This window comes from Pelophylax lessonae (genome assembly GCF_965119305.1).
Source record: "Pelophylax lessonae genome assembly, chromosome: 11".
Lineage (NCBI taxonomy): Eukaryota > Metazoa > Chordata > Amphibia > Anura > Ranidae > Pelophylax > Pelophylax lessonae.
The window spans coordinates 191,876,215-191,948,303 of NC_138778.1; the positions used below are offsets into that span (position 1 = coordinate 191,876,215).

The window sequence follows — 72,089 nt, forward strand, 5'->3', positions numbered from 1 at the left end:
ACTCTTTATGGAGGGATCGGGGGTCTAAAAGACCCTAGACCCCTCCACTGCACTTCCATGTATTCAAAACGCCGAAAACTGCATTTTTGAATACACTCACTTTTTAAATTTGGCACCTTTAGCAGCCAAGTAACCTGGACGTGACGTCATGGACAACGCCTCCGGTTACGTCATCGGAGACCCGATCGAAGCCGCATCTGGCTTTGATTGGGACTCAATCCAGCCGGCGGATGCGCCCCAGTGGGACTGGATACCCGGGCAGAGCCGCATCGGTCACTGGGGTAACGATTGAGCGGCTCCCGAGCCGCATCGGTCATTACTGCCTGAAAGCCGACCGCCGGCTCTAAAAAACAGTACCGGGATGATGCCTCTAGCTAGAGACATCACTCCGAGACAACCACTTAAAGCCAGCTGAAGCAGGTCTACGTCGGTTTGCGTTAAGTGGTTAATCACCACTCTTTTTTTTATTTTTTTACACTTAAAACAAAAAAAGACCGACAATTTAAAAAAAAAAAAAAAACAATATTTTTACGTTCTGCTATCTCACAAAAGTGAGTACACCCCTCACATTTTTGTAAATATTTTTTATAGCTTTTCATGTGACAACACTGAAGGAATTACACTTTGCTACAATGTAGAGAGTGTACAACTTATTTAACAGTGTAAATTTGCCGTCCCCTCAAAATAACTCAACACACAGCCATTAATGTCTAAACTGCTGGCAACAAAAGTGAAAATGTCCAAATTGGGCCCAATTAACAATTTTCCCTCCCCAGTGTCATGTGACTCATTAGTGTTACAAGGTCTCAGGTATGAATGGGGAGCAGGTGTGTTAAATTTGGTGTTATCGCTCTCACTCTCTCATACTGGTCACTGGAAGTTCCCTGAAACTGAGCTGCAGCACGGTGGACAAGACCATACAGTGGTTTAACAGGACAGGTTCCATTCAGAACAGGCCTAGCCATGGTCGATCAAAGAAGTTGAGTGCAGGTGCTCAGCGTCATATCCAGAGGTTGTCTTTGGGAAATAGACATATGACTGCTGCCAGCATTGCTGCAGAGGTTGAAGGGGTGGGGGGTCAGCCTGTCAGTGCCATACGACCATACGCCACACACTGCATCAAATTGGTCTGCATGGCTGTCGCCCCCGAAGGAAACCTCTTCTAAAGATGATGCACAGGAAAGCCCGCTAACAGTTTGCTGAAGACAAGCAGACTAAGGACATGGATTACTGGAACCATGTCCTGTGGTCTGATGAGACCAAGATAAACTTATTTTGTTCAGATGGTGTCAAGCGTGTATGGTGGCAACCAGGTGAGGAGTACAAAGACAAGTGTGTCTTGCCTACAGTCAAGCATGGTGGGGGGGGGGGGGGGCAGAAGCAAGGCATGGTCTGCATGAGTGCTGCCAGCACTGGGGAGCTACAGTTCATTGAGGGAACCACGAATGCCAACATGTACTGTGACATACTGAAACAGAACATGGTCCCCAGAACATGAAGCCAGTTTCTTGCTGCCTAGTGAAGGAGTAGGACCTAGGTTTCCTGCTGGGGCTTTGGTCTCAGTTTTTTTGTTCTTTTAAGAATATTTCTGTTTATTTCTCTTTACTCACTAATGCTAGCTAGTTTCAGGGCGATCCTCCTGGTGAACTACAAGGGACAGCCAGCTGAGGTTTCGCACTGAATAATATAGATCCTTACGGTCTCCCAGCCTTGCTGACGAGCGTGAGCAGGTTATAGTCCCGCACTAGGCCTCGCCACGACAGAGCCCCTGTGGACGGGGACGAGCCTGCGAGTGGATGTCTCGCCGGGACGCATCGCCCTGGAACGCCCTGAGTCGTAGCGTACCCCTTAGCTGGAAGCAACCCCACTGAGGGTGGGAGGTGGTCTGTCCAGAGTGGAGCCCACCTGGTCCATGGCATGGTGAGTAAACTGAGCCCCCCATTTCCCTAGTGGCCTCTGGGGGGATGTGGGCCCACTCCTGGGGATAATAGGACCCCGTTTTCCTAAAAGATTCCCCTGGCCTATTAGGATTCCGGCCCTGCCCTTCCTGCTCCCGCATGGGGGCGCTATATTCGGCACCTGGCGCCGAGGGGGGATGGGATATACAGCGGTACCTTATCCTGTGGGGTCTTTTTAGGTTGATCCCTGGGGTGGCCTTGCGTGGCCTTGTATTTGGGTCCGCATCGCACGTGGAAGATGTATATTTCATGGTGTGAATCCGAAAAATTGCACCCTTGCCTTTTTTCGGTGGCTAGGGTCTTGGCTTTCTTGCAAAAAGGAGTTGAGCAATGGTTGGCCTTGCTCATGATCAAGGGCCAAGTGTCGGCTCTGGCGAAGTACTTCCAACGCCCGTTGGCTGCTAATACCTTAATTCACACCTTTATTCAAGGGGTGTGTCATATGGCTCCTCCGAGACGATCCCCCTCGCTTCCGTGGGATTTGACTTTGGTTTTGTTTATTCTTCAAAAGCCTCTTTTTGAGAATCTAGGGACATATCTCTGTCTTTGTCATATCAGAAGGTTGCCTTTTTGGTGGCCATTACTTCTGCTGGCAGAGTATCTGAGTTGGCGGCGCTTTCCTGTCGTTCGCCTTATTTGGTCGTCCACAGAGATAAAGTGGTTCTCAGACCTAATCCGTTTTTCTTCCTACGGTGGTGTCTGGTTTCCATTTAAAGGAAGACATTGTTTTGCCTTCACTCTGTCCTAAGCCTCCCAAGGAAATTGCCTTGCACTCTCTGGATGTGGTTCGGGCAATCAGGGTTTACCGGTTGGCCATGGAGTCCTTTAATAAATCAGACTCTTTTTTGTCCTTACTGAGGGATCTCGTAAGGGTTTGGCTGCATCTGCTGCGACTATATCCAGATAGATTAGGCAGACGGTTGTACAGGCTTATTCATTGAAGGGTCAGGTTCCTCCTTTTCCTGTTGCAGCGCGTCCTACCAGAGCACTGAGTGTCTTTTGGGCTTTTCATCATCAGGCCTCTGTTACTCACGTGTGTAAGGCGGCGACTTGGTCGTCCGTGCATATTTTTTACAAAATTCTACAAGGTAGATTTGTTGCCATCTTCGGATGCATCCTTTGCCCGCAAAGTTTTTGCAGGCTGCTGTTTAAAGAGACTTGTTTTTCTCTTTCAGGGGTTTATATTTGCTTTCTATGGGAAAGCTCCTGTTGTTCCTGGTTGAGCTTTGGCTACGTTTAGCCTTTGGAAAACGTTACCTGTTTTTTTTTTTTTGGTTGCGTTCTTCCCACTCCTCATGCCCACACTGCTTTGGGACGTCCCTATGGTATAAGAAGCATAAGAGCTGCGTCTGTCAATTGAAGATAGAGAAAACTGGATTTTTGTAAGAGCTTACCGTAAAATCCTTTTCTCTGAAGTCCATTAACAGACGCAGCACCCGCCCCTCTGTTATGGGGATGGTTTGTGTCTTCTTTTTCACTGCTTGCTAGGAAACTGGTTTGTGGCAGAGTGCGTGTGTTGTTATGCCGCGAAGGACAGCCCCTGTAGGCGTGTCAGTGAATTTTTTCACTGTACTACTCCTGTAGGGTGCAGCATAATCCTATGGTATAAGAGGCATAAGAGCTGCGTCTGTCAATGGAATTCAGAGAAAAGGATTTTACAGTAAATTCTCACAAAAATCCAGTTTTCTTCATAATTTTAGGCCAATAGGTTTTCTGCTGCATATTTTTATGTATAAAAAGAAATCCCAATAAGCGTCTATTGATTGGTTTGCACAAAAGTTATCGCATCTACAAACTATGGGATATTTTTATGGCATTTTTATGTTTTTTACTAGTAATGGCAGCGATCAGCCATTTTTAGCAGGACTGCGACATTGCAGCGGACAAATCGGAGATCTAACTGTCACTTTTGACACTTTTTTGAGGACCATTGACAATAATACAGTGATCAGTGCTAAAAATATGCACTCTTACTGTGCTAATGATACTGGCAGGGAAGGGGTTAACATCAGGGGCGATCAAAGGGTTAAATGCGTCCCTAGGGGGGTTCTTGCTAACTGTGGGGGAGTTGCTCTGACTGGGGGAAGACAGAGATCTGTGTTCTTGCTTGGCAGGAACACACGATCTTTATCTTCTCCCCTGTCAGAATGTCGATTTGCCTTGTTTACATAGGCAGACTGCCGTTCTGCCTCTCTCGGGAATGATCGCGGGTGGCCAGCTAACATCGGGTCCGCCAGATCTGCTGATTGGCTCCCCCTCTATCCAACGCGTGGCTGTTGCACGAAATGATGTACAAGTGCGTGATTTCGGGCAATAGAGCCACTTTGCCGCAGTAAATGTACGTTAGGCAGTCAGCAAGTAGTTAGGTTTATCCTAGAATTCCACTTTAAAACAAAAGGATTGCAGAGTTGTAGAGTTTGATTTCTTTAGAAAGCAGCCACAGCCTGAGTATAAAAGGCTGCCCCCTCTGGGTGAAAACAGTGGTCTCTCCACAAAGTTCCAAAATAACCCCTGACAAGCAGAGTTGGCAGAGGTGTGTCAAATGAGTTTGATGCTCCTGGAATGCATTCAGCTTTAAAAGGCTTTAAAAATTATTATAACAATTATAATTTCTTTAACCACTTACCCACTGGGCACTTAAACCCCCTTCCTAACCAGACCAATTTTCAGCTTTCAGTGCTCTCACATTTTGAATGACAATTACTCAGTCATGCAACACTGTACCCATATGAAATTTTCGTCCTTTTTTTCCACACAAACAGAGCTTTCTTTTGGTAGTATTTAATCATCATTGGGGTTTTTTTTGTGCTATAAATGAAAAAAGACCGAAAATTTTTAAAAGTTTGCAAATTTAGCCATTTTTCTTTATAAATTTTAGCCAAAATTTATACTGCTACATATCTTTAGTAAAAATAACCCAAATAAGTATATATTATTTGGTCTTTGTGAAGGTTATAGGGTCTTCAAGCTATGGTGCCAATCATTGAAAATTGATCACAACTGATGTACTGACGGTCTATCTCATTTCTTGGGACCCTAACAAGCCAGTAAAGTACAAATACCCCCCAAATGACCCCTTTTTGGAAAGCAGACATTCCAAGGTATTTAGTAAGAGGCATAGTGAGTTTTTTTGAAGTTGTAATTTTTTTCCACAGTTCTTTACAAAATTAAGATTTGTTTTTTTTCACAAAATGGTCATATTGCCAAGTTATTTCTCACACACTGTATAGGCATACTTGCAACTACACCCCAAAATACATTTTACTACTCCTCCTGAGTATGGCAATACCACATGTGTGGGACTTTTTCACAGCTTGACCACATCCAGAGGTCCAACATCCAAGTAGCACCTTCAGGAGTTCTAGGAGCAAAAAATTACACACATAATTTCCTGACAACCTATCACACTTTTGAAGGCACCAGGACAATGGAAAAGCCCACAAAATGACCCCATTTTGGAAAGCAAACACCCCAACACATAATCTAGGAGGCATTATGCGTCTTTTGAACATGTCATTTTTTTCCACAAGTTTTTGGAAAATGTAGAAAAAAAATGAAAACGCATTTTTTTTTTACACAAAGTTGTCCATTTATAAGATATTTCTAACACATAGCATGTACATAGCAAAAATGACACCCCAAAATACATTCTGCTACTCCTCCAGAGTATGGCGATACCACATGAGTGAGACTTTTGCACAGCATAGCCACATACAGAGGCCCAACATGCAAGGAGCACCGTCATTTCCTGACTTCCCATTACAATTTTGTGAGGCACTGTAGGGCACTAATAAGCACTGACATGGCACTGATGTGGCACGGATATGGAATGGGTGAGCACTGATGTGGCATGGAAGAACACTGATTTGGCACATATGTGGCATGGATGTTGCACGGATGAGCACTGATGTGGCACGGATGAGCACTGACGTGGCATGGATGTGGCACGGGTGAGCACTGACATGGCATGGATGAGGCACGGATGACCCCTGACGTGGCATGGATGTGGCACGGATAAGTACTGACGTGGCATGGATGTGGCACTGTTGAGCACTGACTTGGCACGAATGAGCATGGATGTGGCACGAATGAGCACTGGCATGGCATGGATGAGCACTGACGTGGCATGGATGCGGCACGGATGAGCACTGACCTGGCATGTATGAGCACTGATGTGGCATGGATGAGCACAGATGTGGCATGGATGAGCCATGGATGTGGCAGGGATGGGCATAATTTAGGTATGGAGGAGGCAGAGGATGAGTGCAGCTGCAGTTTCTCTCCTCTCCTCACACGCTGTACCGATCACTGTGTACAGCGTGTGAGGAGAGAAATGAACCGAACATGCGCCGGTTTGTTGACAAGTGATCGCTCCATCATTGGACGGAGCGATCACATGGTAAAGGGCCTCTGTCATTGGCCCTTTACCATGATTCGTGATGCGGGAAGCATGATTCTGGCAGGACATCATAGTACGCCCTCCCAAAATATGCCAATCACGCTGTAGCCGTCATTCGGCTATAGCCCAGTCTGCAAGTGGTTAAAGTGGAACTAAACTTCTCGATACTTACCCCTGCTTCAGTGATCCAATGGCCATGAGGTCCTTCATCTCCCTGACTTCTTCCAGGTGCTAGGTATTCGGCTACCTTGATTGGCTGGAGCAGGTGGGTGTAACTCCTGCACATGCTACCCGAGAATATACCCTGAGCTGCACATGCAAAGTTCAGTATACATTCGGAGACTGCAGACAGGCAACTTTGATTTACCTCAAAAGAGGCATTGCATGTCTCTTCTGCAATAAAAAGCAGCCTGCTAGAAATTTGTTTTAACACTTTAGTTACACTTTCAATACTTTTCTGATTTAAAAGTAGAACTAAACCCTCCTCTCTTTTACAGCCAAAGATGCTGCCATCTTGGCCTCTGTTTGATCTGCAGTTGCCATGGTACTGCACGTGGGATCAGTTATGACACACGCCAATCTATGGCTTGACAGTTAAATTGAGAGCACAAGCAACTGCAACAGTTATCACTCGCAGTATGCCTTGAATATAACTGTTATGGTAATCAGTGAAACTTATGAGTTTAATTTAATTTTAAAGTGTAATAAACCCTCCTTTTCTTTACAGCCAAGGAAGCTTCCAACTTGGCCTCTGGATGCATGGTGCCGCACATGTTAATAGTTATGACACCATCCATTTGGTGGTTTGACAGTTCAGTTGAGAGCACAAGCAACTGTGACAGTTATCATTCATGGCATGCCTTGAATGTACAGTATCTCATTCTTATCCAATTAGAGAATGCTTTGCATTCAGTTAAACAATGTTAGGTGTTCTCTGAATGGTGCTTATTTCAAGTGACTGAGCTCCTGTGTCCGGTAAGCAACAGGACAGCCGCTCAGCACGGGACCCAGAAACCAGTGATGACTACTGTAGTAGTGGCGACTACTACAGTGATTTCTCACTTCCATGGGGATCCCACTGGTATGGCTCATATATGCTTACCTTGGTCCAAGCTGAATAAATGTTGCTGTGCAAAAATAGCCACACATGGAATTCAGCACTATGCAGAGTTCAGCCGCTCTGTGTTGGGGCCCTCTCACCAAATAGTCTTCCATTGAAAAATTGAAGGAGTCAGGTGGGAAACTGTCAGCTGGATAGCAGCGTCATCCAAACAGATACAGCCACTGCTCAGGTATTCTGAGAATTGTCTATGTCACAACATAATAGGCACAGTGGGAGAGTCATCCATCTGCTCTGTATTGCATGAATGGGGGAACCAGTTTGATTTTTTTCATTCAGCTTCACATGGAAAAAGAAGAGATTTGATTGTGTGGTTGATCAGAAATGAGAAGCAGGGAGTAGTATAAAGACATTCATTGATAACTTGGACCTATAGAACAGCCATGTATCATATTCTCCACTTACACTCACCGGCCACTTTATTAGGTACACCTGTTTTATTGCTTGGTAACACAAATTGCTAATCAGCCAATCACATGGCAGCAACTCAATCCATTTAGGCATCAAGACGTGGTGAAGACGACTTGCTGAAGTTCAAACCGAGCATCAGAATAGGGAAGAAAGGGGATTTAAGCGACTTTGAAGATGACATGTTTGTTGGTGCCAGACTGGCTGGTCTGAGTATTTCAAAAACTGCTGGTCTACTGGGATTTTCACGCACAACTATCTCTGCGGTTTACAGGGAATGGTGGGAAAAGGAGAAAATATCTAGTGAGTGGCAGTTGTGTGGACAAAAATGTCTTGTTGATGTCAGAGGAGAATGGGCAGACTGGTTCCAGATGACAGAAAGGCAACAGTAACTCAACCACTGGTTACAACCAAGGTTTGCAGAATACCATCTCTGAATGCACAACACATCTAACCTTGAAGCAGATGGGCTGCAGCAGCAGAAGACCACAGCAGGTGCCACTCCTGTCAGCTAAGAACAGGAAACTGAAGCTACAATTCACACAGGCTCACCAAAATTGGACAATAGAAGATTGCAAAAATGTTGCCTGGCTTGATAAGTCTCGATTCAGCTGTGACATTCAGATGGTAGGGTCAGAATTTGGGGTAAACAACATGAAAGCATGGATCCATCCTGCCTTGTATCAACGGTTCAGGCTGCTGGTGGTGTAATGGTGTGGGGGAGATTTTCTTGGCACACTTGGGGCCCCTTAGTACCAATTGAGCATCGTTGAAACACCACCGCCTACCTTAGTATTATTGCTGACCATGTCCATCCCTTTATGACTACAGTGTACCCATCTTCTGATGGCTCCTTCCAGCAGAAAAATGCGCCATGTCACAAAGCTCAGATCATCTCACCACTGGTTTCTTGAACATGACAATGAGGTCACTGTAGTCCAATGGTCTCCACGCTCACCAGATCCCATCCAATAGAGCACCTTTGGGATGTGGTGGAACGGGAGATTGGCATCATGGATGTACAGCCTGACAAATCTGCAGCTACTGGGTGATGCTATCATGTCACTATGGAGCAAAATCTCTTAGGAATGTGTGAAACCCCTTGATAAATCTATGCCACCAAGAATTAAGGCAGATATGAAGGCAAAAGGGGGTCCAACCTGGTACTAGCAAGGTGTACCTAATGAAATGAGTGTATACCTCACAACTTTTAAACTTGGGAATGAGGGACATTTCAGGGAGATAGTGACCTGTGACCTGTGTGTGGCCAAACATGATAGTGGGAGGGGCTTAAGAGATGTGCTAAACAAAACCTGGACTTCCTTGTACCTATAAAGTATAGTTTGATTGCTGTGCCACAAGCTAGAGTCTCCAGTGTGAACCAACCCTTAGGGAGAGAGATTATAGAGAAGGAAGCATCACTGTTATATGGAAGGAAGGATCACTATGGAAAAAAAGGAAGGAGGAATCACTATGTCATATAAAAGGCAGGAAGGATCACTAAGGCACATGGAAGGCAGGAAGGAATGATCATTATGGCATTTGGAAGGCAGAAAGGATCACTAAGGCACATGGAAGGCAGGAAGGAATGATCGTTATGGCATTTGGAAGGCAGAAAGGATCACTAAGGCACATGGAAGGCAGGAAGGAATGATCATTATGGCATTTGGAAGGCAGAAAGGATCACTATGGCACAGGGAAGGCAGGAAGGATCACTATGGCAAATGTAAGGCAGGAAGGAAGGATCACTATGGCACAGGGAAGGCAGGAAGGAAGGATCACTATGGCACATAGAATGAAGAAAGAGAGAGGGGGTAGTAGATTCTATTGTAGGAGTGTGGGGCATGCTCCTCCAGGGGTGACATGGGGAGGAGCAGATCTAGGCTACCTCCTCCCCCATTCTGCAGAGCGGGGGAAGTAGGGGGACTGTGCAGCGCACACTGAGAGAGTAAAGTGGGCACGGATTTACGAGACACCGGGATTTACCTGAAATCCAGTACGGTTGGCAGGTATGCTCTAGTCTACTGACTCCCTTTGGTTTGCTGTATTTGACATGAAGATTACAGGCCAGGCTGTGTACTGTACCAGCCCTGGGAGGTCTCTGCTTTACTATAAGATCACCCCTGGCCTTATTTTATTGGAGTAATGTAGTGCTGTAGCCCATAACAACTAATAACATGTCATTGCAGCCAATGATATGTCTGCAATGATTTTTCATTGGCTCTCTGGTTAGTTTGTATAGTGTCCTTTGATCACAGTGATTGCCTACTGGCTGCTGAATTCTGGCGTGCAAGGCTGGAACCAATCAACGATTAGCGTGTGTTCCACTTGCTGTCTGATAAAAGAGGCCGCTTTCTAGATTGACTCCAAACTCCTTCCGTAGCTCTGGCGGCCATTTTTTCGTCGTCCTTACAGACGCCAAAGTGTTTGTCTCCGAAAAAATGTCTGCCGAACGGAAGACCTCTTTTTATTCATATCTTCTTTTTCCTCTATTCCAATGACGCTTCCGCTGCGGTGGCTATTGCATATCCTGTTCTGACTCACGCCCCGCTCCTGGCGGAAGTTGGAGACGGTTTTCCCGGTGCATGTTCCTGGCGGAAGTCCTGGCATGCAGAGTGGTGTCGGTGCCGACGGCTCCGGGGCGTGTAGGCCGCGGGGCCTGGGGCTGTGAGCGGCGGGTAGAAGGGGGGTGGTGGTGAGGGGAGCTCAGGCCAGGAACATGGCCACTCGCCGCCTGACCGACGCCTTCATTTTATTGCGGAACAATGCCGTCCACAACCGGCACATTCTGGCCGAGCAAGTGAGTAATGACGGCGGGAGGGCGCCCGGCCGCGGAGCGGTGAGTCTCCGGGTGACTAGAATAGAGTGTGGTGTGACAGCTGCATGGAGGGTGGAGGAGAACGGCCACTGTGACAGCCTCCATCAACCGACCTACCCCACAGGAACACCCACATCCGGGGACCCCAATATCACCTATTCATCCGGGGGTCAGTGGGAAGAATGCCCCATACATTGGCAGTCAGTGGGATGAATGCCCCCTTACAATTGGGGGTCAGTGTGAAAAATGCCCCCTTACATTGGCAGTCAGTGGGAAGAATGCCCCTTACATTGGCAGTCAGTGGGAAGAATGCCCCTTACATTGGCAGTCAGTGGGAAGAATGCCCCTTACATTGGCAGTCAATGGGGATGAATGCCCCCTTACAATTGGGGGTCAGTGGGAAGAATGCCCCCTTACATTGGCAGTCAGTGGGAAGAATGCCCCTTACATTGGCAGTCAGTGGGATGAATGCCCCCTTACAATTGGGGGTCAGTGGGAAGAATGCCCCTTACATTGGCAGTCAGTGGGATGAATGCCCCCTTACAATTGGGGGTCAGTGGGAAGAATGCCCCCTTACATTGGCAGTCAGTGGGAAGAATGCCCCCTTACATTGGCAGTCAGTGGGAAGAATGCCCCTTACATTGGCAGTCAGTGGGATGAATGCCCCCTTACAATTAGGGGTCAGTGGGAAGAATGCCCCTTACATTGGCAGTCAGTGGGAAGAATGCCCCCTTACATTGGTAGTCAGTGGGAAGAATGCCCCCTTACATTGGCAGTAAGTGGGATGAATGCCCCCTTACAATTGGGGGTCAGTGGGAAGAATGCCCCCTTACATTGGCAGTCAGTGGGAAGAATGCCCCCTTACATTGGCAGTCAGTGGGATGAATGCCCCCTTACAATTGGGGGTCGGTGGGAAGAATGCCCCTTACATTGGAAGTCAATGGGGATGAATGCCCCCTTACAATTGGGGATCAGTGGGAAGAATGCCCCTTACATTGGCATTCGGTGGGAAGAAAGCCCCCTTACAATTGGGGGTCGGTGGGAAGAATTCCCCCTTACATTTGTGGTCGGTGGGAAGAATGCCCCTTACATTGGCAGTCAGTGGGAAGAATGCCCCCTTACAATTGGGGGTCGGTGGGAATAATGCCCCCTTACATTGGCAGTCAGTGGGAAGAATCCCCCCTTACATTGGCAGTCGGTGGGAAGAATGCTCCCTTACAATTGGGGGTCGGTGGGAAGAATGCCCCCTAACGTTTGTGGTCAGTGGGAAGAATGCTCCCTTACAATTGGGGTCGGTGGAAAGAATGTCCCTTACATCGGTAATCGGTGGGAGGAATGACCCCCCCCCCCCACATTGGTAATCAATGGAATGGATGACCCCCACCTACATTGTCGGTCAGTGTGAAGAATGCTCCTTACATTGGTGGTCAGTGGGAAGAATGCTCCTTACATTGGTCATCATTAGATAGGTAATAAGTTGGAAGAACATCCTCCCTACATTGTAGACCGGTGGGAAGAATTCTCTACCTTAAATTGGTGGTCAGTGGGAAGATTGTCCCTTACATTGGTGGTCAGTGAGAAGAATGCTCCTTACATTGATAGTCATTGGGAAAAATGCTCCTTACATTGGTGGTCAGTGGGAAGATGCTCCTGATGTCATTGACTTAATATTGCCATCAGGCGATGTTTGAGCATCCCTGACCCTTTATGTGCCATGATGGGGAATATCGGCTCACTTTGTGTTTGGACCAGACTCAAGCTCATCACTATTCGCTAGGATTTCCTTGTGCTGCGATTCACCTCCAGTTTAATGGTGCATACATAGTTCCAGAACCAGCTGCATGACACCATTGATCTTTTTAGCTTCTGCAAGAAGGACATTCTTCCTACTAATCACAGATGGAAGGCCTGTTTCACAGGGTCTTGAGCTTATATAAGAGCAGTGTGAACAGCAAGCTTTGACAAAGCATTTGCAGAGCTTTCAGCAAACTTTGTTGAAAGTACCAATTAGCCCCAGTTTGTAAATGTTAAACACCGATCCTAATGGGGGAGTGTTCATTGCAACTTGAAGTAAGCTGCTTGCAGGCAAGAAGTGCTAAAGCCTGCTAACCGCTTCTTTAACAACTTCAGCTCCGAAAGGTTTTACCTCCTTAATGACCAGGCCGTTTCTTTTGCGATTCGGGAATGCGCTGCTTTAACTGACAATTTCGTGGTCGTGCCAGGCCGTACCCAAATGCAGTTGATGTCCTTTTGTCCTTTTTTTTCCCACAAATAGAGATTTCTTTTGGTGGTATTTGATCACCTCTGCGATATTTTTATATTTTGTGCTATAAACAAAAAAAGAGCGACGATTTTGGAAAAAATACACTATTTTTTACTTTCTGCTATAAAACATTCCCAATAAAAAAAAAATATTTAAAAAAACTTTTTTTTTTTTAATCATTTTAGGCCAATTTTTATTCTGCTACATATTGTTGGTAAAAATAAAAAAAAGTCCCAAAAAGCGTATATAAATTGGTTTGCGCAAAAGTTATAGCATTTACAAACTATGGGATAGATTTTTGGACTTTTTTCTTTTTTTGTTTTTATTTGTAATATCGGCAATCGGCTATTTTTAGCGGGACTGCGGCGGACAGATCGGACCCCCTGACATTTTTGACACTTTTTGGGGACCAGTAACAATACAGTGATCAGTGCTAAATAATATGCACTGTTACTGTATAAATGACACTGGCAGGGAAGGGGTTAACACTGGGGGGTGATCAAGGGGTTAAATGTGTTCCCTTTTGTGCTTACCAGCTGTGTGGGTGGATGGGTTGGACAGAGGCAGAGAGAGATTGGTGATCACACAATCTTTCCCTGCCTCTCTGACAGAAGAGCCACATGCTTTGTTTACATAGGCAGGCGGCTCTTCTGTCATTCTAGCCGAAGATTGCGTGGGGCCGGCAGCGATCGAGCCCGCTTTTTCCGTCAGTCTGACTCCCACTGTGTCTAATATATGTACGTGAATATGCGCAGCCGAGCCGCCCTGCCGCAGTATATCTGCGTGGGGCGGTTGGCAAGTGGTTAAAGTAACATTCAACACTCCCATTAGGACCTGTGTTCAACATTTACAAATTGGTGCTGAATGGTACTTTAAAAGCTTCAACAAAGCTTGCTGAAAGCGCTGCATATGTTTTGTCAAAGCTTGCTGTTTACACTTCTCTTCTACAAGCTGAAGCCTGAGTAAAACTGGCCTGAGGAATTTTTCCCACTGACCTTGGGTGAGTTGGTTTTAGCAGGGGGTTCTCCAAGACTTGGTTTTTAGCTGGAGGTTCTCCAAGACTTGGTTTTAGCAGGGGGTTCTCCAAGACTTGGTTTTAGCAGGGGATTTGCCAAGACTTGGTTTTAGCAGGGGGTTCTCCAAGACTTGGTTTTAGCAGGGGATTCTCCAAGACTTTGTTTTAGCAGGAGGTTCTCCAAGACTTTGTTTTAGCAGGAGGTTCTCCAAGACTTTGTTTTAGCAGGAGGTTCTCCAAGACTGTTTTAGCAGGGGGTTCTCCAAGACTTGGTTTTAGCAGGGGATTCTCCAAGACTTGGTTTTAGAAGGGGGTTCTCCAAGACTTGGTTTTAGCAGGGGATTCTCCAAGACTTGGTTTTAGAAGGGGGTTCTCCAAGACTTGGTTTTAGAAGGGGGTTCTCCAAGACTTGGTTTTGGCAGGGGGTTCTCCAAGACTTGGTTTTAGCAGGGGGTTCTCCAAGACTTGGTTTTAGCAGGGGGTTCTCCAAGACTTGGTTTTAGCAGGGGGTTCTCCAAGACTTGGTTTTAGCAGGGGATTCTCCAAGACTTGGTTTTAGCAGGGGATTCTCCAAGACTTGGTTTTGGCAGGGGGTCTCCAAGATTTGGTTTTAGCAGGGGATTCTCCAAGACTTGGTTTTGGCAGGGGATTCTCCAAGACTTGGTTTTGGCAGGGGGTTCTCCAAGACTTGGTTTTGGCAGGGGGTCTCCAAGACTTGGTTTTAGCAGGGGGTTCTCCAAGGCTTGGTTTTAGCAGGGGATTCTCCAAGACTTGGTTTTAGCAGGGGATTCTCCAAGACTTGGTTTTAGCAGGGGATTCTCCAAGACTTGGTTTTAGCAGGGGATTCTCCAAGACTTGGTTTTAGAAGGGGGTTCTCCAAGACTTGGTTTTAGAAAGGGGTTCTCCAAGACTTGGTTTTAGCAGGGGGTTCTCCAAGACTTGGTTTTAGCAGGGGGTTCTCCAAGACTTGGTTTTAGCAGGGGGGTTCTCCAAGACTTGGTTTTAGCAGGGGGTTCTCCAAGGCTTGGTTTTAGCAGGGGGTTCTCCAAGACTTGGTTTTAGCAGGGGATTCTCCAAGACTTGGTTTTGGCAGGGGATTCTCCAAGACTTGGTTTTGGCAGGGTGTTCTCCAAGACTTGATTTTAGCAGGGTGTTCTCCAAGACTTGATTTTAGCAGGGGGTTCTCCAAGACTTGGTTTTAGCAGGGGATTCTCCAAGACTTGGTTTTAGAAGGGGATTCTCCAAGGCTTGGTTTTAGCAGGGGGTTCTCCAAGACTTGGTTTTGGCAGGGGATTCTCCAAGACTTGGTTTTAGCAGGGGATTCTCCAAGACTTGGTTTTGGCAGGGGATTCTCCAAGACTTGGTTTTGGCAGGGGGTTCTCCAAGGCTTGGTTTTGGCAGGGGGTTCTCCAAGATTTGGTTTTAGCAGGGGGTTCTCCAAGACTTGGTATTAGCAGGGGGTTTTCCAAGATTTGGTTTTAGCAGGGGGTTCTCCAAGATTTGGTTTTAGCAGGGGGTTCTCCAAGACTCGAAAATTGTTTTATGGTCTCCTCTGGGGTAAAAAGGTTGAGAAAGGCTGCTCCTGAGGGATAATGCAAAAAAAAAGTGTATTGTAGGGTAGTGCAAAGAGGATATGTATCCAATGGTAGCTAATCCATGTTGTTTATTTTTTTAGATCATTGAAATATGATTTTTGATATGCTACTATGGTTTTTTTGTATTTGGTGCTTACCGTACTTTGTGCTTAGTAAAGAAAGCTGTTCATATAACCGTGATGGAGCACAGCTTTGTTGTGAAATCTTGTTTTATGCATCACATTTTGCAGCTAGATAGTGAAGACAGGACTATCTGCAGAACTGAAAGTCCCAGTATGCTCTTTTGAGGCATGACCGCTACAAAGATTTCTTGACCCAGTTCTGCACCATTAAAAGTAAATGTTAGTCAATTAATGCAAAGTGCTGTAACCCATATTAATCTGATTGTATAGATTGGTCTACCATTAACGGCATAACAGCTTAGGACCACAGTCCTTCATATGTAGATGAAAGGGCCTAAAGGACATGTATTGTACATGACTGATCATACTTGAAGCACAAGGAATGTACCTTGCTATGCTGTGGTTCATTTGGGTACAGACTGTTGTAATTTGTGCACTGGTGCATTTTTCTGTCAGCTTATTTCTTCCTATGTGAGAACAAAAACATGCCCGGTTTTGACAAGGTAACTCCAAAATGAGATCAGCGATGGGGTAATCTTTTTTCTATGGGTTACATCAAGCCCTTGTGAGTAGGTGGTACTTGCACTTGCCACACAAATCCTCTTAAAAGGATACAGAATGGCGGCTCCATCAGCACCTGACATGGTTGCATGAATAGCTTTTGTGTGCACACCTGTGCGAGGCGTGACCGGGGAATGTATACAATTCACTATACCTGTCAAGCTGTAAATAGGAAATACTGACGTTTCTGTGTTCTTACCTTTTTTTGCTCCCTTTGCTGTCTACTCCGAGGTACATTGTTTGGCACAGCCATGTAGAACTTAGTGCTGTAGCTTTGCCTACGTAGCTCTGTAGTTGCCATCTGTAAAATCAGCTCTTTGTTAATAATGCATGTATAATGCAGCCAGAAATAGCCAGATGCTAGGTACTGTTTACATGTATATGCTCCCTTCAGGGCAATTTCAGAAAAGCAGCAAAAGCAAATCTCACTGTATATAAAGTTTTTTTTACTATCCGCAATAGATATGTAGAAGGCTTAAAATAAGCTAGACTCCAACTGACTCTCATAGTCCTTCTTAAAGTACATTTCCTGCCAAATCAAAGGACTAGATTACAGAGGTCTTCAAACTATGGCCCTCCAGTTGTTCAGGAACTACAATTCCCATCATGCCTAGTTATGTCTGTGAATGTCAGAGTTTTACAATGCCTCATGGGATGTGTAGTTCTGCCACAGCTGGAGGGCCGTAGTTTGAGGATCCTCCCTGGACTAGAACCTCTACCCAGGGCTCTGTAAAGCTTACCATACATGGTTCAAATTTCAAGCTACAGTATTGGTGGCCCTATTGCGCTACCCAGTTCAAAAAAAAAAAAATCGACTTTAATCTACTATTGTCAAAGGAGTCGGGTAGAAAATTGTAAAGCAAACAGTGAGAGATGCAGTCACTGCCCCGCCTCTGCACCTCATCCAATCAGAGGATGCTTTGCATTGATGCATTCATTCAAAAATGCAGAGCAATGTCTGAATGGCACCCATGCTGAGTAGCCGACCTCCCATGTTCACAATGCAAAAGGTTAGCTGCTCAGCACAGGACCTGAAAGCAACTGAATATCACTGAAGTAGTGGTGTCTTGTATAGTATATCAATTAGATATACGGCGGCAAGGCAGCTCTACTCCACTGGATCATGTACCTAGGACATGATCCAGCACTTCCGGGTTGGGGGGCATGCAGGCTCGCTGCTGGCGACGCACATCTGTGATTATACTCAGCAGGAGCTGATTGGCAGGTAATGTAGACTTGACGTCTACCGGCACCCGGCGATCATTCGTTGCACAGGCAGAATGGCAGTGTGCCTATGTAATCAAAGCAGATTGCCATTTTGTATGATGGGTAGGCATTGATCCTGTGTTTCTGCAAAGCAGGAACATAGATCAATGCCTTCCCCTAGTAAAAGCACCTCCCACAGTTTAGTAAAACACAGGCTAGGGACACATTTAACCCTTTGATGGCCCCTGATGTTAACCCCTTCTCAGCCAGTGTCATTAGTACAGTGACAGTGCATATTTTTTATCACTGATCACTGTATTAGTGTCGCTGGTTCCCAAAAAAGTGTCAGTTATTGTCTGACTGTCCGCCGCGATATTGCAGTCTTGCTAGAAGTCCCTGCCCACCGCCATAAAAAAAAATCCCCCAATTTTTTATTGGAAACGTTATATTGCTGAAAGTTAGAAAAAAAAAATATATATATATATATATATATATATATATATATATATATATATATATATATATATATATATATATATATATATATATATAAAAATTCACGAAGGAGGGTAAACCTTCCGGAGCTCAAGTGGTTAAACATAGTTACTTTGATCTACCCTAGACCAATGTGACAATGCATATTATAGCCTTACCTGGATTTTAACGGGACCAATTTGTTAGGTTATTAAGCAGTAATATAATATGTTGTAGGTTAGGCTTGTTCTTTTGCTAGGGCATTTTATGTGTTGTAAATCAAGAATCCCAATAATCAATATGTCAATCAGTGTTGGTGACCTTCTAATAATTGGTATTGATGATCTTTGTTCTTTCTCTGTCTTTGCTGTTGCCTGCTCTCTGTCCCCCCCTGCCATTCATCTGATGAACTGCAACCCAGGAGCTCGATGAGGTATAGTGTCTCCTGCTAAACCTGATGTTTTATCTGATTTTCCACATTCATTATTCTACATGATTTGTTCTGATTTTTTTTTTCTATTGGTTTTTCCCAAATTGAGCTATACTTGACTTTTGCACCTTCTCTCAGCATTTCCTCTGCTAAAAATATTATACGGGAAACCAGGCACCTAATTATGTTCAGTCTGACTTTATACCAGCTGTATGTGACAAGTTTTTACAACTCCTTTCCATTCCCCTCCTTTACACATGTAGGAATTTGACATAATATAAAATGAATGATACACCCCACATATTGGCACAGAGCATGCTCACTTTGTCTTTGATGCCATATCCAGGCAATACAGATCTCTAAACGTTCTTCTGGATTTTAAAGCAATATTTCCTTGCGCCATTAATTTTTTGGCACTGCTTTATTTTTTTGATTTGCCTAACTATGAGCCTGTTGGTTTGTCTGATCTGCAAAGAATCATGACATTCATGAACATATTTAGGAAAATTAGAAAAAATGATATTGGCCAGTTTGCCCAGTCCTCAAATTATTTTGCTGATCTCTACTAGAGGAAGACTTGTTCAACTGAAAATATATTCCTCCTTATAAATAGTGTTTGCACTTACTAACTCCTGTGCTTGGGGTGAAGGCATTAAGACCAAAAAGCAGCCATCTTGATACTTTCACCAAACCAGGGTAAGTGAGTACACACAGATCATTTCTTCATTGACGCTGGAGAATTTTGGTGGTGGCATTTGTTCACTGTATTGGGCTTATTTTAGGAATTGTATGGAGCAACAAATGTGATTACACTAAAAATTAGCTGCAGGAATCCTGTGGTGTTTCCATATATCCGGCCTACCATGAATCGAGGACGCTGCATCCCTGATGCCATTGTCATCTTAGGTTTAGGGTGTTGTGGCTGGCAGTTCATTGTAGGCCATGGAACCTACCTTTTCATAATATCCCTGTTGGTAAAATTCAGGGAGCCATGTAATTAATAAAAGAGGAAAAAAAGCCTTAAGGCTTCTTTCACACGGTCCGCCTCCGCAGGCGGATCCGTGTTGCTCAGCGGGGATCGATCCGCGATCCCCGCTGAGCCGGGCGGATGACAGCTCCGTCTCCGCTTGCAGAGCGGAGAGGGAGGTGTCTCAGCACCCGCTGCCGTCTATGGGGGATCGGAGGAGAGCGGACCGCTTGTCCGCTCTCATCAGATCCGCTCCGCTCCGATTACTGAACGGATGGAAAAATAGGGTTTCCATCCGTCCAGATTTCAGCACAGGATCGGATGCGGATGGCAGCGGGTGTCAGCGGAGGTGACCTCCGCTGACATCCGCTGCCCCATAGAGCTGCATGGAGGATCCGATCAGATCCGCCTAAAAAACTGACAGGTGGATCTGATCGGACCGCCCGTGTGAAAGAGCCCTAAATCTGATATGTACTTTCCTTTAAATAGGCTTCCTATTTATTTATTCACAAACTGAAACATAGTAAACACAGTTTATTCTACTTCAGTTGTGAATGGACACAGATAGTGATCGGTACAGTTCTCTGACCATATTCATTCTGGAAAGGAGCACACGGGGGCTGGGCAAGTTGGCTACAGAAGAAAGAGGGACCTGGAGAGGCGGTTGCTGGAAGGAAAATACAGCAGATTGTGGTTCCATTGAATGCCACCCCTCCTCTCCAGTCCCTGGGTCAGCAACCAATGGATGTAATCTACCCATCACCTGCACGGGATGGATCAGGTTGCGGACCGCTGCTGTAGGAGATTGGCCCAGAAAAACTAGTTAAAGTGAAAGTAAAGCTGGAGATGAGCTTTAAATAAAGCTAGGGCCGTTCTTGTGTGGACCTGCTACACTGCATAGCATATACTGACCTTCCACTTAAAATTTCCTTCGTTCTCCACATAATTTTGTCCAATTATGATTAGAGATATGCCGGTTTTCGGTAATTCGATATATCGCGGTATTGCATACCCACGGTATTGTTATTGTGGCATTTTTAAAATATTGTGTTTATCTGCTCCTCAAGTCGGACTTTTGAATTGATACATTTCAGTGAGCTGGATGACTCATTCACTCACTCAATAGAAACAGCTCTGGTAATATGATCCTAGAGTGAGAGACTTGGCTCCTCCCTGTAACCAATCAGACGGCTCCCACTCAGCACACACCCACATGCTTCTTCCAGGGCTCAGACACAGAAACACTGCTAATACAAGCAAGTTTCTGCAGATAGATAGAATTAGATAGATAGAATTAGACAGATATTATATATATATATATATATATATATATATACATACATACATAGGCATAGCAGCATATCATATATATATATATATATATATATATACACACACACATACATGCATAGCAGCCCACATTACATTATTATATAGCCATCAAGCAGTGTCTGGCCTACCTGGTGATGACTGGTCCTGGCGCTCTGATCCGATGGCCTGGTCTTTAAAGGGGCAAATCCTTGAGGTCCAGAAGTGGTTAAACCTGCAGGAGGACCGGTGTTTTTATCTATTAATGACTTTACTATTGCTTTAGGCCTGATTCACATGTATGCGGGTTGGGGGCCCACATTTGCCCACATTTGCACAGGCATAGCAGAACATTGATTTGAATGGGCTTGAGCTGCTATGCCTGCGTTTTCGGCTGAAAAAAGGTGCATGCAGAATTTAAAAAAATGCAGTGGCCGTGAAATCCATCCTTCTTTTGCACCATGCGACTTACCTGCTGTTGCTGCACACGCAAACTGTGTTTTTAAATGCCGTGCCCGCGTATATAAAAAATGCAGAAAGCTTGCCAGAGCAGGAACTGCAGGTAAGTCGCATGGTGCAAAAGCGGGATGGATTTCAAGGCCACTGAATTTAAAAAAAATGCTGCATGCACCCTTTTTCTGCGGAAAATGAGGGCATAGCAGCCCGTTCAAATCAATGGTCTGCTATGCCTGTGCAAAAGTGGGCTGCCAACCCGCATACATGTGAACCACCAACCCGCATACATGTGAACCACCAACCCGCATACATGTGAACCACCAACCCGCATACATGTGAACCAGGCCTAAAGCAATAGTAATGTAATTTATAAATAACAACACCTCCTTCAGGTTTAACCACTTCTTGACCACAAGGATTTGCCCCCTTAATGACCAGGCCATCGGATCGGAGCCGAGCGCCAGGACCAGTTATCACCAGTTAGGCCAGACACTGCTTGATGGCTTATTTTAGGCCTGGTTCACAGAGTCTGTACTGACTGACTATATAATAATGTGCATAAGTGAACCAAAGCCCCTAAATTCAGCAATGAAATTCAAGTGAGGTAGAAATTTAATAATTTAAATTTAATAATTGAATACTGTGATAATACCGTATACCGTGGCAAAACCTTAATCAATTAATCGCAGCATGAAAATCTGATACCGTCACAAGCCTAATTATGATTAAAGTGATACTAAAGTCTCTTTTTTGTTGTTTAAGAATAACAAACATGTCATACTTACCTGCTCTGTGCAGTGGTTTTGCACAGAGCAGCCCAGATACTTCTCTTCTCGGGGTCCCTCGCTGGCGCTCCTGGCCCCTCCCTATAGCCGAGGGCCCCCACAGTGTGTGTCCATTCAGACATGGAGCCACGGCTTGCCCCCGCCCCATCTTTCCTCTTTAGCTCATTGACTTTGAATGACAGCAGCGGGAGCCGATGGCACCAGTCAACTGGTCTCAGCCAACCAGGAGAGAGTCCTGGAAAGCCAAGTCTCTCGTCCAATGTCACTGGATCGAGATGGGCTCAGGTAAGTATTAAGGGCCATACACACTATAAGATTTTCTGAAGACTTTTTCCTTCAGATTTACCTTTTCTATGTAGTGCAAGGGCCTGCCAGATTGCATACAAATTGAAAGTGTTTAGGTTTATGGTTTTGGTAAATCTAAAGGAAAAAGTCTTCAGAAAATCTTAGTGTGTATGGCCCATTAGGGGTGCTGAAGGGGGGCTGCTGCACACACAGGTTTTTTATCCTAGTTCTTAAAATTCCCCTAATATAGAAAAACATCTGCCTTTAGAACCACTTTAATAGGCTTTAGAGTCAAGAAATTGTCATTATTTTTTAGACTCCGAGAGTCTACTTTGATCAGAAAATTTAAACTTTGCATAAAAAACGATAAACCACAAAGCACAGTGGTTTGTGACGAGGATCGATCAGTTCTTGGTATTAACAAATAAATAAATATTGCAGCTTTCCTTAAGTGACAAAACCTGACTTTTCCTACTCCCTCACACTTAAACTGACCCAAAAGGGATCCTTTAACACTTGGCCTTCTCCCTAACATTTAATTTATCTTTTCTGTTCAGGCCTCACACCAAAATAATGTCCCACAAAGATCCAAGCCCTGGAATAAAGCTGTAAGTTGCATCCGTGTGATCTCATTCCTTTTTTCTTGTCCTTTGCAGCTGGCAGATGACCGCATGGCCTTGGTGTCAGGCATTAGCCTGGATCCAGAAGCTGCCATCGGCGTCACAAAGCGCTTGTCTCCAAAGTGGGTGGATGGAGTGGAGGAGGTAGGATTCCCAATTGTGAATTGCTACAAAAGTTGATCTCTGGCACATGGAGAAGGTGTATTTTATCTGTATATGTCAGTGTGTGCTTGGAGTTACGCTTTAATAATTTTAAGGATTTTTGTTATACTGTCTTACAGTCCCACTTTATGTCTAGAACTTTTTTTCTCTAGCGCTCATCGACAGACGTAGTCCTCGGTGATACACCACCTTCGGGTTATGTTACCTCCGCAGGAGCAGGACTAGACAGGAAATTAAAAAGCTCTGGCCACACCCTAGGGGCAGTCCCAGAGGGTATATCCTCTCTCTCTCTGCCTCAGCAAATCAGTTATTTTCTGTCTAGTTAGGAGTAAGGACCTAGATACCTTGCTGGGATCTTAGGTCCTGGCAAGAATTTTTTTCTTAAAGGATTTTTAGACAGCTTTTTTTCTCCAGTGTTCCTGTGAGATCTTCAAGCAAGAAAGCTGAACTGGGCGACGGGCTGGATGTTGAGATCCGGTGGTCACCCCAGTTCAGCCTACGAGCGCGTGCAGGCCATAGCTCCGCGCTGGGTCGGCCGCGACAAAGTCCCATTAAAAGGACTGAACCCGCGAGTTAAACGTCTCGCTGAAACGCCAAAGACCATGAGTCACGGCGTCCATATCGGTCGACAGCCCTCCCGCCCCGGTGGAGAGGGGTACTGTCAGGAGTTGGTGCCCGCCTGGTTCCGGTATGGTGAGTAGTATGTTCCCCCTTTTTCCCTGACGGGTTTTGTGGTGAACGCGGGCCCCTCTCTGTATGGTAAGAAAGAGTCCTTTCTATCCTATAACATGTCACAAATCCTCCTACTTTGAGTGTGATTTTGTGTGCAAAAGCCAGGAGGCTTGGTTTGGGAGCTAACAATCTATTGTATACATGTTTAAAAGATATGTAAGCTGTGGCATTCTGGGAATCTTATGGGTTAAGTATAAGCTACCTACCAGTCAGAAGCCACGGACATGTAGACTGCCTTCCAAATCAGATCTCCAGCTATTAGCAGGCCTCCCGAATGGCCATGCGGTCCGCCAGGGCCGGTACCGCCTACCACGCCAGATCCCCATGCAGAGAGAGTGTTGTGTGCCCTGCAGCACACCGCTATTCAGTATAGGCCGCCGCCATTTTTTTTGCTGGATCGCACGAGCCGCCATTTTGGCGTAGCCTCGTGTCTCCAGCATGGGGGCGGCCATGTTTGAGGTGATCCTACACCTCGTGGAGCTTGGGGGAGGCGCCGGAAGGCGTGCAGAGGGGCGGAGCCGCCCCCTTTCTTCCTGGGCAGCCAGCCAAAAGACTTCCTGTTTGTCAAGACAGCGCTGTAAGCTGTTGCAGTTTAACTCTGAGCATCAAGTGGTGAGCCTGGGGGTCTATCTCCCCCCCTCTCGATCGATAGGGATCCCTAGCAGGTAACACTAAGGGGCTTTTTGTGGCGCTGGGGGTCAGAAAAAAAAAAAAAAAAAAGTTTTTTTCTTTACTTTTGAATTATATTATCCAGGAAGTAACTGGAGTTATTATGGACCCTGCCACACATATTCCCCCACCTGTTTCCCTCGAGGGGGCCTCGGGACCCGCCGGTGCACAGAGTATAGAGTCATTTACAGCAATTTTGGAGTCTATGGTGGCTCGGGTGGAGGCGGCCTGTCAGGGACGGGGGTCAAGGAAGCGACCCCCGCCTACCCCTATACTATCTGACACCTCTGACTCAGATTCAGAGATGGTCACTGCAGTTGCAGGTTCCTCTGCAAGGGCTGTTATCCCAGGTAAAGCCCCCTCAGACAGTGAGGAGGACGCTTCTTCTCCTGCTATAATTCAGGAAGAAGCATTGGTGGACGCACTAGTTGTGGCAGTGCAAGAAACCTTAAAACTTGAGGCTTTACCGGCAGAGGCAACTGAAACAGAGAGGCCTTTTGGGACTAATAAGCCCATCAAGACGGCGAAGGCTTTTCCTGTACCTAAATGTTTTGGTAATCAGATTAAAGGAGAATGGGAGCATTCTAAACGTACCTTTACTATTTCCAAGCGTATTGCTAGACGCTATCCGTTTGAGGAATCCATCATTAAGAAATGGACGGTACCACCAGTCGTGGATCCGCCTATTGCCAGGCTGAATAAAGCCACGGTTATTCCAGTGGAGGACACTTCGTCCTTTAAGGATCCGGTGAATCGAAAGATAGAAGCAGAGTCCCGCACTATCTTTTCTCTGATAGGGTCAGCATTTAGACCAGTAATTGTTATTGGTCTAGTTTCCCAGACACTTACGGAATGGGCGAAAATGGTACGCCAAGATCTTAGGGGAAAAGATATTCCCCAGGAGACATCTGATTTGATGGAACAGATCATACAAGGGCTACGGTTTATCTGTGACGCAGCCTTGGACACTACTCCCTTGTTAGGGCATGCATCTAAGTTAGCAGTGATCCTCAGACGTGTTCTGTGGTTAAAATGCTGGTCAGCTGACCTAGGTTCCAAAAAGACTTTGACCAATCTCCCTTTTCAGGGGAATCGTCTATTTGGGGCCAACCTAGATGAAATCATTAAGGATGCCACTGGGGGCAAGAGCACTTTTTTGCCACAGGCTGCAAAAGCTAAGGGACCTCGCAACAAGCGAGGACCTTTCTTTACCGCCCATAAAGGGCGCCCGGCTGGTACTCCCGGGAAAGGCAAGACTCCTCCAGGAGGGTTCAAGAAGGGCTGGTCGGACAAGCAGAGGACCAACCCAGCCAAACCCGAAGTAAAGGAGTACACAGCCTGAAGGTGCGCCCCCACCCGGTTTCAGGGTGGGGGGACGTTTTCACCGGTATTCAGGACATTAGATCGAGCATCAACCACTACTACCGGTGCGATTCTTCCCTTCCAACATTTAAGTACCACAGGAAGCGGTAGTTACCGTTCCCTGAATAGATCTTTTTCTTTACCTTTTCCCAAGATTAGTCCCGATACCTCACAGGAATCGGATCTGATAGACCAGATAGGCCAAGCAGCCTCTAGTCGGGTGACTTCGGTCCCTGAGGTTCAACCAGAAAAGATCACTTTTCCTGATAACTATCAGGTATCTGATAAATGTGTGGGAACAGAAAACAACCAGACTTTCTCGGATGGTCGGGGCCAGATAGCTCTAGGGACGCCTGGTTCAGATCCAATCAGCGCCAGTGGTCCTAGAAATTCTAGGCTGGCCTCCTCAAGCCGGCCTGGCCGACTTGGACATGTTAGTCGCAGACGTTCCGTGGGAACTTCGTCTCAGGGAGTGTCTGTGGTCTCAAGGACCAATTTACCTTCATGCTTTACAGTCGCTGGTTTTAATGGCCTGGCCATTGAGACCCAAGTACTGAAGGACAGAGGTTTGTCTACTTCAGTCATTCCTACCCTTATTAAAGCAAGGAAAGCGACTTCCAGCAAAGTCTATTATCACACATGGAAGACTTATATTGCGTGGTGCGAATCTTTAGGATTTCCTCCACGTACCTATTCGGTGTCTCGAATATTGGCCTTTTTGCAACAAGGGGTTGAGCAGAAGCTAGCCTTGAGCACCATCAAGGGTCAAGTTTCAGCATTAGCAATCTTTTTTCAGAAACCTTTAGCTACCAAATCCTTGGTGCGGAATTTCATCCAGGGGGTGCGGCACCTGGCTCCTCCAGTCCGCGCGCCCTTACCGCCCTGGGATCTTAATTTGGTTTTGTCGGTTCTACAGAAACCTCCCTTTGAAAACATCAGGGAGATTCCCTTGCTTACTTTATCCCAGAAGGTGGCCTTCTTGGTGGCTATTACTTCTGCTCGCAGGGTGTCAGAACTGGCTGCATTATCATGCCAGTCCCCATACCTAGTGATTCATAGGGATAAGGTAGTACTTCATCCTAAGCCATCTTTTCTTCCTAAGGTGGTTTCAGATTTTCATCTGAATGAAGATATTGTACTACCTTCCTTGTGTCCTCAGCCCAAGCATCATCGGGAACATGCGTTGCATTCCTTGGATGTGGTTCGGGCAATCAGGGTATACCTGAAAGCTACGGAATCATTCCGTAAGACGGATTCACTTTTTGTGATCACGGATGGCCCCAGAAAGGGTTTGCCTGCATCTGCCGCGACCATTGCCAAATGGATTAGACAAACGGTGGTACAGGCTTATTCTATTAAGGGTCAGAGTCCTCCGTTCCCTGTTAGGGCGCACTCCACTCGAGCGCTCAGTACTTCCTGGGCCTTTCGCCATCAGGCGTCAGTGGTCCAGGTATGTAAGGCGGCCACTTGGTCGTCGGTACATACCTTTACAAAATTCTATAAAATTGATGTGACGGCATCGGCGGATGCCTCATTTGGCCGCAAGGTTTTGCAGGCCGCAATTTGAGGAGACCGGTGGTCTACCTCGAGGGTTTTTTTCTGTTTGAAAAAAAAAAAAGAAAAAGAAAAATTTTTTCTCTCTTTTTGTTGAGTCTCATCATTAAGGATGAGCATTGTAAACTTCTAGTTGGCACCGGTTGGGCCTTCTAGATTGGGATTTGATTTCATTTTCCCACCCCTCAGTTGTGATACTGCTCTGGGACGTCCCGAAGGTGGTGTATCACCGAGGACTACGTCTGTCGATGAGCGCTAGAGAAAAATGGATTTTTGTAAAATCTTACCGTAAAATCCTTTTCTCTTAGCTCATCGACAGACGTAGTCCCCGCCCCTCTGTTTTGGAGTTGGGTTGGGTTAAATTCTCTAAGCACTGCTTTTTCACATAACTGATTTGCTGAGGCAGAGAGAGAGAGGATATACCCTCTGGGACTGCCCCTAGGGTGTGGCCAGAGCTTTTTAATTTCCTGTCTAGTCCTGCTCCTGCGGAGGTAACATAACCCGAAGGTGGTGTATCACCGAGGACTACGTCTGTCGATGAGCTAAGAGAAAAGGATTTTACGGTAAGATTTTACAAAAATCCATTTTTTTTTTTTTTGAAAGGTGGTTCACATTTGATAACTTTTTTCCTCTGTAGATCAGTTATGATATCACACGTATTAAACAGAAGATGAAGGAGCTGGCCAGTTTACATGATAAGCACTTAAACAGGCCGACATTAGATGACAGCACAGAAGAAGAGCACGCTATAGAGATCTCAACTCAGGAGATTACACAGGTAACATGAAGTGACTTTCCTGCGATTGCTTTAGGGGAATCCATGCGCTCTTTCTGAAGGCTTATATTCTCTTTCAGATGTTCCACCGATGTCAGCGGGCAGTGCAGAGCCTACAGAGCCGAGCACGTAGCTGCACAGAGCAAGAGGAACGGGTGTTACGCAATGTGGTGTCCTCACTGGCACAGTCCCTGCAGGATCTCTCAACAAACTTCAGACATACTCAGTCTGGATATCTCAAGAGTATGTATTATTCTTACAAGAGAAGCCGTGGGTTATTTATAAAGGGCGTAACACAGAATTTGCTGCTAGATTCAAACCAGCCATATCATATACCTGATTTGTTGCCTAGCTGGGCAGATTATAGTGGGTTTGGGAAAAAATATGAAATGCATATGGGCACCCTACAACTGCTGCTGTCTGACAGAGAAAAACAGTTTTTCAAAATTTAGTAGGCAATTTTTTTTTTTTATCCTGTGATTTAACAAATTTTTGGGGTTTTCTGTTCAGTGCATAAACATCAACTGCCTGAAACAGTTCTACACAACAAAGATTTCCGACTACTGTCTCATCCCTGTGGTGGTAGTAGTAGGGTAGTCTTAGAGCAGTCAGTGGGGCCATCCCCCACAATGGGTTTATCTCAGGTTCATGTTTTTTTTTTTTTTTTTTTTTTTTTTAATCTATCCTTCGCCAAAACTTTTTTTTTTTTTCTTTTTATTAATGGCACTTTTCCACTGCAAGTACCGGGTCATCTCTACTTGGCCCTGCTTGGCCCGGTTTGCTTTTCCACTGCTGGTACCGCATGGTACGGTGTTGGAACGGTTAGGTACAGTACGGTATGGTTTGCTTTTCCACTAAAGTAGTACTAAAGTTAAGTGGGTGGGATAACAACGGGGTGGGTGGGATTCTCTGACCAATCAATGGCTAGTAGTGACTGCATGCAAAGGATTGTGAGATATGGTACTGTTTTTGAGAGTCGTACCATTCAGTTCCATGCAGTGGAAAAGCGCCGCCGTACCGCACCGTACCGAACCATTCCTACACTATACCATGCGGTACCAGCAGTGGAAAAGCACAAAAGCGAGCCGAACCGTTCGGTTCCATGCAGTGGAAAAGCGCCATAAGTAGCTTAGTGGTTGTCAACCCAAGAAGGCATAGGGGGCCTCAGCTGTGGCCCCTGACAAGCTTTTAAAAACATATCAGAGGAGATGGTCAGAGATTATGGACAGGCAACAGGGGTAAATAGAGACTGAAGACACACTGTAGAAGTCAGTCAAAGATCGGGGATATGCAACCTAAGACTGCTAGGGATCACTGACATTACAGCGTGAATGTTCCTGCTACTGACTGCTGGTAAATATTTGACCATTTTTATTTATTGCTTTCTTTGTCTTGTTGGAGAGATTTTACTTTACTTCCTGCTTCAGAGATACAACCGTAAATGAGGTTGCTTTGTATGTGTGATATCTTTCTGACAATGCTGGGTTATAATGTGAGCAGTCTCTCTGTCCTATAACGTCTATGAAATTGTAATAAGATTTGTTTCATCTATAGGAATGAAGAATCGAGAGGAAAGATCTAAACATTTCTTTGACACATCTGTCCCCCTAATGGATGATGGAGAGGACACTACACTGTATGATCGGGTAAGACGAGATCAGGTGTTAAGACAGTAGATTTTTTTTTTATCTTTTGATACTTGAAATGACTACCATAGTTTGGCGTCAAGCAGTATTTAACCACTTGCCAACCAGTCACATATCTGGTACGTCATTGGTCTTCCTTGGTCACCCCGATGCCCTTTTTTTTAGAGCCGGTGGTGGGCCGTCTTGTAACAGCAATTTGAGCAGCTTACTAGCCATTCGATGGCTATTACAAGCAGTGGGAGGGGACGTCCTGCCACCTTCCGCGGCTTGCTTAGGCTCTCCCATTCCATCTGGTTGGACACCCAAAGAAAGCCTGGATTGGCTTTGATTGGCTCTCGGCTATGGTAACCTGGAAGCGATGACCTGACATCACTTCCAGTTTGCCTGAATGTCATTGTCGCCGTTTTCAAAACATCAAAAGGATTAAAAAACACAGATGTTGGTGCAGTGGAGGGATTTGGGGTCTTATTGATTCCTGATCCCTCCATAAAGAGTACCTGTCACATGCCTATTGCTGTCCCAAGATGTTTGCATTCCTTGTGACAGCCAGAAAAAAAAAAAATGTAAAGCAACACTGTTAAAAAAAAAAAAAAAAAAAAAAAAAAAAGTAAAGTGCCCTTCGCAAAGACGAACACGTGTCGTTCCCGAGGTATCATTGCGAACGTCCGATCATGAGCAGTAATTCTAGCACCAGAAGTCCTCTTTAAATCTAAAGTGGTAATCTGTAAAGGCTTTTAAAAGGTTGCCTATGAATAGTAAAATTTACATTGTGAATACAAGCGTGACATGTTTGATATCTATTTACTCGGCTTAACATCATCTTTTATAATTTACAAACAAATTTGGTTATATATTGTGATTGAAAAACCGCTGCGCAAATACTTTGTGACACAAAACATTGCAAATCCCAGCAATATATTCTGTATGGCCTCTGCTTTAAAAACATATATAATGTTTGGGGGTTCTAAGTAATTTTCTAGCAAAAAAAAAAACTAAACTGATTGTTACATGTACACAAAAAGTGCCAGAAAAAAACCTGGTTCTTAAAGAGGAAGTTCACCCTAATATTGTCGGCTGTGTCCTCCTGCAGAGCTTCCGCCGCTGGAGACCGGACCGGATCGGCTTCAAAAAAGGTATGTATACTGATTACTTTTTACAGGGTTAGATGAGTTGTAGATGTAGCTATTTTAGTGTTAGGGTGGACTTTCCCTTTAAGTGATTAAAAACCTCGCCCCACTATATTGGATATTGTTATAGTAAATGCATTGAAGATTTATGTATAGCTGTGATTTGCGCTTTCTGAAACTTTTTTTTCTTTTCCACGCCTCCAGGGGTTCACAGATGATCAGCTAGTTCTGGTCCAGCAGAATACATTAGTGGTGGAAGAACGGGAGCGGGAGATTCGTCAGGTAGTACAGTCCATCTCTGACCTGAACGAGATCTTCCGAGACCTGGCAACTATGGTGGTGGAGCAGGTACAGTCCAACAATTCTGTTGTTTTATTTTGTTATGCTAAAGACCTCCCGCTAAGATGACCACCTGTGTGTTTCTCTAGGGTACAGTTTTGGACAGAATAGACTATAACGTGGAACAGTCTTGTGTTAAGACAGACGAAGGTTTAAAACAATTGCAAAAGGTAGGTCGGGTTGTTTTTATTTTTTGTGCATCCCTCAGCAAGTGCTTGGGTTAATATGATGTTCTGACTTATCTGACAATACACAAAAAAAAAACTCCTTTTTGTTTTTTAAAGGTTTTTTTCACAAAAATAAAACTCTCCTTTGTACTTGTTGCTGATGGTCCTCTCTGTACCCCCTATCCAAGTATCTTTCTTGTCACAGTGTCCCCTTCTACCTGCATTGCCACCTGCTAATAAATGGCATATTTATTCAGTGTGAAATCTGCCCTTGAGACATCATTGGCATTTGAACTGTTTACAAGGCAATGGTTCCTCCGTTAGGGCCAAGTATCCCTTCCCATCCCATAGATATGCCCTACTACTAACCTCTGGTGATACGTTAAACTCCAGTAATCCAATGTGCGTCTCCAGTCCCTTTTTTTTCTATGCCAGTGACCCACAGTACACCGCTCTCTATAGGGCCTAATGCAGAATCAATCAATTTTAACCACTTCCTGCAAACTGACGTACCTGTACGTCGGCTTGAAGAAGTGGTTGTACCGGGGTGATTCCTGGTACAGTTTTTTTTTTTTTTTTAGAGTCGGCTTTCTGGAGATAACATCCGATGTGGCTCAGCAGCCGCTCAGCCGTTATCCCTGCGAGCAGGAGGGGACGTCCAACCCCCCCCCCCCCCCTTCTGTCTCCTTCCGCCACTCTGCCCCAGTCTCCCATCCCACCAGAAGACTCGAGTAACCAGCCAGCGCATCAGCCGGCTGGTTAGAGGGCCGAAGAAGCTGGATTCGGCTTTGATCGCCTCTCCTGTCATGTAACCCGGAAGCGATGTCACAACGTCACTTCTGGTTTACTCGTCTGCCGACGGCGCTGATTTAAAAAAAGAATGTCAGCATTCAAAAATGCAGATTTTTGACATTTTAAATAAGTGCAGTGGAGGGGTTTGGGGTCTTTTTAGACCCCAGATCCCTCCATAAAGTGTACCTGTCACTGCCTATTACTGTCACAAGGGATGTTTACATTCCTTGTGACAGCAATAAAAGTAATCCAATTTTTTTTTTTTTTTCAAGGAACAGTTTTCAAAATAAAATAGGAAAAAAAAAAAATTTAAAGCACCCCCGTAAGCTCATGCACCAAAGAAAACGCATATGTAAGTCAGGCCCTCAAATGTATACAATCTTCAAATCACACATGTGATGTATTCCCGTGATCGTCAGAGCAAGAGAAGTACTGCTAGCAAAAGACCTCCTCTGTAACTCTAAACTGGTAACCTTTAAAAAATTTTAAAGCATTGCCTATGGAGATTTTTTAAGTACTGTAGTTTGCCGCCATTCCACGAGTGTGCGTAATTTTAAACCGTAACATGTTGGGTATCTATTTACTCGGCTTGACCTCATCTTTTACAATCTACAAAGAAATTGGGCTAACTTTACTGTTTCATTTTATTTTAATTCAGTGAAGTGTATTTTTTCCAAAAAGATTGTGTTTGAAAGACCTCTGCACAAATACCGCATGATATAAAATTTTGTAACAACTGCCATTTTATTCTCCAGAGTCTTTGCTAAAAAAAAATATAAATAATGTTTGGGGGTTCAAAGTAATTTTCTAGCAAAAATGACTGATTTTAACTTGTCAACAACATGTGTCGGAAATAGGTTTGGTCATAGTGGTTTAATATCTGCATTGGAGACTATGAAGATCCAGCTGCACTTACACAGTACACTGCTGGCATAGTATGAAGAACTGCAGCTTCCGGAGCCAGTGTAGGCTGTGCCTGGTTGAAGTGACCAGCTCATCTGAGGTCAATCGTGGGGTACATCTGGGACTGATGAAGGCCACAAGTTGTTTTGAAAGTGCTGGAGTTTTAAAATTGTGGAAGAATTAAACCATATAGCATGTATTGTGGACATTTCTTTTGAGCCATTTCCATCTCTGTTTCATACTCCTTGATCAATATATTTTTTTTCTACCCATTGATTGATATTGCTGATATAGTGGCCAACTCCCTGATCAGTATGATTGCAATGTGCAGAACATCGCCAACTGCGTGGATGGAGACATTGGAGTTGATTTACTAAAATTGGAGAGTAGAGCTGCACGATTAATCGTTAAAAAAATCACGATCTCGTTTCACCCCTACTCACTATCTTAAAACGGCATGTCCTCGATTCTTACAGAGCTGTTCTCTGCTCACTCACAGCTGTCAAACATTTGCAGGAGGCCTTTGTTTTTGTTTTTTTTATCAACATTGGTAAGGCTATAAACACAATGCTTTACAATGTATAATTTTCTTCTTTAGATCAAAGGAATTTACATTTGTCTGTAAGTAAGGGCAGTTTAACCTCTTAAAGACTGAACCTTTTTCTGACACTTGTTTCTTATAAGTTAAAATCAGTATTTAGAAGTTTTGCCCACTCTGTCATAGCTTGCGACATCAGGGCAATAGTAAATACCTGCCTAAGTGCCGAACCAGCCACAGTGAACATATGGCGTGTATCTCACAAAAGCGAGTACACCCCTCACATGACACTTTGCTACAATGTAATGTAGTGAGTGTACAGCTTGTATAATATTGTAAATTTGATGTCCCCCCTAAATAACTCCACACACAGCCATTCATGTCTAAACCACTGGCAACAAAACTGAGTACACCCCTTAGTGGAAATGTCCAAATTTGGCCCAAAGTGTCAATATGTTGTGTGGCCACCATTAATTTCCAGCACTGCCTTAACCCTCTTGGGCATGGAGTTCACCAGAGCTTCACAGGTTGCCACTGGATTCCTTTCCCACTCCTCCATGAAGACATCACTGAGCTGGTGGATGTTACAGACCTTACACTCCTCCACCTTCTGTTTGAAGATGCCCCACAGATGCTCAATAGGGTTTAGGTCTGAAGACATGCCTGGCCAGTCCATCACCTTTACCCTCAGCTTCTTAAGCAAGGCAGTGGTCGTCTTGGAGGTGTGTTTGGGGTCGTTATCATGTTGGAATATTGCCCTGCGGCCAAGTCTCTGAAGGGAGGGATCATGCTCTGCTTCTGTATGTCACAGTACATGTTGGCATTCATGGTTCCCTCAATGAACTGTAGTTCCCTGTGTCGGCAGCACTAATGCAGCCACCGACCATGCCACCCCCACCACAATGCTTGACTGTAGGCAAGATACACTTGTTTTTGTACTCCTCACCTGGTCCCCGACACACACGCTTGACACCATCTGAACCAAATAAGTTTATCTTGGTCTCATCAGACCACAGGACATGGTTCCATTAATCCATGTCCTTAGTCTGCTTGTCTTCAGCAAACTGTTTGCAGGCTTTCTTGTGCATCATCTTTAGAAGAGGCTTCCTTCTGGGACGACAGCCATGCAGACCAATTTGATGCAGTGTGCGGCGTATGGTCTGAGCACTGACAGGCAAATCCCCCACCCCTTCAACCTCTGCAACAATGCTGGCAGCACTCATACGTCTATTTCCCAAAGACAACCTCTGGATATGACGCTGAGCACATGCACTCAACTTCTTTGGTCGACAATGGCGAGGCCTGTTCTGAGTGGAACCTGTCCTGTTTAACCACTGTATGGTCTTGGCCACCGTGCTGCAGTTCAGTTTCAGGGTCTTGGCAATCTTCTTATAGCCTTGACCATTTTTATGTAGAGCAACAATTCTTTTTTTTTAGATCCTCAGAGAGTTCTTTGCCATAAGGTGCCATGTTGAACTTCCAGTGACCAGAATGTGATAACACCAAACTTAACACACCTGTTCCCCATTCACACCTGAGACCTTGTAACACTAACAAGTCACTTGACACCGGGGAGGGAAATGGCTAATTGGGCCCAATTGGGACATTTTCACTTAGGGGTGTACTCACTTTTTTGCCAGTGGTTTAGACATTAATGGCTGTGTTGAGTTATTTTGAGGGAACAGCAAATTTACACTGTTATACAAGCTGTAAACTCACTACTTTACTTTGTAGCAAAGTGTAATTTCTCCAGTGTTGTCACATACAAAATATTTACAAAACTGTGCGGGGTGTACTCACTTTTGTGCGATACGGTGTATATATGTGTGTGATATAGATAGATAGATCTATTTATCTGTTTTTTTTTTTTTGTTTTTTTTAAGCAGAGACCCTAGTGAATAAAATGATGATCGATGCAATCTTTTATGTCACACTGTATTTGCGCAGAAGCCATTCTAACGCAGTTTTGGGGAAACATACACTTTAATGATTTTTAAAAAAACCAAACTGTAAATTTTAGCCCAATTTTTAGGTTTAATGTAAAAGATGATGTTACGCTGAGAATTGTGAGGGAATCGTGATCTATATTCTAAGCAAAAAAAATTGTAATTCTCATTTTATCCAGAATCGTGCAGCTCTACTGGAGAGTGTAAAATCTGGTGCAGCTGTGTATGGTAGCCAATCCGCTTCTAACTTCAGCTTGTTCCTTGACAACTGTGTTGGCTTTCACAAAAAAAAAAAAACGGGACACTAATTGGTTTCTATGCAGAGCTGTACCAGATTTTGCACTTTCCAATTTTAGTAAATCAACCCCGTTGCTTGTAGCAACCAGTTGCATTGTTCCCTGAGAAAATGAAAGCAGAATAATAGTTGGCCTGAGAAACAGGCCCACTTTACCTTGGGTTTCTTTTATCCTTTGTATATTAAACATGTACACTTACTCTGGCTTTACACTCTTTTGTGAAATATTTTTTCTCTCTAATTTTCAGGCCGAGCAGTACCAGAAAAAGAACCGCAAGATGCTTGTCATTTTAATCCTGTTTGTCCTCGTGATTGTTTTGATTGTCGTGCTAATTGGTGTAAAGTCCTAATAGGTCATTTTAAATTTTTATTTTTATTAATTGGACTTGCTTATGTTTCTGAAAACACTTCAAGTTACTTTGTGACCAGCCGGGAAGCTAGAAAACGACTACAACACAGTTGATGGTTCCTGAAGTGAACGCAAAGTCTGGGGTTATTTGTTAGACTCCGTTCACACTATGTCGGATCCGACTTCGGGGCGACCTGTGAAGTCGCGTGCAGCGCGACTTCGGGCACGACTTGCACGGACTTCATAAAATTGTCTATGCAAGTCGCTCCAGGTCGCCCCGAAGTAGTACAGGACCCCCTTTTTCTAAGTCGGAGCGACTTGTGCCTCTCCTATTAGAAGGGCTCCTGTAGCAGTCAATGGACCACGACGGTGCACGACTTGTCAGGCTGACCAAGTCGCCTGACAAGTCGTGCTAGTGTGAATGGAGACTTAACGTTGGCATTTTTCCTGTTCAGCAATTATTTCCAGTGTTTACAAATGACCAAAGCAAAAATGCCTAACAGTTTACACTACTTGTTTGAAAAGAACACTAGTACTTGACAACAGATTGGAGAAAGAAGGTTCCAATTATAGTGTATCTAAGCCCTTAGACCAAAATGTAATATTTTGAAGCTAGTACTAGTCCGTGGATGAGATGGCTGTGTTAGAAAAAATACCTGTTAATCTTTACATAATTCTTGTGTCCTTGTAACTTCCTCTGGACTAAACTGAAATCTCAAACAATACTAGATCAGTTTTCTCAGGCTATCTTCTGTGATTTACAAAGTAACACCCTTCTATGTAATATAGACGGTGAAGTGTTTATAGTCTAAATCAGGAGAGCATGGGGTGACAATCTACTTCTAGACCCAATGCAGGGATTGACCATTTTTACCCTAGATCAGTAAGTGTGTTATTGGCAGGATCCCCAAAATGTCATAAAGGGAAAGACACCTGGAAAAGGAAACAAATGCAGCCACCACATCTAAGGATTGGTACGATAAATAACAGTTTGGGTTTAGATCCACTTTACATTTTCATGTCAAATTTCATTTGACGTGATGAATTTTCAGCATGTCTGCAGGTGCAATATAAATTATCTCTTCTATTCCTTGCCCTTGGAACAATGGGTTTTGATTTTTGGTTTAAAAAAAACCCATTCTGAGAGAAACACAAAGGTTGCCTTTGTAGGTCTCTTCTGAAGATGGTATTTGCCTGGCTTTTCTTGGCTTCCGGGCTAATAAATCCCTGACCAGCAACAAGCCTGCACCCTGTGAAGTCAGCATTCGTGATGTGACTCGGTAAGTATTGAAGCCATTGATTCTGCATGGCAGCTGGGCAACTAGCATTTTCAGAAGGAGTGCTCAGCAGTTGTTACACACCCTTAGTTCAGATTCCTTCTAAAAGCAATTTCCAAGAAAGCCATAAATGCCCAATGGTGTTACCATTCATGACCAAGAGCTATAATTGCAGATTCCACATGAAATGCTACCTGCTGGTGAAATCTGTTTATAAGATACATAGGACAGTGTTGACTGCCTCAGCCCACATTCTGGCTGTCCTGGCTCTGCTGTCAAATTGGAAATGGTATGCAAAAAATCACAGCCTTTTTACAAAGTATTGGTTTGGCTTCTAAAATAGGTGCTGTCAATGTAACATAGGGGGTTATTTACTAAAACTGGATAGTGCAAAATCTGGTGCCCTTCTGCATAGAAAGCAATCAACGTCCAGGATTTATTACCAAAGCTTAATTGAATAGCTGAAGTTATAAGCTGACTATCATGCACAGCTGCACCAGATTCTGAGTGCACCAGTTTTAGTAAATCTATCCCATAGTGACAGGTGCTCTTTAATTAGTCAACTAACTAACGAACGGTTTAACAATTAGTGTAATTGGTTTTGCTAAGCTCTGCTTTTAAAGAGAATCCATCTCACAGCAACCCACATATACTGGGGCTTTGTTAGTAGGTTTTCCCTACTGGTGAAAAATGGCATTACATCTTTAGTCAGCTGACTGCTATAAATATTATGATATCCTACGAGGGTGGGCTTTGGTCTGCCGAGGGAAATGGTGCATTCCGGAGCTCGTTCATTTTATTTATTTTTTTCTACTAGAGGGTTACTATTGTGAGGGCTCCAAAATGTTAAAAATGTAATGTGAAATCCCCTTTAGTGTTGAAGCTTCCCAGCAACCTTTGTTTTTTTCGCCAGAAAATGCAATTCTTTAAGAAAATTAATTCCTGCTGAATCTTGTTTTGTAAATAATATTTTAAACAAAAGATTTCTAATACTTTTTTCCTGAAGCTAGGTTGTGCAAAGATGTTTGCTGTGTCAACAATCTGATCTTGTAACAGAAAAAAAAGTTTCCTTCATTTTTACACTTTCTAATTAGATGTGATGTAACATTGTTGAAGGAAATGTTTTCTGATTGCTGTTTGCTACCAGTAAGATTCTTCCTGCTCTTTTAAACTTGTACTGGAAGGACATTTTAAATGACACTTCCTGTAGAAGACTTGCAGGCGAGGAAACCAATTGTCATCTCTTTCTAGAGATTCTGCAATTAACAAATTAATTATTTTCCGTTATGAAGGTGGCTTTTTACGATTTACATTCTTCAACTCCCTTACTTTCATTGGAGAGATGGGTGCTATATTGGGTCTTGTCTCTTATCAAGGGTGAGACAATGTGGTATCGGAGCAGGTGCTCACTGAACATAGTGAACCTCTATTGTGGCAAATAAAGTGAATGGACTGTCCATGTCGGTAGAGCCGGTTTCAGATTTATGTTCAGACTGCATGCAGCCTTCAGGGCTCTCCCATGAAAGTTATTGATGTTTGTAAATCACTGAGCAACTTCTTTCATGGGTGAAGGGGAAGAGTAACTACTTTCTGATAAGCCTCTATCCCTTACAGCTGAATGACTGCTGTACTCCTAATATCAGATGTTTTTCAGATCAATATGTTACTTTCACCAAGGTGTTGAGGAGATTTGTGTATATTTGTAATTTATAAGATTGTAAGTATGAAAAAAAAAAAAACTTATTTTAACAGGAAGAGTTGTAAGCCTGTGTTATGTGTTGCTCTTCTGTAACATATGTACATTTATGGGGACATTCTCTGTGCATGCTGGGTAATATTTCCCAGGCTGCACTGCCCTGTGGAGAGCATGTCTCATATTCACTTAGTTGGTTGGTTTTTGGGAACATGTCTGTTATCGTTCTCTTACCACTCTTGTTCTGTCATTAAACTGTTGGAGTGATTGTCTATTTACTGAGTGTCTTCTATGCCTGAAACTGCAGTTTTTTTTTTCTACACCTGACTGTTTAAAACCATTTGTAGTACTACTGACATGTATGGAGGCCAAATGACACCACCACCTAAAAGACATTAATACTTTTTGACATTTATGTAACTATAGCCCCGGACACATGTACCGATTGTCGGCCGTAAATATTTGGCCGCCGACCGATCGGCCGATTGTAGGCTTGTTAGTATGATACAGCCGACAGCGCATTTTCGGCCGAACAGAATCTGTCGTGCAGGCATTAAAATTTTTGTTGGCCAACACCAGAACGGCCGATTGTTCGCCAGTCAGTACAGATTTCGGCCGACAGACAGCCGATTAGCAAGACTGGGCATGCTCAGAAAAGAAAAAAGACAAGGAAAGTTAACCATCACATGACATCACTTCTGCAGTCGGCTGTTGTTGGCCGACAAAATTCGTGTGCAGTCTTTTGCAGTTTTCAACAGACACGACAGCCCGGGGACAAAAGACGGCCGATCGTTTGGTCGACGATCGGTACGTGTGTACGGGGCTTATGTCACTACTGTGTCCTGTGGTAATGTAGGGGTGGATCAGAGGAACCACAGAGTAGTGCTGGGGAATCCAACACACCTGGAAGTGTCAGTTACCAGCGACAGTCATCACTATGCAGGGGAGGAAAGATTGGAGTCGCACCCACCAGAAAAGTATTTTTCTTCCTCTTGTACAGGGTGTGTCTAATTTTATTTTGGGGAGTTAGAAACAGTGTCACTTTAATAATGGTGTTCGATCACACTGGGATTCTGTCCTTAACGAAGTCTGATCCTTATTCCTGTTTTGAGTTTTAGGTTTCTGATGTTGGTCTTGAGGCTGCAAAAGTCACTTTAGTATTCAATAGTTTTTTATTGATTTTTAAACAACGTAATAAAGTCATACAGCATAGTTTGGAACTGTAATAAGGGGAAGGGAACATAGACAAGAGAAAAGGGGGGTGGCCTGTGCAAAGGCATTCATTTCCGAACAATACATAACCATATGACAAAATAACAAAATATGGCTCCAAACAATATTAGCAAACAGGCCGACAGTGATATAAGCAAAAGTCACTTTAAAGGACCACTAAGCCTAAATCACAAGTATGTCATAGAATTCACAAATCAGTATGTTCAACAGTTACTCCATAGAACACTACCAACTCTCACAGGTAAGCTGCCTTGAGCCTAAATCATAAAAATAAATAAATACAATTAGATTGTATTGAACAACAGACTGCTTGCCAAAGTTAAACCGTATTGTGTCAGTTATGGTGCAAATGTCACTCTATACATATTACCAAAGGCTTAGATCATTTTTTTCATAAAATCACTTTGTTTTAAAATATCTAGTGTTTGCCATACAGCAGGTATAATGACATAGCCAAAGAGGGAAAGTAGTTACTTGGTACTTAGAAGCCACCAACTGTGGAACTTTAATCAGAAAACTAAAGGGATTGTAAAGACAGAAGGTTTTTCTTTTTTTATCTTAATGCATTCTATGCATTAGGATAAAAAAAACCTTTGTGCAGCAGCCCCCCCTAATACTTACCTGGGCCCGTCTTGATCCAGCGATGTTGCAGGAGTATCTAACGTGCCTGGGACTACACCCCCCCCATTGGCAAAGACAGCGCGGTGTGATTGGCTCGTGCTGCTGTCAATTAAAATCATTCAGCCAATCAGGAGGGGGTGGGGGTGGGTCGCGGCTCTGTGTCTGAATGGACACAGGGAGCTGTGGCTCGGGTGCCCCCACAGCAGGCTGCATGCTGTTTGGGGCACTCAACAGGAGGGTCGAGGAGGGACCCAAGAAAAGGAGGATTCTGGCTGCTCTGTGCAAAACCACTTCACAGAGCAGGTAAGTATAACATGTTTGTTTTTTAAAAAAAACAAGACTTTGCAATTACTTTTAAGTCCTGCTACTTCACTTCAGGCTTGCCCCTTTTGCAGCTAAAGATATGTAAAACATTAAAAATAAGTGCCATACTATTTAAAATCCAGTAATACACTGCTCTGTACATGCTCACTTGCTCTCCATTTTTAAGCACTACCAAATTTGTAGAGGCTGATCTGCTGACAGCCTTAAAGCAGATTTAGGCCTTTGCTATCCTTTACTGCCAAAGAAGCTGCTTATGTTTGATCTGCAACTGCCATGGTGTTGCACATGTGATCAGTTATGACACCAGCTATTTTTTCAAATATAATTTTTATTAACATCCGGATATTGGGCACAGCATTAAGATAAAAGAAATGGCAGGTAAAACCAACATCAAAGGTAAACATATTCCAACACACAGGTAGTACTACAACAGTAACGAATCGGTAGTTGAAATGGAAGGAAGTAAACATAACTTCTCAAATATATGCAACAAAGGATGCCCAGTCCAGAATGATTCTTTATGGTAAGAACGGAGCATGAAGTGAAAGTTTAAAAGTAAGAAAATAGAGAGAGTGAAATACTGGAGAGAGAGAGAAGAGAGAGGGAAAAAAAAAAATCATGGAGGGAGGGGGAGGAGCTATCGACACTAGCTATTTGATGGTTTGACAGTTTGTTTAGGGACACAAGCAAACATCCCTTATTCCCTTGTGACAGTAATAGGCAGTGACAGGTACTCTTTATGGAGGGATCTGGCGTCTAAAAGACCCCAGATCCCTCCACTGCACTTCTTAGTATTCAAAATGCCGAAATCTGCATTTTTGAATACTGACACTTTTTTTTTTAACTCGGCACCATTGGCAGCCAACTAAACGGAAAGTGACGTCATGACATCACTTCCGGGTTACATGATCGGAAACCCACTCGAATCTGGCTTCGTTCAGGACCCCAACCCTGTTTGCATAGCAATTTTCAGAATCGCATATCATATCAAACCATGTATAACAAAACAAACAAGGAATCAGTCCATAAAATGTCCTTTGGTATGATTTGCTTGCATATGCTCAATCTTTCATAAAAAAACAGGCTTGTGTTCACATATCCAAATGACTGCTTCCTTAATTAGTGTTCACCACTATGTGCTCTAATCATCCACATACATTAGTGATAATCCCCTCATCCGATGTGCCCTCACCTGGTGGATAGGACCAACCAATGGTCTATATGCCTTTTTGTACCTCTCTGGGGATCGATTTTATGCGGTTTCTTGAGTTTAGAATCCTCCTTCTCTTACACTTATCCTGAGGAAGCCACCTGACCCTGTGGTGTAACGCTTAGGGGAGGGGCCTATCTGTTGTCATGCTGAGGCACGTGTTGTGAGCATACCGTGGAAATACTGTCTGTCTTATACCCGCACTGAGAGGACTGAATGCTTTTTACAGTTTGGTGCACTCTAAGCACCAGGAAAATGTGAGTGTTTTTATATTTAGTATTTATTAAACCGTGTTTTAAAAGATAAAGCACGAAGTCCAGCTTTCTCTTTTTATGATTTGGGTGTACGGAGATAAATGTATGAGAAGGATTCTAAACTCATGATTAGAATGGAGCGAAACAGCATAAAACAGTTCCCCAGAGAGGGACAAAAGCCCATATAGACCATTGGTTGGTCTTATCGCCCAGGTGAGGGCACATCGAATGAGGGGATTATCACTAATGTATGTGGATGATTGGAGCACATAGTGATGAACACTAAGCAGATGTTTGGATGTGAACACAGGCCTGTTTTTTATGAAAGTGAGCATATGCAAGTGAATTAATACCAAAGACACTTCATGGACTGATTCATTGTTTGTTATATATGGTTTGATATGATATGCTGATTCTTAAAATTGCTATGCAAAAAAATTTAAAGGGATATTAGCACATTATCATTTGGGAGCGCGGCACCACTTTTGAATATAATTTTTGTACACTGATAAACATTTAGAGAGTGTGTATAGGTGTGAGTGATCCGCTTTGTAAGTTTTGTAGTCTTATAGCACAACATAGCAGCGTGCAAGTACACTCATTTTTAATTTTGGCAGCCTAGCCTTGTACAGGCCCCCAAAATCCAACTTTTTTTTTTTGGTCATTTTAAAGGGTTTATTTCCTCGTGTCACTTCCTCACTACCTATCACAGTTTTGGAGGCCCTGAAATTCGTGGGCTTAATGAAAAAAAAAAAGAACCTAACAGATTCCTCCATTCACATCGATTGATGTGGATCAAGAAATCTCTGCCAAAAAAAGTGTGTCGTATGCCCACCATTAGAAATTACTGCCCTGCATCCACCCACTTCTAATTTTGGGCATACATGTAATCTTTTTTTTTTTTTGTTTAGCCCATGGATGAAGAAATCTCTGCAAAAACAATATTTCTCTTTCGTTCATTGACAGACACAGCTCTTCATCTTCATGACCGTAGGGTTCTGCTGCCCCCTACAGGTGTAGGACACTAGGCAGAGAAAAGCTTGCTATTGGGCAGTCCCTGGGGGTATACTCCTACTTCCTGCAATAGGTATTCAGTTTGTTTCTGCCTCGTCAGGAGTAAGGACCTAGTTCCTTGCTGGGGTCTCGGGCCTAGCTATCTTTTTAAATTGAATTGTTTCATTCTTTTATTATTTTGTTCCTGTGCCGGACTGAGCCACAAACTGGATAATCTAGATTGTTGGGGTCCCCCTAGTCCGGCCATCGAGTGCGTGTAGACCGCAGCTCCGCGCTAGGTCGACCGCGACATAGCCCCACTGGACAAGGGCTGACCTGCGAGTTAAATATCTCATGAGAGTGCATATAAACTGGCTTCTTGATGGTTGATGTAAGCTACAGCCGTGGCATTGTCTGACTGTATCTGAACCTGAGAGCCATGTAGCTGACCTGTCCAGTGACGCAGGCAGAGCTTGATCTCTCTCAGCTCCAGAATATTGATCGGCAAGGAAGACTCCTCCGTCGCCCTAGTACTCTGGCACATAGCTTCCCTAGCACTCCACCCCAGCCTGACTGGCTGGTGTCCGTGGTGATCACTGTCCAAAACACCGGCACAAAGGAATTGCCCTGGCACAGGGTAGGAGTCACCAAGCAAGAGCCTACTTTGTAAGATGGCTCAAGCTAATCTTCTGGTCCAATGACCGAGGATCTCTGTTCCATTTCGCCAGAATCTCCTTTTGCAAAGGTCTCGGTTTAGACTGAGCAAACAGGACTGCTTCGAAGGTCGAAATCATCAGACCCAGGGCCCTCACGCAAGCCTGCAGGGAGGACTGATCGGTCTCCATCAGCAACCTTACTGCTTTTTGCAGCTTCTGAAGTTTGTCCAGGGGGAGAAAGACCCTCGCCAGTAGAGAGTCAAGCAGCAGTCTGCAGAGATCCCCTTTAAACTAACAGCAGAGCGTGCAGGGATATGTCCGCAGGGACCCCAGTACTGTACCACCTCAGAGAAAAGTCCTCCTGATCGTTCCAGCAGCATGCAGAAAGAGACAGGAAATTACCTCGGCCAGCAGCAGGAAACAGAGCACAGGAAGTGATCTCTTCTGAATGAAAGGTCACACTGCTCAGTGCAGCACAAAGGCTACACAAACATGGTTGCCCATACAGTCGCAATAGGAAGCTCAGGGAAAATTTCTGCTCCATACAAGTCTATGGGTAAAATAACTACATTACCCACACTTAAGATGGCGGCGCCCATGGCGAGCCATGTGGCCAGGGACCAACACTATGAAGGCCTCAGGATCCACAACAGGAACCAGCAAGCCCAAGGTACCATGCCACCCCTCCCCCAGGGCGCCAGGCGCCCCAGACACATAGCCCCCTGCAGGAATAGGGAAGGAGGGGAAGACACATGGACCGGGGGATCTTTCAGGAGGTACAAATCCCATTATCCCCAGGAGAGGGCCCACACCCCCCCCCCCCAAGGCCAGCAGGAGCAAGGGGGGCACATTTACTCACAAATCATGGAGCAGGTGTTCTCTGCTCCGGGCAGACTGCCTCCCACCCAAAGTGGGGGTGCTGCCAGCCGAGGGGTATGCTGTGACTCGGGGCATTCCAGGTCGTCGCATGCCGGCGAGGCATCCGCTCGCAGGCTCGCCCCCATCCGGAAAAGGGGCACTGTCTAGGCTAGGCCTAGTGCGGGACTATAACCTGCTCATGCTCGTAGGCCAGGCTGGGGGGACCATAAGGATCTAGATTATTCATTGCGATGCCCCAGCAGACATCGTTGCTTGTAGATCACCAGGAAATTCTTCACTGAACACTAGCTAGCAAGTGAGTAAATAGAAATAAAAGAAAACATTCTGAAAATACAAAAAACAGTCCCAGCAGGAAACCTAGGTCCTACTCCTCTAGGTAAAAGCAAACTGGCGTGGTGGGCTGCGTCTGTCAATGGATGATGGAGATAGGCCCCTTACACAGGTGATCCGATCCGATCTGCCTGTCAGTTTTTCAGGCCGACCTGATCGGAAGCTCCATGCATCCCTATAGGGCAGCGGTTGTCAGCGGAGACAGGCTGCGTCTGTCAATGGATGATGGAGATAGGACCCTTACACAGGTGATCCGATCCGATCTGCCTGTCAGTTTTTCAGGCCGACCTGATCGGAAGCTCCATGCATCCCTATAGGGCAGCGGTTGTCAGCGGAGACATCTCCGCTGACACCTACTGCTATCTAATTCTGATCCTGTCCATGAAATCCAGACGGCTGGAAACCCTATTTTCCATCCATCTGGAGGATCGGATGAGAACGGACAGGCGGTCTGATCTCCCCATAGAGGACAGCGGGGATCTGACAGCTCCATCTCTGCACACAGAGCGGAGACGGAGCTGTCATCCGCCTGCTCAGCGGGGATCAGCGGATCGATCCCCTCTGAGCAGAACAGACTCCGTCGGGCGGTGCGTCTGTGTGAAAGGGGCCAAATACTGATTTTAACTTGTAAACAACAAGTGTCAGAAATAGGCCTGGTCCTTAAGTGGTTAAGGAAAGCACTTAGTGCCAACACAGTTGGATCTAAGAATGAAGCAAAACGCTGGTTTTTATTCCCTTTCATTTTCTTTGCAATTGTGGCAAGGTCTTGGTAACTAGTCTTTTATTTAAAGTCGTCAAGGTGGCTGAGTAGATCAAAGAGGGCAGGGACAGCCAGGGATATAAACATGGTGTCACTCTGGAGGGTTTTAGAACTGTATGTTCTGCAAAAGGCAGCAGCAGGTCATGCAATGACGTGAGCTTTTGATATTCACTTTAATGCTGCACAGTGGTCTGAGGGGGCCTGTAATGCTGCACAGTGCTCTGGACGTTGATCTGAGGAGGACTGTAATACTCCACAGTGGTCTGAGAGGCCTGTAATGCTGCACAGTGTTCTGGACTGTGGCTGTAATGCTACACAGTGCTCTGGATGATGGTCTGAGCTGAGGAGGCCTGCAATGCTGCACAGTGCTCTAGATGGTGGTCTGAGGAAGCCTGTAATGCTGCACAGTGCTTTGGATGGTGGCTGTAATGCTACACATTGTTCTGATAGATGGTCTGAGGAGGCCTGTAATTCTGAACAGTGTTCTGGACAGTGGCTGTAATGCTACACAGTGCTCTGGATGGTAGTCTAAGGAGGCCTGTACCGCTGCACAGTGCTCTGGATTGTGGAATGAGAAGGCCAATAATGCTGTACAGTGCTCTCGATGGTGGCATGAGAGGCCTCAAGTGCTGCACACTGCTCTGGATGGTGATCTGAGGGGAGGCCTGTAATGCACACAGTGCTCTGGGATGGTGGTCCGGCTCTGAGAGGCCTATAATGCTACACAGTGCTGGATGGTGGTTTTGGGTCTGAGGGGAGGCCTGTAATGCACAGTGCTCTGGATGCCGGTGGTCAGAGGAGGCCTGTAATGCACACACAGTGCTCTAGACCAGTGTTTCTCAGCTCCGGTCCTCAGGGCACACTAACAGTCCAGATTTGCAAGAAAACTGAAATACATCACAGGTAATATCATTTGCTGCTCAGTGATTGCAGTATTCTAGTCTGCATCTCCCCAAGGTAATACTTAAAATCTGGCCTGTTAGTGTGCCCTGAGGACCGGAGTTGAGAAACACTGCTCTAGACGGATGATGGTCTGAGGGGAGGCCTGTAATGCATAGTGCTCTGGATGCCAGTGGTCAGAGGAGGTGTCGGGGAATTGGCCGTGGAAGAACTGGCATTGATGCCAATACTAGAGATGGGCGCATCTGGCCCACTCCTGTAAATAAGCGCATCGGCAGAATAATGAATTGGTGCACGCAGGTACGCAGCGGCGCAGATCAGAGAACGCGTGTGCGCAATGGCGCACACCTTACGTGACAGATGAGGCCATTTTCTGGCCTATTTTAGACCGCTGCTGATTCCATCAATTTGCTGGATTGTCCTCAGCCTTCCTGTGTCCTAAGCCTCTGGGTGAAAGAAAAAACAAGAAATTAATACTGCGCTATGGTGATAAAACTTGTGCCTCAAAAGTGCTGCTGTGCATAAAAATCAAAAGGATTTTAAATGTGGTATTACAAAGGAGAACAGCGCAAAATTGATAATAATTGGCAATAAATTAGTAAACACCTAAAATGCTTGGCGTGAATAAATAAATAAATACACCCAAATAACAAATAACATACTTAATCACTAAAATGCACCCCGTGAAGTGAATAAGCAAAATTCATAAAAAAACAGTCCATAAAAGCTCAATGTAATAAATGTAGTAAAAACAGTCCGAATTATATTCCAAAAGTGCTTCAGCAGATAGCTCATCGGTGATCGGAAAAAATCCAGGGACTTCAAAAATGCTTCCACATCTGATTCTATTGAGTTTGGTTTTGAGGCAGACCTCATAGAGACACTAGAGGAACTGTACCAAGAAGAATCCATTACTGAGCTAGAGTTATTTACTCAACATCTCAGTAGTTCATCCCCCATCATTCATTCCACGTTAAAGCCCAAGTCCGTGTTCTTTCCACACCAAGCAAAAGGCCCATATCTTAAAGCTTTTTATAAAGTCGTGTATTCAGAATTTCTAAAACTATGCCAACAGCCCCTTGGTGGCAAATGATGCCATCATAATAAAAAACCCTGACAAGGGAGGTGAAATTGTCATCCAGGACCGGTGGAATTATATTGGAGAAGCAAATGGATTACTCCCTAATTCTACCAATTACATAAAACTTCTAAGGATCCACTCCCAAACTATAAAAAAGAAGCTTTAGAACTAATCCATAGTGCTAAAGTTAATAATGTCATAAATAAAGTAGAAGCCTCCTTCCTTAGTAGGGATGTGTATTCCCCCCCCCTTCCCTGGGAGACCTATCATTGCAGCCATGGATAGCATAACATCTCCCTTCTCCATGTACATTGATCAATTTTTACAACCTTTAGCTCAGGGACTTTACATTAGAGATGGTACTCCTCTTCTAGAACCTTACCGGTGGGGAAACCATTACCACTGGATATCTCTAGATGTCAGTTCCTTTTATACATCTATTCCTTATGATTTTGGACTCGCAGCTCTGGAATTTTTTTCTATCCGGTGATCCGTATATAAATCAACGACAGGTGAAATTTATTTTAGAGGCTACCAGATTTTCTCTCACACATAATTATTTTAATTTTGATGGCCAGTTTTATTTACAAATCCAAGGGACAGCCGTGGGCACAAATTTTGCACCCTCCTATGCCAATTTGGCTATGGGTTTGTGGGGAAATAAATATTTATTGACAAACAATCCTTTTTCAAAACATTTAGTTTTTTCGGAAGGTATATAGATGATATACTCATCATCTGGGAAGATAGTGGTTGCCTTCTTCTGAGTTTTGTCTCTTATTGTAATGATAACCCATTTGGACTATAGTTCACATATGAGCAAAATTCGGAAAATGTAGCATTCCTAGATCTTGAATTATATCAAAAAGATGGAAAAATACACGCCAAGAACTATTTTAAACCTACGGCAGGTAATTCGTTATTACATTATAAAAGTTGCCATTATCACAAATGGACCAATAATATTCCTAGAGGTCAATTTTGTCGGCTTAGACACAACTACACCAGCAAAGATGATTATATGGAGGAAAGCTCTATTATGATTAACAGGCTAAAAGAAAAGTGGTACCCTGAATCACTCATTCTTCAAGCCCATTATCTTGAAGGGATACACCCTAAAAAGAAAAAGCGCCGTTTGACCAATCTGTTCGGTTCGTCACAAAATTTCACCCAGAACATAAAAGGATGGCACGCATCCTAGAAAGACACTGGAATATCTTGTTGAAAGCTCCGTACCTTAAGTCCTTTCTTCCTAAGAAACCCAGAGTTACATATAAAAAAAGCACCCAACTTAAAAAATAAAATCGCACCCAGTAAATTAAAACCTAGCCATGTTACTGCCTCCCCTTCGCTTTGCCTTATAGCCATAGTGGGCATATACCAGTGCAAAAAATCCCTATACAAAACATGCGCTTTTGTCACTCATGGAAAAAAGACTTTCTCCACAAAAGGTAAAACATTCCAACTTGGGGTATTTTCAACTGTTCGTCAGATCATGTGGTCTATTGTTTAACTTGCCCTTGTCCTTGTAGGCAGAACCATCCGACCCCTTAGAAACAGATTTGGGGAACATTGCAGATTAGTAGAAGGGCGAAAGGACAAGCATAGTTTCCCCCACCATTTTTTGGAATATCCTGACAAGTCCACATCTGGGCTGGAAGTATGGGTCATAGAACAAATGCCTAGGAACCTTCCAGAAGCTGAGAGATTCCATAGACTTTGTGAACGTGAAACATACTGGATATATCTTTTAGATTCTTTATCGCCTGGAGGTTTGAATTAAGAATTAGAAGTTGCTACAATTTTGTAATTTTATCCCATAACTTTATTACATATATCCTTTTCTTTTCCCTTCAGGTTTTTTCATATAATTGTCCATTCTCCATATTGAATACATAAAATAATATGGCGGGGTGTGGGAACATTTTATTCAATGTAAGTGATGATTAAGCCCCCTATATATATATATATATATAGTAAACCCCCCTCCATTGAGGGGGTTATGTTCCGGACCCAGCCGCGAAAAGTGAAAATCTGCGAAATAGAAAAACCCTATTAAAATGCATTGTAGGCATGTTTTTTTTACTGTCACTGTACGTGTAAAAGCATTTTAAGGTCTTTAAACACTTTTAAAACAATAGAAACTCATTTAAACACATAAAAGATACTGAGAGACATAGCAAGAGCTATGGAAAACACAAAAATATTTCATTTTTAATGATTTATATAGTAAAATAACATTACAAAAAAAAACGAAATATACCGGGACCGCAAAAACTGAACCGCGATGGAGCGGGGGTTTACTGTGTATATATATATATATATATATATATATATATAGATAAGGTACATGTTCTCATGTATAGATGCCTGCACAAGGATCAGCATATAGATATGTCTAAATATTATATATATATATATATATATATATATATATATATATATTGTTTTTTATTCTTCCCTCTCCCCCCCCCCTCTCTCCCCCTCTCCCCTCCTCCCTTTCCCTTCCCTCGCCTTTGTTTCACACTAGTAAGCCTTCACTACATTATTCATACAGTTATGTTGTTTATATATATATATATATATATATATATATATATATAATTTTTTTTTTTTTTTTTTTTTTTTTTTCATTTTTCAGTGGTTGAAGGGGTTGACATGTCTTTGGTCTCTCCTCTCTTATTAATGATCTCTTCTACACTTAACTACTATAGATTGTCATTTGTTTTTTTCTTTTACTATTACAGTATAATGTAACATGCAGCTATGTAGTCTCATTATTAGTTCTTTTAGATATGCCAGATTGGCATTTTTATAATTTATTCCCTATTTTTAGTATCATGTTGTGCAGCAATTGCATTTTATTAAACAGTGTGTGTGTGTGTGTATATATATATAGTATAGTGTTTTTAGGCAGTAGATGGCGGGATAGGATAGGTATAAAGAGCTAACCTAATCTTACCCCTCAGTAGCTTGAAAAAGGAGTGCGCATTGTGTTGTGTTTTCTACTGTGCATGCTCCAAAATTCGTCACGGACTAGTGATGTCAGAGGTGTATACTGCTTCCCAACGTGCGGTCCACCCCTTGGTCCGGGTTTTGGCTTTTTCATAGATACCGCCTGCCGGATCCAGTGCGAGTGCCCTCTACACCTCGGAACATCTTGAGGGTGGCTTCTTCACCTAAAAAGCTTGCTCTTGATACACCTATGTGAGTTTGATTACTATTTTACCCTAAAATAAATAATTTACACTTTATACTCATGAGGCGACTTTGTTCTTTTATAAATGTTTGCCACTATGAACTTACATGCACTAGCGCCAAACTATCCTTTTTTTTTTTCTTCAAAAATGCTTGCCTGTTGTACCCGGCCTTTCAGCCTAGAACTTTTTCCACTAAAACTGTAAAAGTGGGGTTCATCATTTACCTGTTATTCAAGGAACCCCAAACTTGGGCCCATAACTTACTAGAGCAAAAGAACCCTGTACTGAACTCTATGGACACTTTCATTGAGGCGATGGCCCAACTTTATGATGATCCTCAGCACACAGCTACTGCAGAATCCGCCCTGCATACCCTGCAAGAAGGGAAACGACCAGTAGAAGATTACACAGTTATTTTCCGCAATTTGTCCGCTGAGACAGGTTGGAATGAGGTTGCTCTTAAATACCAGTACAGCCAAAGATTATCTGAGACCCTTAAGGATGAACTGGCTCGAGTTGAGACTCCCGCTACTCTTGAGGGCCTTATACAACTTGCCATTCAGCTGGACTGACGTCTACGAGAGCAGTGGTCAAAAAGCCTTCAAACCTTCCGGCCTACCTGGATGCTGCCTAAAATTCCACCGGCTTCATTACCTCCTTTTGTACCCTCTTCCACCACAGTCTTTGAAGGGAACCCAATGCAAGTAGGCCTGGTCTGTTCCTCCCTGACTCCTGATGAGAGACAACGTTGCCGGCAGACCAATCTCTGCTTCTACTACAGAAGGGTCATACATTTTTTTACGCAACTGCCCCGTAAGACCCAGCAAGTCTTAGCCACGGATCTCTTCAAATTGTCAGGTTTCTGGGTTTTCTCTTTCTCACCTTGTTCTCCCTGTCTCTCTGCAGGTGGCGGAAAGGGGAGGTCCGGGTCCTAGCAATCGTTGATTCCGGAGCTTGCAGCTGTTTTCTGGACTGATCTCTGGCTAAAAGACTTTGTATACCCCTTCATCATAAAAAAAACAAATACTTGAAATTCATCTAGCTGATGGTTCCTTACCCAGTTCCGGACTAGTTACCCAAGAAACCAGACCCATCCTCACCATAGCAGATTCTGGCATTCAAGAGTTCATCTGCTTTGATGTTTTATGCTCACCTATGTTTCCCATCGTTCTGGGACTCCCCTGGCTGCAAGCTCATAATCCCCAAATCAACTGGGCCATAAAGGAAATCTGCTTTTCTTCTGAATACTGCCAGCAGCATTGTTTCGTCCCTGGATCCAGTAATTCTACCAGCGGTTTGACTGTTCAACCAGTATCTGATACACCCCAGAACATTCCATCAGCTTAACAAGCATTCATAGATGTTTTCCACAAGAAGAAGGCCAAGGTCCTCCCACCTCACTGGCCTTATGATTGCCCAATAGAGTTGCTTCAGGGAGCTGAAATCCCTTTCGGAAAGGATATTCCCCCTATCTGAAAGTGAGCTTGAAGCTCTACGAATCTATAATAATGAAAATCTGGAAAAAGGGTTCATCCGTCCTTCTTCCTTTTCTGCTGGGACCGGCATATTCTTTGTCAAAAAGAAAGAGACACATTGAGACCCTGTGTTGACTACAGAGAACTTAACAAGGTTACCATAAAGAACTGGTATCTGCCTTATTCCTGAACTTTTTCAAGGGTTCCGGACTGCCCTGATCTTCACCAAATTAGATCTGCGGGGAGCCTATAACCTTGTTTGTATCTGGGAGGGGAACGATTGGAAGAAGGCATTCAGAACTCGATTTGAACATTTTGAGTATTTAGTTATGCTATTCGGAACGCCCCAGCCACATTCCAATGTCTGGTAAACGACATCTTTTGAGAGTTCCTTGACAACTTTGTAATCGTTTTATCTTGATGACATCCTGTTTTTTTCTGCCACTCTGGAACTCCACCAAACTCACGTAAAGAAGGTGCTTGCAACCCTGAGGAAACACAGACTTTATGTTAAGGCAGAGAAGTGTGATTTTGAGAAGATGTCTATCTGGTTTTTGGGGTTTATTATCTCGAAAGATGGAATCGCAATGGACCCACAGAAAGTGAAGGCGATATTGGAGTGGCCAGCCCTTTCGGAATAAGAAAGGCATCCAGCGGTTCATGGGCTTTGCCAATTTTTTACAGAAGGTTTGTAAAAGGCTTCTCCTCCATCATCTCACCCATCACCCAGTTGACTCGCCAGCAGGTTCAGTTCTGCACCTGTACTAAAGCATCCAGATCTGGCTTTGTGTTAGAGGTGGATGCCTCAGAAGTAGCCACAGGGGCGATCTTGTCCCAACGTCAGGGGCCTAAAGCCCTTCTCCATCCCGTGGCTTTTTCCTCCTTGAAGATTACCCCACCTGAGGGGAATCATGATGTGGGTGACCGGGAGCTGTTGGCCATTAAATTTGTCTTGGAGGAGTGGAAATATTTGCTGGAGGGGGCTGCTCATCCCATTATGATCTTTACCGACCATAAGAACCTGGAGCACCTCAGAACAGCTAAACGTTTAAGGCCCGATGGGCCTTGTTCTTCTCCAGGTTTAGTTTCCACATCGTGTACCCAACGGCTCCAAGAATGGGAAGGCAGATGCTCTCTCCTGAATGTTTCCAGATACCCCAGAAATAGCAGAACAAGGTACTATCCTTTCTGTGCAAATTTTTCTGCTTTTGCTCATTCAGCCTGACCTGAAGTCAGCAATTACAGTTTCTGCTCAATGCACTGAACCTGAAGTTTCTTCTTTGAAGAATCAAGAGGGGTTTCTGTGGTATCAAGACAAAATATTTGTTCCACTACAAGTAAGACTTCAAGTCTTAAGGACTTTTCTTGATCCCAAGCTTGCCGGGCATTTCGGAATACGGAAAACCTCCGAACTTGTTCAGCGCTGCTTCTGGTGGCCCAGTCTGAAGCGGGATCGCAAAAATTATGTCAGCTCCTTTATCACCTGTCAACGCAACAAGGGGTCCCATGCCAAGTCTTGGGGTCTACTGAGACAGTTACTGATTCCTGAGCAGCCCTGGAGAAAGATATACATCGACTTTATAGTAGATCTGCCTCCCTTGGAAGGGTTCACCACCATCTTGGTGGTAGTGGATCGCCTTTCAAAAATGGCTCACTTTCTACCCATGATTGGCACACCCTCTGCTCTGGATACAGCCAACGTGTTTATCAAAGAAATAGGTTACATGGGCTACCAGATAACATTGTATCTGACAGAGTAAAGTTCACTTACAGATTCTGGAGAGATCTCTGTAAATCCTTGTCTATAGAAGTGGGCCTATCTTCAGCTTAGCATCCACAGAGCAATAGGCAAACTGAAAAGACTAATCAGACCTTGGAGCAGTATCTACGATGTTTCTGCACCTGCTCTCAAGATAACTGGGTTTCTCTTCTCCCCTGTGCAGAATTTGCTTACAATAATTCTTTGCATGCTGCGACTTATCAGTCTCCTTTCAGGGCAAATTATGGGTTCCATCCCTCCTTCTTACCCAATACAATACATGAAGCATCAGTTCCTGCAGTCCAGGATCTAATAGGTTTTATTGAAACTGATTACCAATCTCTTCAGGAGGCTATGCAAAAGGCTCAAGATGACTACAAGAAGTATAATGAAAAGGAAAGAAAACCCTGTTTTCAAAATTGGGGACAAGGTGTGGCTTTCGTGAAATAATCTAAAGCTCTCGTGTCTTTTCCGGAAGCTTGGGCCAAAATTTATCGGCCCTTTTGAGATCAAAAGGGTGATAAACCCTGTGGCATTTGAGTTGGCACTACCCAGTTCCTTCAAGATTTACTCGGTCTTCCATGCTTCTTTGCTTAAGCCGGCTGTACCAAGTCCTTTCCCCGGGAGAGAAGAGTTGCCCCCACCTCCATTCTCGGTGGAAGGAGAAACAGAGTATGAAGTAGAGACCATTATGGATTGCCGGAAGAGAGGTAGACAGATTCTGTACCTCATCAAGTAGAAGGGGTATCCCTCTGAAGATAATTCTTGGGAGCCCGCAAGTAATGTGCATGCTCCTAGGCTGGTGCAAGAATTCCACAACACATACCCAGAAAGACTGGTCCGTTTGGGCATCTGGAGGCTGCCCCTTGGGGGGGGGGGGGGGCACTGTCAGGGAAATGGCCGTGGAAGAACTAGCATTTCTGCCAATACTAGAGATGGGCGCATCAGGCACACTCCTGTACGCATGCGCATCGGCAGAAGAGTGATGAATTGGCGCACGAAGGTGCGTGGCGGCGCAATATAGAGAACATGTGCGCAATGGCAGTGACAGATGAGGCCATTTCCTGGCCTATATAAGATTGCTGCTGATTCCATCAATTTGCTGGATTGTCGTCAGCCTTCCTGTGTCCTCAGCCTCTGGGTATTTACTTTGGATTTCCTGTTGTAACCCGGCTTCTTTCTGACCTGTCTGATCTCCTTCTCCTGGCTTTGACCCTCTGGCTTGCTCTATGAACCATGCTCCTGTTTGATCATCTGTGTAAGACCTCGGCTTGCTTTACAGACTTTGCCATCGCTACCTGCCTGCCTTCCTGTTGTGACCCCAGGAAAGTTCCTGTTTTCGCTACCTGCCTGCACCCCCGGACAGATTACCTGTGTTTTACCCTCAGCCTAGCCTCTACTACAGTTTCCTGTGTGCACAAGTTTGCCAAGTTCATCTGGAGCTTCCCGAGAGACATCTGCCTTGCTGTGTACCCTATACTCTCCTGTGTCCACCAGGTGAGCACCGGCCCGGCCCGGCTCTACAGTACCTAGTTGGCAACCTGTGCTTCTTTGGGGTGCTACACCTCCTGTCTCACCTTCAGGGGTGTGCCACACTTAGCCGCAAGGGGAGCCCTCTCAGCCCCTTGGCCTGGGATCAGCTACGTGATAGGAGGCCTGTATTGCACACTGTGCTCCGGATGGAAGGTGGTCTAAGGCTAGGCCTCAGGCTTGTAATTGTAATGTACACACTCATGGTGCTCTCTGCTCTGGACGGTCGTCATCATGAGTCGGGAGTAGGACTCTTGTCAGGAGGCCTGTAATGCACAGTGCTGCTCTGGACGGTCGTATGTGGACTCGGAGGCCTGTAATGCTGGATACACAGTGCTGCAACTGCTGCTAAGCAAAGCATGCTACGGACTCGACTCGCTTGCTTGTTGGGAGCTGGAGCAGGCGGAGCTTCGTGGAAAACGGAAGTTTACAAGGGTGCCTCACAATTTAATTTCCTTTTTGTTTGCTAACGAAAACCAAATTGATTTTCGTCATAGTCTTTGCAAGTTCACAAAAATGTGGTGTACTTTTCTAAAATTTAGTCAACAAAATTAACACTGCTTCATATAAAGCTTTCCTGCAGATCAAATATTTCCATTTCTTTCCTGCTTATCTTTTATTTTATCATTGTTATAATCCAATTGTTTTTAACCTGTTAACTGCCAAACCATTTTTATTTTTTTTTTAATTTTAAAATTTTTTAACCCTTTTACTACCAAACTAAAATTTTCATTTTTTTTTTCTAAACCTTTAACTGCCAAACCAATTTTTTCCCCCTTTTTGTTTTTTAACATTTTCACTGCCAACACACACGCACTTTAATCCTTTCACTGTCAATTTTTATTTATTTTATTAATTTCTTGCCCATATGTTAAAATATAAATAAAGGAAAACCTCTTTATTTTGGATGGAGTGGAGAGGGATTAGAACACCTGTCAGGTTTCGATTGCAGTCTGTGCCCCCTTTAGAGAGATTCAACCTCTCTATTTTTCATGTTTACCATTTCCACCAAAAGTGAAAGTAAATTCCAAATTTTGGGTTCTCACCAGAACAGGAATTAAAGGGGAAATCTTCCAATGTGGACAATAGTTCTGGTAAAACCTAGGGATTCTGTCACTTTGGGAGATTTCTCTCACTTCCTGTTTTGGCTATGGGACAGGAATGGAAGGGAAATCTCTCCAGTGGGGACACAGATGGCAAAGAACACCTAACCGGAGTTATAACTCCCCCTTACTCTATTCTGAAGGAAAAAAAAATATTTGATTTTAGTTCTATGTTAACTTCTAGCTGGTATGTTGGGGACAATGGAGACGCAGTCTAAAAGAGGGTGCTGCATATTACACACAGAGTTCAGCAGGGGTGTTGTGTCTGCAGATACAAGCAACTGCTACTGCCACAGAGGTGGAGGGGTAGTCATTTTGAGAATCATTTTAACCCATTCACTGCTGGACATTTTTTTTTTATCTTTGCACATGTGATAATTGTTCATTTCTGCCCTAAAAGCATTACATAGTTTCTGAAATGATGAAGGCCCCACTCACACCTCTGACATTCACCTGTATGGCAAACACCCGTTTTTTTTTTTTGCCCAACAACCATAGGGCAGCCCACTGATTTCAAAGGTCTGCTCTATGCTCGAAAAATGTGGCAAAGTAGCTCATGGTATGTTCTGGTTTGTTTGTTTTATTTACCACTTATTTTACCGCGTTTGCCTATGCATTCGTCGCGTATTTTTGCACGTGGCAAAACACATATTAGCTTCTCGTTTAGGGTGCCATTTACAATAAATGGCACTACAAGAATGACGCACTATTTTTTAGCATGTTCGGGGATTGCATGGAAATGTGCATTTCCTGTCCAACGGTATGAGTTAAAAACAGGGGTTTAGTTAGCACACATTTGCAAATGCATGCGTACGCTGCAGGGCCACTTCACTGCACCCAGTATTACCTGCAGTCCTAACTCTTATAAATCTATGAGTCTCCACAGCGGAAGCACATGCATTCTAATGGATAGATAGGGGCAGGTAAGCCTGGAGGTAGTCCAACCCTCCTTAAAGGCACAAGGGCACAATGGATGCTTAGCACATAGCATAATGGCAGCAAAGGCGTCCAGTGTGTTCCCTCACCAGTATACATCAATAACAAACAAAATGGCCTGTGCTCCCACCTATAACTGGCCTTCACAGCAAGGAGCACATGGAAGGGCAACGCATGCAAGACAAGAACACCATAAAAATTGCCAGCTCAACTCACCAACCAGTCTGCTTACCCATTTGAATTAATGCAAAAAGTGGTCACCACCTCCACCTATAACTGGTCTTAGTGGTAAGGAGCACTGGAAGGGCAGATGCAGATCAAAAAAACGAAGAGATTTCCAGTCACAACTTACCAACCAGCCAGCGACCAACCGAATTGATCTGTCTAACAGTATGCGTTAAAAACAGGGGTTTGTTTGCACACATTTGCAAATACATGCGTAAGCTGCAGGCCGCGACAAGGCACCCTGTGATCTGCAGTCCCTAACTCTACAATTTAAAGAGTCTCTACAATGAGAGCACATGCATTTAATGGGATGGATGGAGGACAGGTGACTAGAGGGAGCCCACCCCTCCTTAAAGGCACAGGGTCACACTGAACACCCAGCACATCGCACAATGGCGGCAAAGGTGTCAGTGCGTTGCCTGGCTCAATATAGATATCAATAATGCAAAAAGTGGTCACCACCTCCACCTATAACTGGTCTTAGTGGTAAGGAGCACTGGAAGGGCAGATGCAGATCAAAAAAACGAAGAGATTTCCAGTCACAACTTACCAACCAGCCAGCGACCAACCGAATTGATCTGTCTAACAGTATGCGTTAAAAACAGGGGTTTGTTTGCACACATTTGCAAATACATGCGTAAGCTGCAGGCCGCGACAAGGCACCCTGTGATCTGCAGTCCCTAACTCTACAATTTAAAGAGTCTCTACAATGAGAGCACATGCATTTAATGGGATGGATGGAGGACAGGTGACTAGAGGGAGCCCACCCCTCCTTAAAGGCACAGGGTCACACTGAACACCCAGCACATCGCACAATGGCGGCAAAGGTGTCAGTGCGTTGCCTGGCTCAATATAGATATCAATAATGCAAAAAGTGGTCACCACCTCCACCTATAACTGGTCTTAGTGGTAAGGAGCACTGGAAGGGCGGACGTAGATCAAAAAAACAAAGGAGGGGTGGGCTCCCTCTAGTCACCTGTCCTCCATCTATCCCATTAAATGCATGTGCTCTCATTGTAGAGACTCTTTAAATTGTAGAGTTAGGGACTGCAGATCACAGGGTGCCTTGTCGGGGCCTGCAGCTTACGCATGTATTTGCAAATGTGTGCAAACAAACCCCTGTTTTTAACGCATACTGTTAGACAGGTCAATTCGGTTGGTCGCTGGCTGATTGGTAAATTGTGACTGGAAATCTCTTCGTTTTTTTGATTTACCCATTGAATTAACCTGTCTAACAGAATGCGTTAAAAACAGGGGTTTAGTTAGCACACATTTAGTTAACCGTTAAAGGCAACTTTCTCAAGCAGGCACGGTACACTGCGATGGAATTTGTCACAGCGGCATGCAGTGATCTGCCATGTTCCCTGTCAGAGTGAGAGCAATAATTCTAGTGCCCTAATTCACGAATAACTCAAAACTGATAACCTGTAAATGCTTTTAAAGTGTCATGTACTGGACAGTTTTAGGTACTGTCGTTTAACGCCATTTCATGGGCGTGTGTAATCTTAAATCTTGACATGTTTGGTATTTATTAACTCGATACAAAATTATCTTTTATATTTTCCCAAGAATTGGGTATTATATTGTGATTGTGTGTACTACTGCCTTGAAAAAGTATTCATAGCCCTTGAAATTCTCCACATTTTGTCATGTTACAACCAAAAACGTAAATTTATTTTAATGGGATTTTATGTGATAGACCAACACAAAGTGGCACATAATTGTGAAGTGGAAGGAAAATGATAAATGTTTTTCAACATTCTTTACAAATAAATATCTGAAAAGTGTGACGTGCATTTGTATTCATCCCCCCTTTACTCTGATACACCTAACTAAAATCTAATGGAACCAATTGCCTTCAGAAGTCACCTAATTAGTCCACCTGTATGAAATGTAATCTCAGTGTAAATACAGCTGTTCTGTGAAGCCTTCAGATATTTGTTAGAGAACCTTAGTGAACAAACAGCACCATGAAGGCCAAGGAACACACCAGACAGGTCAGGGATAAAGTTGTGGAGACGTTTAAAGCAGGCTTAGGTTATAAGAAAAATATCCCAACATCTCATAAAGCACTGTTCAATCCATTTTTCAAAAATGGAAAGAGTATGGCACAACTGCAAACTTACAGTACCAAGACATGGCCGTCCACCCAACCTGACAGGCCAGGCAAGGAGAGCCTTCCACGTCACAATTCTGTGCCACTTTGTGTTGGTCTATCGCATAAAATCCCAATAAAATACATTTACGTTTTTGATTGTAACATGAAAACATGTGTGCTCAGTTTGGTGTGTATTGCTAGAGAGGTTTATTTTCTTGGGCTAGTGCATTTGATCAACACAGGGCGAGTCATCACTGTCCAGACAGGGTTGAAGGAAAATTAAAACTCCGCCTACAAGCTTTAACCAGAAAGTGATACCAGTAACAAGACTACTCTAACTGCTGATGAGAAAAGGTATTTAGCAGTTTATATTTACAAAAATAATTGCATAACATTACTGTAGGAGACCAGACATAATGAATGCAGAGTCCTGGGTTTAGTAACACTTTAACTTATCTTTTTTCTTTTTGCATAATTCTCTTTCAGGGGGCGTGGCAGGGGTGTGTCCTATGCCTACATACATTTGATAATATGTGTTCCTCATTCTCATCTCAAAAAGGTAGGAGGTTTGTATATGTGTTTGTTAAAACGCCTGTGCAAATATCACATGACATTAAAAATTGGAACAGCCACCATTTTATTCTCCAGGGCCTTTGCTTTCAGAAAATCTATATCATATTTGGCAGTTCTAAGCCATTTTCTAGCAAACAATGCTGATTTTAACAGTTATGTCAAGGTCCATGGCTAGGTACTTGTGAGAGATATTTTACTTAAAGGGCATTCCGGAAACATGGCCTGTAGGGGAGGTATTTGAGGACCGCGGTTGAGGACCACTGCTGTAATAAGACAACTCCAGAGGCTGTCATTCTGACAATGCTAGGTCTCTAGTTATCACACTGACCTCTGGTTTCAGTAATTAGTAACCAGGAACAGTCAAGCTGATTATGGAGATCAAAGTTAAATAGTAATTGGCATATTTGTCCCAACTCAGTGAATCTACACTCACCGGCCACTTTATTAGGTACACCTGTTCAAATGCTTGGTAACACAAATTGTTAATCAGCCATTCACATGGTAGCAGTTCAATGCATTTAGGCATCTAGACGTGGTGAAGATAACTTGCTGAAGTTCAAATTGAGCATCAGAATGGGGAAGAAAAGGGATTTAAGTGACTTTGAACGGGGCATGGTTGTTGGTGCCAGACGGGCTGGTCTGAGTATGTAAAAAACTGCTCATCTACTGGGATTTTCACACACAACCATCTCTCGGATTTATAGAGAATGGTGGGAAAAAGAGAAAATATCCAGTGAGTGGCAGTTGTGTGGATGGAAATGCCTTGTTGATGTCAGAGGTCAGAAGAGAATGGGCAGACTGGTTCAAGATGATAGGCAACAGTAACTCAAATAACCACTCCTTACAACCGAGGTATGCAGAATACCATCTCTGAACACACAACACATCGAACCTTGAAGCAGATGAGCTACAGCAGCAGAAGACCACACCGGGTGCTACTACTGTCAGCTAAGAACAGGAAACTGAGGCTGCAATTCACACAGGCTCACCAAAATTAGAGAATAGAAGATTGGAAAAACGTTGCCTGGTCTGATGAGTCTCGATTTCAGCTGTGACATTCAGATAGTAGGGTCAGAATTTGGTGTAAACATGAAAGCATGGATCCATCCTGCCTTGTATCAGCAGTTCAGGCTGGTGGTGGTGGTGTAATGGTGTGCGGGATATTTTCTTGGCACACTTTGGGCCTCTTAGTACCACCTGAGTATTATTGCTGACCATGTCCATCCCTTTATGACTACAGTGTACTCATCTTCTGATGGCTCCTTCCAGCAGGATAATGTACCATGTCACAAAGCTCAAATCATCTCACCTCTGGTTTCTTGAACATGACAATGAGGTCACTGTACTCCAATGGCCTCCACACTCACCACATCTCATCCAATAGAGCACCTTTGGGATGTGGTGGAACAGGAGATTTGCATCATGGTGAGTGCATGTATTGTATGTAAGAGAAGAGGGGTCGGTGAATCTATGTAATGTATGTAAGAGAAGAGGGGTCGGTGAATCTATGTACTGTATGTAAGAGAAGAGGGGTCGGTGAATCTATGTATTGTATGTAAGAGAAGAGGGGTCGGTGAATCTATGTAATGTATGTAAGAGAAGAGGGGTCGGTGAATCTATGTACTGTATGTAAGAGAAGAGGGGTCGGTGAATCTATGTATTGTATGTAAGAGAAGAGGGGTCGGTGAATCTATGTACCGTATGTAAGAGAAGAGGGGTCGGTGAATCCATGTACACTACAGTATGTAAGAGAAGAGGGGTCGGTGAATCTATGTACTGTATGTAAGAGAAGAGGGGTCGGTGAATCCATGTACTGTATGTAAGAGAAGAGGGGTCGGTGAATCCATGTACACTACAGTATGTAAGAGAAGAGGGGTCTGTGAATCTATGTACTGTATGTAAGAGAAGAGGGGTCGGTGAATCCATGTACTGTATGTAAGAGAAGAGGGGTCGGTGAATCCATGTACTGTATGTAAGAGAAGAGGGGCCGGTGAATCTATGTAATGTATGTAAGAGAAGAGGCGTCTGTTAATCTATGTACTGTATGTAAGAGAAGAGGGGTCGGTGAATCTATGTACTGTATTAAGAGAAGAGGGGTCGGTGAATCTATGTAATGTATGTAAGAGAAGAGGGGTCGGTGAATCTATGTATTGTGTGTAAGAGAAGAGGGGTCGGTCAATCTATGTACTGTATGTAAGAGAAGAGGGGTCGGTGAATCTATGTACTGTATTAAGAGAAGAGGGGTCGGTGAATCTATGTAATGTATGTAAGAGAAGAGGGGTCGGTGAATCTATGTATTGTGTGTAAGAGAAGAGGGGTCGGTCAATCTATGTACTGTATGTAAGAGAAGAGGGGTCGGTGAATCTATGTACTGTGTGTAAGAGAAGAGGGGTCGGTGAATCTATGTATTGTATGTAAGAGAAGAGGGGTCGGTGAATCTATGTATTGTATGTAAGAGAAGAGGGGTCGGTGAATCTATGTAATGTATGTAAGAGAAGAGGGGTCGGTGAATCTATGTACTGTATGTAAGAGAAGAGGGGTCGGTGAATCTATGTATTTCTATGTAAGAGAAGAGGGGTCGGTGAATCTATGTACCGTATGTAAGAGAAGAGGGGTCGGTGAATCCATGTACACTACAGTATGTAAGAGAAGAGGGGTCGGTGAATCTATGTACTGTATGTAAGAGAAGAGGGGTCGGTGAATCCATGTACTGTATGTAAGAGAAGAGGGGTCGGTGAATCCATGTACACTACAGTATGTAAGAGAAGAAGGGTCTGTGAATCTATGTACTGTATGTAAGGGAAGAGGGGTCGGTGAATCCATGTACTGTATGTAAGAGAAGAGGGGCCGGTGAATCTATGTAATGTATGTAAGAGAAGAGGCGTCTGTTAATCTATGTACTGTATGTAAGAGAAGAGGGGTCGGTGAATCTATGTACTGTATGTAAGAGAAGAGGGGTCGGTGAATCCATGTATTGTATGTAAGAGAAGAGGGGTCGGTGAATCCATGTACTGTATGTAAGAGAAGAGGGGTCGGTGAATCCATGTATTGTATGTAAGAGAAGAGGGGTCGGTGAATCCATGTACTGTATGTAAGAGAAGAGGGGTCGGTGAATCTATGTAATGTATGTAAGAGAAGAGGGGTCGGTGAATCTATGTAATGTATGTAAGAGAAGAGGGGTCGGTGAATCTATGTACTGTATGTAAGAGAAGAGGGGTCGGTGAATCCATGTATTGTATGTAAGAGAAGAGGGGTCGGCGAATCTATGTACTGTATGTAAGAGAAGAGGGGTCGGTGAATCCATGTATTGTATGTAAGAGAAGAGGGGTCGGTGAATCCATGTACTGTATGTAAGAGAAGAGGGGTCGGTGAATCTATGTAATGTATGTAAGAGAAGAGGGGTCGGTGAATCTATGTAATGTATGTAAGAGAAGAGGGGTCGGTGAATCTATGTACTGTATGTAAGAGAAGAGGTGTCGGTGAATCTCTGTACTGTATGTAAGAGAAGAGGGGTCGGTGAATCTATGTATTGTATGTAAGAGAAAAGGAGTCGGTGAATCTATGTACTGTATGTAAGAGAAGCGGGGTCGGTGAATCTATGTGTTGTATGTAAGAGAAGAGGGGTCGGTGAATCTATGTGTTGTATGTAAGAAAAGCAGGGTCGGTGAATCTATGTATTGTATGTAAGAGAAGAGGGGTCGGTGAATCTATGTACTGTATTAAGAGAAGAGGGGTCGGTGAATCTATGTAATGTATGTAAGAGAAGAGGGGTCGGTGAATCTATGTATTGTGTGTAAGAGAAGAGGGGTCGGTCAATCTATGTACTGTATGTAAGAGAAGAGGGGTCGGTGAATCTATGTACTGTATTAAGAGAAGAGGGGTCGGTGAATCTATGTAATGTATGTAAGAGAAGAGGGGTCGGTGAATCTATGTATTGTGTGTAAGAGAAGAGGGGTCGGTCAATCTATGTACTGTATGTAAGAGAAGAGGGGTCGGTGAATCTATGTACTGTGTGTAAGAGAAGAGGGGTCGGTGAATCTATGTATTGTATGTAAGAGAAGAGGGGTCAGTGAATCTATGTATTGTGTGTAAGAGAAGAGGGGTCGGTGAATCTATGTATTGTATGTAAGAGAAGAGGGGTCGGCGAATCTATGTACTGTATGTAAGAGAAGAGGGGTCGGTGAATCCATGTATTGTATGTAAGAGAAGAGGGGTCGGTGAATCCATGTACTGTATGTAAGAGAAGAGGGGTCGGTGAATCTATGTAATGTATGTAAGAGAAGAGGGGTCGGTGAATCTATGTACTGTATGTAAGAGAAGAGGTGTCGGTGAATCTCTGTACTGTATGTAAGAGAAGAGGGGTCGGTGAATCTATGTATTGTATGTAAGAGAAAAGGAGTCGGTGAATCTATGTACTGTATGTAAGAGAAGCGGGGTCGGTGAATCTATGTGTTGTATGTAAGAGAAGAGGGGTCGGTGAATCTATGTGTTGTATGTAAGAAAAGCAGGGTCGGTGAATCTATGTATTGTATGTAAGAGAAGAGGGGTCGGTGAATCCATGTACTGTATGTAAGAGAAGAGGGGTCGGTGAATCTATGTATTGTATGTAAGAGAAGAGGGGTCGGTGAATCTATGTATTGTATGTAAAAGGGGGGTCGGTGAATCTATGTACTTTATGTAAAAGGGGGGTCGGTGAATCTCTGTACTTTATGTAAGAGAACAGGGGTCGGTTAATTTATGTATTGTATGTAAGAGAAGAGGGGTCGGTGAAAATTGTATGCAAGAGAAGAGGGGTCGGTGAATCTATGTACTGTATGTAAAAGGGGGTTGGTGAATCTATGTACTAAATGTAAGAGAAGAGGGTCAGTGAATCTATGTACTGTATGTAAGAGAAGAGGGGTCGGTGAATCTATGTACTGTATGTAAGAGAAGAGGGGTCGGTGAATCTATGTACTGTATGTAAGAGAAGAGGGGTCGGTGAATCCATGTATTGTATGTAAGAGAAGAGGGGTCGGCGAATCTATGTACTGTATGTAAGAGAAGAGGGGTCGGTGAATCCATGTATTGTATGTAAGAGAAGAGGGGTCGGTGAATCTATGTAATGTATGTAAGAGAAGAGGGGTCGGCGAATCTATGTACTGTATGTAAGAGAAGAGCTGTCAGTGAATCTATGTACTGTATGTAAGAGAAGAGGGGTCGGTGAATCCATGTATTGTATGTAAGAGAAGAGGGGTCGGTGAATCTATGTACTGTATGTAAGAGAAGAGCTGTCAGTGAATCTATGTACTGTATGTAAGAGAAGAGCTGTCAGTGAATCTATGTACTGTATGTAAGAGAAGAGGGGTCAGTGAATCTATGTACTGTATGTAAGAGAAGAGGGGTCGGTGAATCCATGTATTGTATGTAAGAGAAGAGGGGTCGGTGAATCTATGTACTGTATGTAAGAGAAGAGCTGTCAGTGAATCTATGTACTGTATGTAAGAGAAGAGGGGTCGGTGAATCTATGTACTGTATGTAAGACAGGGAGAAAACAGAGCAGCCTGCAGAGTGTGGTACACGGAGACGTATGTAGATGGACTTTTCTTATGGACTTTTTCTATTTATATCATAAAGCTATTGTGCTCAGTGGACTAGTACATGTTTGTCATTGGAGCTTGTAGAAGTTTTTTGGACACACACCTCCCTAGTTGTGCGCCAGGTCCACCCCCCTTTTTTTCAGTACTGTATGTAAGAGAAGAGGGGTCGGTGAATCTATGTACTGTATGTAAGAGAAGAGGGGTCGGTGAATCCATGTATTGTATGTAAGAGAAGAGGGGTCGGTGAATCTATGTACTTTATGTAAAAGGGGGGTCGGTGAATCTCTGTACTTTATGTAAGAGAAGAGGGGTCGGTGAAAATTGTATGCAAGAGAAGAGGGGTCAGTAAATCTATGTACTGTATGTAAAAGGGGGTTGGTGAATCTATGTACTGTATGTAAGAGAAGAGGGGTCGGTGAATCTATGTACTGTATGTAAGAGAAGAGGGGTCGGTGAATCCATGTATTGTATGTAAGAGAAGAGGGGTCGGTCAATCTATGTACTGTATGTAAGAGAAGAGGGGTCGGTGAATCCATGTACTGTATGTAAGAGAAGAGGGGTCGGTGAATCCATGTACTGTATGTAAGAGAAGAGGGGTCGGTGAATCTATGTATTGTATGTAAGAGAAGAGGGGTCGGTGAATCTATGTACTGTATGTAAGAGAAGAGGGGTCGGTGAATCTATGTAATGTATGTAAGAGAAGAGGGGTCGGCGAATCTATGTACTGTATGTAAGAGAAGAGCTGTCAGTGAATCTATGTATTGTATGTAAGAGAAGAGGGGTCAGTGAATCTATGTACTGTATGTAAGAGAAGAGGGGTCGGTGAATCCATGTATTGTATGTAAGAGAAGAGGGGTCGGTGAATCTATGTACTGTATGTAAGAGAAGAGCTGTCAGTGAATCTATGTACTGTATGTAAGAGAAGAGGGGTCAGTGAATCTATGTACTGTATGTAAGAGAAGAGGGGTCGGTGAATCTATGTACTGTATGTAAGAGAAGAGGGGTCGGTGAATCTATGTACTGTATGTAAGAGAAGAGGGGTCGGTGAATCTATGTACTGTATGTAAGAGAAGAGGGGTCGGTGAATCCATGTATTGTATGTAAGAGAAGAGGGGTCGGTGAATCTATGTACTTTATGTAAAAGGGGGGTCGGTGAATCTCTGTACTTTATGTAAGAGAAGAGGGGTCGGTGAAAATTGTATGCAAGAGAAGAGGGGTCAGTAAATCTATGTACTGTATGTAAAAGGGGGTTGGTGAATCTATGTACTGTATGTAAGAGAAGAGGGGTCGGTGAATCTATGTACTGTATGTAAGAGAAGAGGGGTCGGTGAATCCATGTACTGTATGTAAGAGAAGAGGGGTCGGTGAATCCATGTACTGTATGTAAGAGAAGAGGGGTCGGTGAATCTATGTACTGTATGTAAGAGAAGAGGGGTCGGTGAATCCATGTACTGTATGTAAGAGAAGAGGGGTCGGTGAATCCATGTACTGTATGTAAGAGAAGAGGGGTCGGTGAATCTATGTATTGTATGTAAGAGAAGAGGGGTCGGTGAATCTATGTACTGTATGTAAGAGAAGAGGGGTCGGTGAATCTATGTAATGTATGTAAGAGAAGAGGGGTCGGCGAATCTATGTACTGTATGTAAGAGAAGAGCTGTCAGTGAATCTATGTACTGTATGTAAGAGAAGAGGGGTCGGTGAATCCATGTATTGTATGTAAGAGAAGAGGGGTCGGTGAATCTATGTACTGTATGTAAGAGAAGAGCTGTCAGTGAATCTATGTACTGTATGTAAGAGAAGAGGGGTCAGTGAATCTATGTACTGTATGTAAGAGAAGAGGGGTCGGTGAATCTATGTACTGTATGTAAGAGAAGAGGGGTCGGTGAATCTATGTACTGTATGTAAGAGAAGAGGGGTCGGTGAATCTATGTACTGTATGTAAGAGAAGAGGGGTCAGTGAATCTATGTACTGTATGTAAGAGAAGAGGGGTCAGTGAATCTATGTACTGTATGTAAGAGAAGAGGGGTCGGTGAATCCATGTACTGTATGTAAGAGAAGAGGGGTCGGTGAATCCATGTACTGTATGTAAGAGAAGAGGGGTCGGTCAATCTATGTACTGTATGTAAGAGAAGAGGGGTCGGTGAATCCATGTACTGTATGTAAGAGAAGAGGGGTCGGTGAATCCATGTACTGTATGTAAGAGAAGAGGGGTCGGTGAATCCATGTACTGTATGTAAGAGAAGAGGGGTCGGTCAATCTATGTACTGTATGTAAGAGAAGAGGGGTCGGTGAATCCATGTACTGTATGTAAGAGAAGAGGGGTCGGTGAATCCATGTACTGTATGTAAGAGAAGAGGGGTCGGTGAATCTATGTATTGTATGTAAGAGAAGAGGGGTCGGTGAATCTATGTACTGTATGTAAGAGAAGAGGGGTCGGTGAATCTATGTACTGTATGTAAGAGAAGAGGGGTCGGTGAATCTATGTACTGTATGTAAGAGAAGAGGGGTCAGTGAATCTATGTACTGTATGTAAGAGAAGAGGGGTCGGTGAATCCATGTACTGTATGTAAGAGGGGTCGGTGAATCTATGTACTGTATGTAAGAGAAGAGGGGTCGGTGAATCTATGTACTGTATGTAAAAGAGGGGTCGTGAATCCATGTATTGTATGTGAGAGAAGAGGGGTCGGTGAATCTATGAATTGTATGTAAAAGAGGGTCGGTGAAAATTGTATGTAAGAATAGACGGGTCTGCCCTCTTAGGACTGTACAGAAATGGCAGCTTCCATGTATTTCTCATATCAGGCTTCCTTTATTCTTACACAGCCCAGCTGTGACTGGTTCTCTTTAATACGTGACCTCCAGCGTCATAATGAGGTTATGCTCCTTGTTCTGTACGTGGAACTCATGTCAGAGGGAATATTTCCGCCCGGAGCCATTTGAGGCTGAACGTGGAACGCAAATACTGCCTTCTTTTGCTGAATGGTTGGGAGAAGTGGGCGGGGTTTGTAAGGAAGAAATGAGGAGTTCGTCGCTTATGTGGGAGGGGATACTCTCCTCTGTCCGGGACCTCATAGGCCGCCGTGCAGGAGGCGGAGCGGAGGCTGTCAGAGAGGGTTGGCGCGGCGGTGGAGGGGATCCAGTCTGCTGTGACATGGCCAATGTGCGGCTGGAGTTTAAGGCGAGCGCCGGGGATGGAGACCCCCAGACCAGGCCCATCCTTATTCTGGGACAGCTGCCTAACCTGCAGCGTCTGCCGTGGGCCGAAGTGAGGGGAAAGCTGCAGCCCCGAGTCACCGAGGAGGTGAGCACACTACCTGCAGGCCTCTGCTTACTCACCAGAGCCGTAGCCCGGGGCAACCGGCCAGGACACGCCCCCTCTGCTCTGACTGGATGGTTGCGTACCTGCTAGAGAGGTAACCCAGGGCAACCATCCAGAACATGCCCTGATTGGATGGCTGTGTATAATATTATTGAGAAGCTTTTCAAGAATAACTAAAGGTAATTGTTTGTTTGTTTGTTTTTGTAACGTTGGACGGAGTGGAGAGCGATCAGAACACCGGGGTCCGGGTCAGGTAGAGATTTACCTAATTTGTCCGCTTCATCCATATCATTGAAAGTTAAAGAGGAAGTAAAGTTATTTTCCTTACTTGTACCTATAGGTAAGAAGCCTATGATAAGGATTACCTATAGGTGCTCGTTTAGGAGATATTTACTGTACATGCGGCCAGTGACATCACTCTGAAGTGCACGCATGCGTGGGAGTGACATCATTGGGGCTCCAGCCAGTCACAGAGCCGAAGCCCGCGAACCCGCATGCAAGACCGGTGAAGATGGAAATGGCTGCAGCGCTGACATTGCGGTGCTGGAACAGCTTTGTTTTTAACCACTTTACCACCGGAGGATTTTGCTGTCTTACGTCTGGGCCACTTTTTGCGATTCGGCGCTGTGCGACTTTAACTGACAATTGCACGGTCGTGCGACGCCGTACCCAAACGAAATTGACGTCCTTTTTTTCCCACAAACAGAGCTTTCTTTTGGTGGTATTTGATCACCTGTGCGATTTTTACTTTTTGCACTATAAACAAAAAAAAGCGTAAATTTTGAAAAAATAACAATATTTTTAACAATTTTTTTATATGAAATTCCCCCCCAAAAAAATGTAAAAATCAAATTTTTTTTTTAAATTTTTGGCCAATTTGTTTTCTGCTACCTATGTTTGGTAAAAAAAATCCCAACAAGCGTATTTTGATTGGTGTGCGCAAAAGTTATTGCGTATACTAACTAAGTGAAAGATTTCTGTCATTTTTGGTGTTTTTTTTTTTTTTTTTAACGAGTAATGGTGGTGATCTGCGATTTTGTTTGCGGGACTGCGACATTGCGGCGGACAGATCGGACTCTTGACTGACATTTTTGACACTTTTGGGGGTACCAGTGATATTACTGCAGTAATCAGTGCTATAAATATGCACTGTTACTGTAAAAATAACACTGGCAGGGAAGGGGTTAAATTTTATTGGAGAGGGAGGGGTTAATGAATGCCTGGTGCTTACTGACGTGTGCGGAGGGGAGGTGACTGTGTGAGTCGGGGACAGATCGGATGTCCAGCTATGCTGAACAGTCCGATCTGTGACTCCCTGTCACTTAGGAGATCCGCCCGCTTGTGTTTACACAGGCGGGCGGATCTCCACACTAGATCCCCGACGATCGGGGAAGAGCGGCGGCGATCGCCACCGCTCCTCCCCTGGCCCGACTCCCGCTGTGAATGAAAACAGCGGGAGCGCCGCCTACAGGGGGAGGAGTCCAGCGACGTAGTACTACGTCGCTGGACGATAACGAACCACTTTGCCGCAGTACGCTCAATGTGAGCGGTCGGCAAGTGGTTAAGCTAAGTATCAAATAACGTACTAGTATGCAATGCGGATCTGGGGTCAATAAGATCTCTCCTACAGGCTAGAAAGCCAAAAATAAAATAAACGATCAATTGCCAGGCCGGGCGTGACGTCATAACATCGCGCTCGGGCCTCCGAGAGTCATAGAGACTGCCGGGGACCATCTGGTCCTCGGCAGTCTCTATGGCAGTGTTTCTCAACTCCGGTCCTCAGGTCACACTAACAGGCCAGATTTTAAGTATTACCTTGGGGACATGCAGACTAGAATATTGCAATCACTGAGCAGCAAATTATATCACCTGTGATGTATTTCAGTTTTCTTGCAAACCTGGCCTGTTAGTGTGCCCTGAGGACTGGAGTTGAAAAA

General features: G+C 44.1%; 2 protein-coding genes across 5 annotated transcripts in view; both read left to right on the forward strand.

The window, feature by feature from the left end:
* The first annotated feature begins 10,452 nt into the window (after positions 1-10,452).
* On the forward strand, positions 10,453-36,176 carry STX16 (syntaxin 16). Of its 4 annotated transcripts, XM_082271941.1 has the most exons (9): positions 10,453-10,724; positions 18,361-18,372; positions 22,827-22,934; positions 27,907-28,047; positions 28,125-28,287; positions 29,599-29,690; positions 31,022-31,165; positions 31,246-31,326; positions 36,046-36,176. In XM_082271941.1, exons 1-9 carry the CDS (start codon positions 10,605-10,607, stop codon positions 36,145-36,147), a joined length of 963 nt encoding a protein of 320 aa, XP_082128067.1. In that variant the 5' UTR covers positions 10,453-10,604; the 3' UTR covers positions 36,148-36,176. The 4 variants fall into 4 exon arrangements, with proteins under 4 accessions (XP_082128067.1, XP_082128066.1, XP_082128068.1 ...); XM_082271940.1 differs by lacking the exon at positions 18,361-18,372 and having other exon boundaries at positions 10,454-10,736; XM_082271942.1 differs by lacking the exon at positions 18,361-18,372 and having other exon boundaries at positions 10,454-10,724.
* A 33,735-nt stretch (positions 36,177-69,911) lies between these two features.
* The window catches only part of NPEPL1 (aminopeptidase like 1), a 41,529-nt gene continuing 39,351 nt past the window's right edge, over positions 69,912-72,089 (forward strand). Inside the window, exon 1 of the mRNA XM_082272337.1 lies at positions 69,912-70,134. Within this exon, the coding sequence (XP_082128463.1) occupies positions 69,985-70,134 (150 nt within the window). The 5' untranslated portion in view covers positions 69,912-69,984. The remainder of the gene's footprint in view (positions 70,135-72,089) is intronic.

What these genes read in the sequence shown, in the direction of transcription:
- STX16 (XM_082271941.1), top strand. Translation starts at nt 10,605, where the DNA reads ATGGCCACTCGCCGCCTGACCGACGCCTTCATTTTATTGCGGAACAAT. An exon ending in CAACTCAGGAGATTACACAG is followed by an intron (nt 28,048 to 28,124) that starts GTAACATGAAGT and finishes ATTCTCTTTCAG; the next exon opens with ATGTTCCACCGATGTCAGCG. An exon ending in GTTTAAAACAATTGCAAAAG is followed by an intron (nt 31,327 to 36,045) that starts GTAGGTCGGGTT and finishes TCTAATTTTCAG; the next exon opens with GCCGAGCAGTACCAGAAAAA.